At 42.3% G+C, this 72,089-nt stretch overlaps 1 long non-coding RNA gene and 1 other non-coding gene across 2 annotated transcripts; one reads left to right on the top strand and one right to left on the bottom strand.

The window, feature by feature from the left end:
- Window positions 1-28,182: 28,182 nt before the first annotated feature.
- On the top strand, window positions 28,183-46,025 carry LOC115460291. Its single transcript, XR_003940449.1, has 3 exons — window positions 28,183-28,267; window positions 43,884-43,886; window positions 46,014-46,025. It is a non-coding gene; the product is annotated as an uncharacterized LOC115460291 (long non-coding RNA).
- TRNAM-CAU lies at window positions 30,850-30,922 on the bottom strand. Its single transcript has one exon. It is a non-coding gene; the product is annotated as a tRNA-Met (tRNA).
- Window positions 46,026-72,089: the final 26,064 nt, after the last annotated feature.

Raw genomic sequence — 72,089 nt, 5'->3', positions numbered from 1 at the left:
GTATGTAGATGTCCATATTGCATGGATGTCTAAATCCTGATTTTAGAAAACTGGGATAGGGGCATCTAAAACTTGGTACTATGCCATAAGGAAAGGGGACATGATCTGGATGTGTTTTTGGTGGGCTTAAGGAGGGGCTGATATATTGATGTCCAATTCCAATTTCAGAAAGGGAAGGGACGTCTATGTCCAAAAAGATTGACATTGCTTTGTAGACCTTCTTCCCCGGATGAGTAAATGTTAGAAACGTGCTCTGAATGAGCAGTACTCTACTGAAGGAATTAAGGGAAATCACTCCCTTAATCTACAAGCTCTTTCTACCCCCCTCCCTGAATGCTAAACTGGCAAGGGACATTGGACTGTGACACCTTGGGGAAATATGGACATTCATGGTACTAAAATGACTGACAAACATTCAAGTCCTGGGCACATGGCTGTCTACGTGGCCATTTTTTAATATGGATGTTCCTATGCTGCCACATTGCCATTCACGTCCCTGATTTTACTCTGTTTAGACATTCCAATTTGAAAAAATCTATCATCAGCAAATCTTGTTCTAAAATACAAGCATCACTAGCAACCGTACCAACTTGGACGTCTCCATTCCAAGTTGGACATCCTTTCTAAAATTATATATATTGGAGCTAAATATTAATATTAATGTAAATGCTGGCACAGGCATTTAAATCAATACTGTCACTACTACTGCTGAATATTGACCCCAAAGTGCTTCTTTGCCCTACTCCTTGTGGTTTGGGGTCTTCTTGCCACTGCCAGAGCTGTTTTGTCCCTCTCACAGTGCCTTGGGATGTTTCTGCCACTTTTGTTGCTGCTCTCTCTACTTGTTCAGTGTCTTAGTGTGTCCATGCAACTGTTGTGATGCCCTTTTAACCCTCTTGTCGTCCTCTGAATTGTTCATGACACTATTAGTGCCCTTTGCCCCTCTTTTGGTGCTGTAGAGTGTTCACATCACTCTTGGGAACTTGAGTGCTGTTATCTCTGTTGCAGATGCCTGTCAGCAAGATTTAAGCATAGAAATGAATGTTCTGGAAACTGATCTGGGGAAAAAACAAAACAGAATAAAAATATTCCCTGTACATGTACATACAAAAGTGAAATAGTGTTTGGATATATATTAATGCTGCTATAAATGCATTCTATAATGTGATTTTGTCTTACTGTGCTAAGGTAGGACTTCTTGTTTTGTCTCCTGTACTATGCTGGGTATCAACTCCACTAAAAGGCCTGCCTCAATCGTAGGACACAGATAAGGTGCTCTCCTTATATTTGTCACACAGAAAAGTGTCCATTTTCAAATCTGCATAGTGCACTGATGTATACATAATTGTCTCTGTGAAAAAAATATTTAATTGGTGTGATGCGGGGTTGGTGTCACCTAAGCAGTTGACTACTGCGTACCTAGAATGTGGATAACCCCTATAATCAGGATTTATAGGTTGCCAGGACCAGGACTGGCATACACCAGGAAGCCGATAAGCAGCTTTTCTCAGATTTAAACAATCCCATTCGCTCAAAAACTCTGACGAGTCCAAAGCTGTTATTCTGAACCAACTGTTTATTAAAGTCACTTAAATGGCACTCAAAGTACAATGTGGCAGAGGTAGTAGTAAGGTTGAAGGTAACAAGCAGCAGCAGGAAATATTTACAAAGGGGGTCTTTTACTAAGGCATGCTAGTGTTTTCAGCACGCACTAATATTTAGGGTGTGCTAAACAACACAGACATCCATATATTTCTATAGACATCTCTAATATTTAGCGCTCTCTAAATATTAGCGTGCACTAAAAATGCTAGTGTGCCTTAGTAAAAGAGGCTCAAAGTCTCTGAGGCTATTCACTCCTAATTCCACTCTCAGAGAAAGTCCCATACTCCGTACAATTGGCAGTACTTTACAAGTAACAAGTTACTTTTTTTTACAATACTTTTGACAAGTTATATTTAAGTTGTACTTTTATACTTAGTAACAAAGTACAAATTTGAAAAGTAGTTAAAAAAACAAACAAACAGTATTTTCCATCCCTCTGCTTCTCTCCCTCTACAAGCTTTACAAGCGATGTCAGATACAGCTTGCAGCTGATTGTGCCCGAACTTCCGGTCCCAAATACAGCTGAGCTGGGACCAGAAATTTGGACCCAATCAGATACAAGCCAGGGTCTGACATCACCTGGAAACCTTAGTCCCCACCCTCTACACCTGCCCAGAACAGCTGTTGACTGGCTGTTACTTTGCTGTTGTCAGGCTCAGCTGCCGCCACAGCCTGAACCGCACCTTCACTGTGTGCAGGCCCTACTCCCTCTCCTCTCCCTTCCTATCCACCACTCCCCTGCAGCACAGTCTTGTTCCCTCCCTCCCATTGCACCTTTGCTGGGTTTGCGCTAGTAAACTAATTCGGCTTGTTTTGTTTCCAGTAAGTGTATTAGGGCCCTGTTTACTAAGGCATGCTAGCATTTTTAGCATGCGCTAAATGCTAGAGTCACCATATGTTTCTGTGGGTGACCTAGTGTTTAGCACTAGGCCATTGCTTAAGTGGTTTTCTGATACCTACAATAGTTTAACCTGGGTGGTATAGTATCAGTCTTTCTCTGGACTATAAAGCTAAGGCTTAGACTTGAAGGCTCGGGTCAGGGAGAAACAGGAACTTAGATTCTTGAGGGAATTCTGCACAAATTCTACACTGTGCGGTGGCACAGAATTCCCCCAGGAGCAATCTATGAACAGGCAGCACTACAAATATTACACTGGACCCTAAAAGTCCAAAACATCTATACAAGTAAAACAGAACAAGTGGGACTGCAACAGATCTCAACACAGAAATTATATGCAAACAAATTTCACACCTCAGTCACATGCAAAGCACAGACAGACCCTCACCAAATACAGAACAAGAGTTCCAAAATTAGAAATAGAAATATGAAGTCAAAAATTGAACTGGGAATCCCAAGAAGTTAAGCTCAGCATATTCTTCAACACTGAAGAAACATAAAGAAATACATTTCCTTTTGTACTGAACACAATATATAAACATCTGCAATGTACATTTCCAAAAGCTAACATATTCTAGTTAATAAATTCAAAATAAAACATTCTTTTTCTCTGTTTGTGTTTCTGGACATTTTATTTTTCCATCACATTGGTCCCAGTTTCACTTTTCAGCTTTCCTGTCTTCTGCTAAATCTGTTTCCAGTGGCCTCTGTCCATTTGTTATTTCTCCTCTCTCCTCCAGTCTTGTTACATTCCCTCACTACACCTGACTCTGACATATCGATCTTTCTCTTTGTTTGCTTCTCTTTTTTCTTTTCTGCTTCTGTCTACTCAAATTTCACCCTCTTGCTCTATTCCTTATCACTTTTCATTTACTTATCAACTTTCTATCTCCTTCTCTCATCCCCTAGCTCTCACATTTCCCATTCCCCATTCCTTTTTAGCTTTTATCTGCTCTCTATTACCACATTTCTACCATCTCTACTCACTATCCTCCTCTCACTCATCTTCCTGACAACCCTCCCATCGCCTCTCCCACATGGATCCACCATTTCTAGCATCTCCTCCCTCCCAAGGAGGTTTGATGAACAGGAGACAGTGTGATGTCACAAAGCTGAAGCCAGTCCACCCAAAGAGGTTTTCATTCTCCCCAATGCAGCAACTGCCATCTTGGTAAACCCAAAATAATGTAATTGATAGGATGGCATGCTCCACCTACTGGTTTCAGGCCAGATAATTGGCCAAGCTCATTCCTGCCAACTCCTGTTCATCAAACCTCCTTGCTCCCACCCCTCCCCCAAGTCCAATATCTCTTCTTATTGCCCTCCTACTTCTTCCTCTTGAGTCCAACATCTCTCCCTCCCCTCCACTCCTTCCCCCAAGTACAACCTCTCTCCCTTTCACCCCTCCCCCAAGTACAACCTCTCTCCCTTCTACCCCAGGCCAGCATCACTGTCCATTTGTGTATGCTAGAGACCACAGGATTCCCGTTTGAGCTGGTTTTTTCTTGACTTTTATACACCATATTTGCCCCTTTACGAAGGTTTCAAATTAGCCCCTGACGCAGCCCTAGGTGGGCGAAACACGGCCTGTGTCAGGCGATTTGTTCATACACGGTATCTTCAATAAAATCTTTTTGTTGTGACATTGATCTGCTGGCTTTCTTTCCCAGAAAGAAGATGTTGGGCCAGTGGCAGGGCAGCATGTGTGAATCGCTGCCACCACCCGGCAACTTGTGGACCAAATTAAAGGTAGACTTGGAGAAAGGCCTCATTATAGGGCCAACCCTGGTCAAGGGGGTTTCTCTCTACAAACAGTTCCTCTCTCTGATTACAATAGGTCACTCCTAGCTTCTAACTCTTTCTGGAAGAGGCCAGAACTTGAGAGTATCAAACACTTTGCTGCCTGCTTAATACTGAAGTCAGAGAAGAGGCAATACCCTTATTGGTTAATGTACTGCAATGGGAATCTCAATATAACCAAACCCCATACTGTTAGATTAACAGCTGCTCTACCTCTGTATATAACAAATTATTTCATTTTTTTGAGAGGTGTATGTAAAAGGGGCTTTCATAGGCATAGATACCAATGAGTGAGCCCAGCAATAAATTGAGGCAATGCAGTGGTAGGAACCACCTGCTTGAAGCGCACTCCTCTAACTCATTAGCTCCCTACTCTTCATCCCTGCAGGTCCAGCATCACTCTCCTCTATGCCTTGTTCATGCAAGTTCAGCATCTCTCCCTCTCTCCAAAGCCCCCTGGCAATCTTCCACACTTATGGCAGGGTCACCAGCAGCAGCATCAATCAAAACAGGCTGCTTCAGGCTGGCCCCACTGGGGCCTTGCCTCTGCCACATCCTCTCTCCTCTAATGCAACTTTCTGTGGGTGGAACATGTCAGAGAGAAGGCCCTAGTGGGGCCAGCCTGAAGCAGTCTGTTTTTATCAGTGTCACTGCCAGTGACCTGCTGAAAAGTGTGAAGGACCATGGGGGGTGGGCCTGGAGAAAGGAAGAGATGTCAAACTTGTGGGAAGGGGAGATAGAGATGCTGGATCTAGGTGATGGGGCAGAGGGAGGAAGAGATGCCAGAACCATGGAAAGAAGAATGGAGGGAGAGAAGCTGGACCCTGCAGGGAGGAGATGGAGAAATGCTGGGCCTACAAGGGAGGAGGAAAAGAGAGAAGTGGGGTAGAGAGACTAGACCAGGAGGGGAAGAAGGGAAGAGATGCTTGACTTGGGGGGGTGAGATGAGAAGAGAGGAAGAGAGAGAAAGAAAGAGAGTGAACCAAAGGTGGGTGGCAGGGGAGAGAGAGGGAGAGATGCTGGCCCTGAGGTGGAAGTGGGGGTAGGGGGAAGGTAAGGAAGAGTGGGAGAGATGTTGGCTTGGAGGTGTGACAGAAAGGGTGGAGAAGCTGGACATGGAGAAGGACAGGGACACAGAGAAGAGATGCTGAGCATAGAGGAAGTATAGGGGCAGGGACACAGAGGGGCAATGTAGACACAGGGGAGGGAGAGGGACATAGAAAGAAGTTGCTAAGCATGGAGGGAGGACAGGGACATTGACAGGGCAGATGCTGAGCATAAGCAGAGGGTAAGGACAGCGACACAAAGGGGAGACAATGGACAGGATGGATAAGATGCAGAGGACAAGATGGATAGTGGACATGGAGAGAGAAGAAATGTCAAAAGGTCAGGAGAGTTATTCCATCCAGAGTCTATTCAGTCCTAGCTACACTACTAGAACCTATGTATCATCTACTAATCCCTGGATTCCATATAGATCACCCACATTTGGGCACGGATCCCAGAACTGCCTGTAAACTAATTCATCAATTAAGTGCTAACAATCAGTTATTGGAGTTAACAAGTACAGATCTGCCCTATGTTCTATTCTATAAATGTGCACCTAAATTTAATAGTGCAGAACTGAAAATGGGGTCTGGCCGTTGGAAGGGCATGGATGGGTCAGGGATGTTCCCAGAATTTAGGTGCAATGCTATAGAATATTGTCATTTACGTGACAACTGCCGTTAGTTAGGTGCCCACAAACTTAAGGACAGTTTTTCTTGCAGTGCGCATTTGGATTAGTTAGGCGCCAGAATGTACACCGCTCTTGGCAGGTGTAAGTGCTTCCGCATAAGGTTTGGCACGATATGCTCACCAAGCTAGCAGAGCGCCCTTTACAGAATACTGGGGACCCCTTTTACCAAGCTGCGGCAAAAGGGGGCCTGCGCTGGCGTCGGTGTGTGTTTTTGACATGCGCCAAGGCCCCTTTTTACCACAGTGGGTAAAAGGTAGGTCCTTGTTTTTTTCAGGAAATGGCTATGTAGCAAGTGAAGCACTTGCCACACAGCCATTTCGGGGAGGAGCCATTACCGCCACTCATTGAGGTGGCGGTAAGGGCTCCTGCACTAAACCTGCGGTAACTGGGCATCATACAGCACTGCCTGATTACCACCGGGTACACACTGGCACTACAAAAATAAAAATATTTTTGCAGCACCGGATATGATGCTTGCTGGGGGTGAGAACTACCACCGGGCTGCTGCGGTAGCGTGGTGGTACTTTCTTTTTAGCGAGCAATAACATCATCTGGAGAGGTATTAGCTGTCCAATGGCCATCCTGAAAACCTTTAAGTTTTAGCCAGGTACTTCCTTCTCCAGTAAACCGTATACCAAGAGAGGCATAATCGAATGGCACCGGCCACATAGATGGCCGGCTCTGCGAGGGGGCGGAGCCAACCGTATTTTTGAAATACAGTTGGGGCCGGCTAAATTGATCGCCGGGTTTAGAGGAGATGGTCGGCTTTGTTTCTCAGTCATAATGGAAACCAGGCCCGGCCATCTCAAACCCGGCGAAATGCAAGGCATTTGGTCATGGAAGGAGCCAGCATTTGTAGTGCACTGGCCCCCCTCACATGCCAGGACACCAACTGGGCACCCTTATCTTGGGTACTGAGCCCCCCAAATCCCCACCAAACCCCACTCCCCACAACTCTACACCATTACCATAGCCCTAAGGGTTGAAGGGGGGCACCTACATGTGGGTACAGTGGGTTTGGGGGGGTTAGAGGGCTCAACATTAACCACCACAAGTGGAACAAGTAGGGGGGGATGGGCCTGGGTCCACCTGCACCCACTAAATACTGATCATGCAAAGCAATTAAGGAGCCTCAACCACCGCTCTCTGAAGAAACACAGAGAGGACTACACATACATGGCTCAGGCAGTGCCAGTCAAGTGTGCATGTCGACGGGACCCCATGCAGCCCGAGGATGTCGCTTGAATTGAGGTAGGGGACATGACAAATATAGAATATTGATGTTCTATATTTTTCTACTCTAATAAATCAAAATATTTTTCTACTCTATTAAATTTACTGAAGAAGACCATAAGGAGTGTGAGGGTTGATGTATAAGTACTATTCGTGTTTTAAACATGGATATCCCAGCACATCAATATCCAAATCTCCAAAATGTCTGTAGTGCCATTTTAGAACAGGCAGGAGAAAAATGCATTTCAGGGGCATGTCATGGGTAATGTGGTGTTCTCAATATGTATTATCAATTCCAGGTAGTGCGTTAATGTGCAGGGAATGCATGAAAAATGTCAGAATTTACACCTACTATAAAGAGCAAATATGTGCCACTGAAGTATGTCTTTGTGGCTGTTTATTCTGGTGCTTACTGTCTGGAGGAGAATTGATATGAGAGTCTGTGAGCCTGATTGCTGTCTGTCCACCGAGATCCATACATGTTTAACATCTATTGGTCCCACCCATGACATAATCCCTCTGGACCCCATCTTTCACTCCTCCGCCCTGCCTGCCTCTACAAGCCTCTTCCCTGATATTCTTTCCCATACCCACCTGTGAGCCCTCCCCACATCCATCCCTGCCCCTGCCCCAAACAAGTTCCTCTGTCTGCCTCTGCTTTGGTGCTTCTCAGCCCTAGCCCCACCTACAGTCAGTGTCTGTGCCTTTATGTGCGTGCAAGGGGGGTGATGATTATATAAGTAGTGACCTGTTGTCTGTCAGTGGCTATGCTGCTGCATTGTGTGTCAGTCTGATTGTTGGCGGTGAGGAGCACTCTGGGTGGTGGTGGTGGTGGTGGTAGGGAGCACTCGGAGTGTTGGTGGTGAGAGTTGTTGGTCATGAGCTACTAAGACCTGTGGGTTGTGGAGGTCATGCTGCAAAAGGCACAATGGAAAGAGAGGCAGACCAACAGGCCACATCCTTATCATGGGATACATAGGCCCAGGACACAGTTCCTTGACCACACTGAGGAGCAGTGCATAGGCTGCTTCTGCTTTGACAAGGCAGCCATTCTGCATCTCTGCCAATAGTTGGAACTTCTCTTCTGTACCTCCACTCACAGGGATAACCCATGCCTATGCATTTCTAAAGTCAGTTCTGCACTAGCCTTTCGCATCACTGGCAGTTTCCAGACTGTCCTGGCAGCCACCTCCCAGGTGCATCATGTAGTTCCTTATGACCTTCTTACACACACTGCTGTCTACTTATCATTCCACCAGAACCATAAATACATAAGTAATGCCACACCGAGAAAAGACCAAGGGTCCATCGAGTCCAGCATCCTGTCCACGACAGCGGCCAATCCAGTCCAAGGGCACCTGGCAAGCTTCCCAAACGTACAAACATTCTATACATGTTATTCCTGGAATTGTGGATTTTTCCCAAGTCCATTTAGTAGTGGTTTATGGACTTGTCCTTTAGGAAACCGTCTAACCCCTTTTTAAACTCTGCCAAGCTAACCGCCTTCACCACGTTCTCCAGCAATGAATTCCAGAGTTTAATTATGCATTGGGTGAAGAAAGTTTTCTCCAATTTGTTTTAAATTTACTACACTGTAGTTTCATCGCATGCCCCCTAGTCCTAGTATTTTTGGAAAGCATGAACAGACGCTTCACATCCACCTGTTCCACCTGGAGGAGTGGCCTAGTGGTTAGAGTGGTGAACTTTGGTCCTGGGAAACTGGGTTCAATTCCCACTGCAGGCGCAGGCAGCTCCTTGTGACTCTGGGCAAGTCACTTAACCCTCCATTGCCCCAGGTACAAATAAGTACTTGTATATAATATGTAAGCCGCATTGAGCCTGCCATGAGTGGGAAAGCACGGGGTACAAATGTAATTAAAAATAAAAATTTTTATATACCTCTATCATGTCTTCCCTTAGCCGTCTCTTCTCCAAGCTGAAAAGCCCTAGCTTCCTTAGTCTTTCTTCATAGGGAAGTCGTCCCATCCCCGCTATCATTTTAGTCACCCTTTGCTGCACCTTTTCCAATTCTAATATATCTTTCTTGAGATGCGGCGACCAGAATTGAACCCAATACTCAAGATGCGGTCACACCATGGAGCAATGCAACAGCATTATAACATCCTCACACCTGTTTTCCATACCTTTCCTAATAATACCCAACATTCTATTTGCTTTCCTAACCACAGCAGCACACTGAGCAGAAGGTTTCAGTGTATTATCATCGACGACACCCAGATCCCTTTCTTGGTCCATAACTCCTAACGTGGAACCTTGCATGACGTAGCCATAATTCGGGTTCTTTTTTCCCACATGCATCACCTTGCACTTGCTCACATTAAACATCATCTGCCATTTAGCCACCCAGTCTCCCGGTCTCGTAAGGTCCTTCTGTAATTTTTCACAATTCTTTCGCGAGTTAACGACTTTGAATAACTTTGTGTCATCAGCAAATTTAATTACCTCGCTAGTTACTCCCATCTCTAAATCATTTATAAATATATTAAAAAGCAGCGGTCCTAGCACAGACCCCTGAGGAACCCCACTAACTACCCTTCTTCATTGTGAATACTGCCCATTTAACCCCACTCTCTGTTTCCTATCCTTCAACCAGTTTTTAATCCACAATAGGACATTTCCTCCTATCCTATGACCCTCCAATTTTCTCTGTAGCCTTTCATGAGGTACCTTGTCAAACGCCTTTTGAAAATCCAGATACACAATATCAACCAGCTCCCCTTTGTCCACATGTTTGTTTATTCCTTCAAAGAATTGAAGTAAGTTGGTCAGGCAAGATTTCCCCACATAAAAGCCGTGCTGACTTGGTCTCAGTAATCCATGTCCTTGGATGTGCTCTGTAATTTTGTTTTTGATAATAGCCTCTACCATTTTCCCCAGCATTGATGTCAGACTCACCAGTCTATAATTTCCCGGATCTCCCCTGGAACCTTTTTTAAAAGTCGGCGTTACATTGGCCACCCTCCAATCTTCTGGTACCATGCTCGATTTTAGGGATAAATTGCATATCACTAACAGTAGCTCCGCAAGCTCATTTTTCAGTTCTATTAGTACTCTAGGATGAATACCATCCGGTCCAGGAGATTTGCTACTCTTCAGTTCACTGAACTGCCCCATTACGTCCTCCGGGTTTACCAGTAAGTTTCTCCGACTCGTCCGCTTGAAATACCATTTCAGACACTGGTATCCCACCCAAATCCTATCACCGTCAGATGAGCATCAGCAGAGACAACACATTTGAGCTTGTTTTTGAAAGAGATCATCGACCATCTTCCGACACAAATTGGGAGATGGCCGGCGATCTCATGATCCCGGCCAAATCAGTATAATCTAAAGCCGATTTTAGCTGGCCCCAACTGCTTTTCGTCACGGAGCCAGCCAGCCTTCAAGGGAGGGTACAGAAGGCGGAATGGGGGGCGGGGTGGGAGAGGGACGGAAAAATGGAAAAAAGATGGCTGGCTCAGACGAGCATTTCGCCGGCTGCACTTGGTCCATTTATTTTTAGGTCCAAGTCACAAAAAAGTGCCCCAATTGACCAGATGACCACTGGAGCGAAAAGGGATGACCTCCCCTTACTCCCCCAGTGGTCACCACCCTCCTCCCACCCAAAAAAAATAAAACAAAAAAGTTTTTTGCCAGCCTGTATGCCAGCCTGAAATGTCATACCCAGCTCCCTGACAGGAGTATGCAGGTCCCTGCATCCATGCACCTGTGTCTGCTCTCTCTCTGTCTGGCTTCCAGGCTCCTTGAGTGCTTTGCTTCCACCCACCTGGGTCTGCTCTTCCTCTGCCTGGCTTCCCTTGCTTCTCTCCTATTGGTCTTCCGGTTCCTCCTTCCCCTGCTCTTGTCCTATGGCTGTGCCCCTTCTCCCTGCTGATGTCAGACGCCAGCACTTTATCAGCTGAGCTCTCTCTGGACTCCATGCTTCGGCTTCTACTTTGGTAGGTGTTTCTAACTCTATAGTCTGCTTCTTATCTACTGGTCCCTCATTGCTGACTTTGCCTGTACCTGGATTACCCTTCTGCCTGCTGCCTGCCTACTGACTTTCACCTGCATCTGGATTACTCTCTTGCCTGCCTACTGACATTTGCCTGTAACTGGATTACTCTCTTGCCTGCTGCCTGCCTACTGACTGCCGCTTGTACCTGGATTACTCTCTTGACCTGCTGCCTGCCTGGCCAATACATTCATCACCCCACTTCCAGCTCCGTCCCGTAAGTCCTGCAGGCCGCCCGCACCTAGGGGCTCAACCTCTGCGGAACGGCGGTCAGTGCAGGTGAAACCCGGGGTTGTCCAGCCGCCAAGCAGAACCTGGCCCGAGTACCAGGCTCAGCAGCGCTTTACTTGGTACAAGAACTCACGAGTCTGACAATATTGCAGGCCCAAAAATGTGGAATGAGGTATTGCCTCAAGTAAGATCTATAAGAGTTATGATGATTTTTTTTAAAACACTGAAAATGCTACTTTTTCAACAAGTGTTTGCTACTAATTTGTCTGATGTTTAAAATTTCTAGTACCAAGACAGTTCTGTTAGGACTCCTCTGATTTTAAGATTTGGGTATTTTTGGATGAAAAAGTGATGATGGATGTATAATTGTATTTGTTTAATAATTCTGTTATATTCTTGTAAAGAGTATTATGTATATGCATTTGTAATCCACTTAGAATGACATGATAATGCAGAATATAAGTTTTTATAAATAAATAAAATGATGGCCGTTGTTTATTTTGCATTTAAAAAGCTGCCAATTTTGCCTGTAGAAGTAAGAGGTGCCTAAGCCAAGGATCCAAGGAGATTATCAGAGGAACAACATCATGCCTCAGGAATTGAAATAAGAATTTTTGGGACTCGGATTGAATTTACCCTTATGATTTTATTTTTTTTAATCCTGATTTTGTATTGAACATTGGGGGATAACTAATAAAGGTATTCCATTTAAAGATACCTTTGTGGTCCAAGCGTCTTTTTGAAAGTTCAAGTGGGGGTTTTTTTCTCTCTCTCCAGTTTAAGCCTTGAGGTTCAACTTCCTCCAGCCCTCCTACACCCTTTATTTCCTTTGAACTGGTTGTTTCTGCTATTTCCTCCCCCTCTTTTTTCAAAATACCAGTGTTCTTTTCTTTCAGAAAGGGCCTCTGCAATTACCTTAAACCCTTTAAAGAGAGGCCCAACTACATTAAGACAAAATGAAAGCAAACATTTATATTCAACAAATATTTTGATGGGAAACTGCTATGGAATTTGTTTTCATTTTCTATCGCCTTTGAAGAAACTTTAAGGCTGACTTTGTACAGGCCATTTAGGTCAGAGAACAGATGTCCGAGTCAGGATGGTCACAGTTTCACAATATTTTAGAAAAGGCTCACTGAAAACAGAGCCTTCTGGAAAACGAATAAAAGGATGCAGCAGGGGGATACAGTACATGCATAGCTTGCAGTATATCCAGCAGGAATTAGCAGCCATTTTGGAAAGAAACAAGTTCAAAAAAGAGTGTCATCATTTAGGCTTTTGAAAGTGAGTGTTCCAGCACTCAAGTGTGTAGATGCCAGTTAAGTGTCAGTACTTTTACACAAACATGCCAGATTTCAATTAGCAAGCTAAGCAAAATCATTTCTTACAATTCTGAAGTAGTTATAAACATCAGAGAGGCAAGCATAATTGTTCACTTACTTTTTGTGCAAACCCCAGATCCAAACAAGCAGTTATCTGATATTTATGTCTTTCCTCAGAGCAGGTATAAATGCCAATGCCCAGCTTTTGAAAAATGTGAGTGTATTGCTTTTGTATAATTAGAAATACACACATATTTTTCTGGCCCACCAAAAATAAACCCACAAGATGCCCCCTTGAGAACTGTGTATGAGATGGATCTAAATGAGTAAACTACAGCTGTCTAAAATAGCTTTGCAGAAACCAAAAAGCACAAGGAGCCTTCAAGAGTGGGGGCATCAACTCAATATTTTATTGAACAGGCCCTACACAGTCCATGTTTCAGTGAAGCTGCCTGTGTCAGGGATCTATCAACATAGATGATGTTCAAATGTGTCAAATAATCAAAAATTCTCTTTGTTAGAGATAGTGGTCTCAGAGCAATGAAAAGACGCTGAAAGCAGCGTGGGTACACCAAGGAGTTTTGAGAGTATAAACCTGCACAAGTGAGGATTTTTGATTATTTTACAAATTTGAACATCATCTATATTGATAGACCCCTGAGGCAGGCGGCTTCACCGAAACACTGACCGTGTTGGGTCTATTCAATAAAATATTGAGTTGACGCCCCCACTCTTGAAGGCTCGTTGTGCTTTTTAGCTCTGATCTTGTGGGAGTGTACTTTGGATTCCCTCTCTTGGCATTTCCTAAAATAGCTATGCACTCATTGATCATTTACTTGTGCTTATACACGTAAAAGCCACACAAGCCTTCCAATATGACTTCTTTTATGTAGTAAAAATTGGGGCTGATAATCAGCAGTACTTATCTGATTAGGAATCACTCCTATTGGGATAAATACCATCAATTGGGTCCATACCTGGATCTTCAGCGGGTTTATCCAGATAATGCCACTGAATATCCAGTCAGACTGCATTGGAACTATCTGAATAGTGCCAAGGCAGTCTTAGGATGAAGTACATAAGTATTGCCACACTGAGACAGACCATAGGTCCATCAAGCCCAGTATCCTGTTTCCAACAGTGGCCAATCCAGGTCACAAATAACAGGCTAGATCCCAGAAAAGTTCAATACATTTTCTGATGCTTATCCCAGAAATAAGAAGTGGATTTTCCCAAGTCAATTTAATAATGGTCTATGGACATTTCCTTTAGGAAGCCGTACAGACCCTTTTTAAACCCCACTAAGTTAACCACATTTACCACATTCTCTCGCAACAAATTCCAGAGTTTAATTACACGTTGAGTGAAGAAATATTTCTCTGATTTGTATTAAATTTACTAATTTATAGCTTCATCTCATGCCCCCTAGTCCTAGTATATTTGGAAAGAGTAAACAAATGATTCAGGTCTACCCATTCCACTCCACTCATTATTTTATAGACCTCTATCATATCTCCCCCTCAGCTGTCTCTTCTCCAAGCTGAAAAGCCCTAGACACTTCAGCCTTTCCTCATAGGGAAGTCGTCCCATCCCCTTTATCATTTCCGTTGCCCTTCTCTTTACCTTTTCTAATTCTACTGTATCTTTTTTGAGATGTGACGACCAGAATTGAACACAATATTCGAGGTGGGGTCGTACCATGCACCGTGAGCAGAGCTGGGCAGAAGTGTGGGCAGAGCTGAGAATTTACATAGTTAGAGGTGATATTCAGTCCACTAACTTGCCAAGATAAAGTTAGGAGAGAAAAATGGCTGTCTTAACTTTATCCAGTTACCTACCAGTGTACCAGTCTGAATATCACTAGCACCTGGGTAAATAGAGTTGGCCAGCCTATACCCAGATATTCAACACTGGCTGCTCTAGAGCTATTGGTGCTGAATAGCTAGGTGTGAGGGAGTGAGTGGTATAAGGGCAGGTGTCCTTGAGTACACTCCTTCACTGATGTTGAAAGTTAAGCTACCTTATAGCAGGTGGAGCTCTTTGAGCAGGGACTGTCTTTTTTGTCTATGGTATACAGCGCTATAGAAATCATAAGTAGTAGTAGTAGTTAACCTTCCATGTCAGAGGTTGAGTCAGAGGGGTGGGCTCAGGCCAGAAGGTGGTTAAATGCCCTGGAACAGAGATCATAGAGGCCCCAAGGCAAGGTGTGTCCAGGAACATGACCCTGAGTAAAGAGGTCTCCTGGAGGAGGACCGGGAGTGAAAGAGTCCTCCCAAGATGTTGACTGGACTGCAGTACCTGTGGGGGAGAACCAGCAAAGCAAGGAGTGGTTCTGTTTCCATGATTTGCACCTGGGTGTAAACAGTAAAAACCCAGGTGTTACAAGAGAAGGGATAGATAGTGTTGTATAGTAACTAAGTAAATATAACTAGTAAAGGTTTTTCCACTTTTACTTGTAAGAAGCACAGGGTAACATTTGTTACTTTTACTTTTACTGAAGTAATAATTTCACCCATTTTTACTACTTTTACTCAGTTACATCTGATGCTTGCAGTTAAAAGCAAAAGTGAGATGTAAATGACAACTCTTCAGTAAACCAAATGAAATAGCAAAACTGGGAACAGGAGTTTGCTATTGCGAACGTCATCACGTAAACAGTGGATCGTCTCATCTTAAATGTTGCTGTTCAGTGAATATTCAGTGATCATAACCTGCAGACCCAGTCAGAAGACATCAGTAATACTGTAACCTGGCCTGGTTTGAAGGAACCTTCTTTCAGACTGAACAATCCACTTTCTGCTAGTGCAGTTCTAATCTAATCTTATATTTCTATACCGTAATACAGAATATAGTTTATAAGAACAGTGAAGTTGACTGTGTTTGTTCATCTGGTTACTGGCCTTCAGCCAAATGGAGACAAACAAAGCAGATCAATCAGTGATATGGTTCAAAACTTTATTTTCAGAGATTCGCGAATCTCTGAAAATAAAGTTTTGAACCATATCACTGATTGATCTGCTTTGTTTGTCTCCACGTTGAATTTTGCGGATCGCTTGCCATCTTGTTTCTTAGCTTCAGCCAAATGGAACAGTAATTACTTGGATCACTTTAAAGTGGAGATGAAACTAAAGCTAGTAGCAATTCTTGGTGAACAACACCCTGCTCATCATCCTATGGGAAATTTTACATTAGGGCAACTGTCCACTGGATTGATAAGTCTTTAGAGAGGAAGTTTGCTTGTGTGGCCTTTAGACTGAAAGGTTCCCACACATTTGACCTTTTTGCATCAGTTCTTCAAGATATTCAAACAGACTGCCATCAGATGAAAAACTGTTAGAACAACACAATGATTCCAACTTTGTGAAAGCCTTCTCTGTAACTGAACAGCACGATGATGATAATGAAGATAAAGATGAAGTGATGAATTAGATAACACTACTTCTAATGCAGATGATGATAACAATAATGATAATAAAGTATTCTTTGATTTAAGGAAGTCAGAGATTCTCTTGATCATAATCTGCAGACCCAGTCGGAAGACATCAGTAATACTGTAACCTGGCCTGATTTGAAGGAACCTTCTATCAGACAGAACAATCCACTTTCTGCTAGTGCAGTTCTAATCTAATCTTATATTTCTATACCGCAACAACCACAACAGTCCTGTGCGGTTTACAAATAAAAGATACCAAACATACTTGGGAATATACAAACAATGAAGTTAATATAAAGGTTAAAACTATTAAAACAAATGTACACTAAAATTTCAGTTTAAATATTTCTCAATTTTCTAAAGTTGTGGGAAGATCATTCTAAAACTTAGTTCCCATAAAAGAGAACGATGACTGAAATAATAATGGATTTTGCTGATGGAAGATGTAGAAGCAGTATATTATGCAATTCCATAGTCTTAGCTCAACAGGGAAAAGTAAGTAACTAACCAACTTCCGTAAACTACTGAAGACTCATCTCTTTGAAAAGATATACCACAAAGAATAATTACGTAAAATCCCCAAATACACCTAGTAACGCCGTCTTACGTCTATTGTTTTTAATGTTCCTACCACACCTGTATCTTGTATTTTAATTTCTGATAATATCTTCTGTAATACCACCATCTAGTACTCCTAATGTCTGTCAATGTCTTCTGTAATGCCACTATCTTGTACTTCATGACCATGTAACCCAAATTCCTTCTGTAAAACCAAATGTATATCTTTTTCCTTTTCCAGTATCCATGATATATTGTAAGCCACATTGAGCCTGCAAAAAGGTGGGAAAACGTGGGATACAAATACAATAAATAAATAAATAAATATTCTGGAGCAGATCATACAATATCTTGAAAATGACTATACAAGCTTTAAAATACACCCTAGCCTGAACAGGGAGCCAATGGGCTTTAGCCAACAAAGGTGTAACCATTTCAAAATTAAGATTGTAACCACTTGTAACCACTCGCTTCCACCTACTCTCCTCTCTTCCTTCCCGTTCACATTAATTGATTTGATTTGCTTACTTTATTTTTTTTTTTGTCTATTAGATTGTAAGCTCTTTGAGCAGGGACTGTCTTTCTTCTATGTTTGTGCAGCGCTGCGTACGCCTTATAGCGCTATTGAAATGATAAATAGTAGTAGTAGTAGTAGTAGATTGCTACATTTTGCAGGGTCTGCAATTTTTTCAAAATTAATTGTGTGCAGCCTAAAAAAAGAATGTTACAGTAGTCTAACTCAAGAGCCTGAACAATTAATCTGAATTATAAAAGTTTGAAGTAACATCTAATCCTTCTTAATCTCTTTAAAATATAGACCTTTTTTGTTAATTGAGTCATATGTTTCTCAAAAGACTGCTTTGTATCTAACACTACTCTCAAATATTTTAATGTCTAGTTCAATTGGGAAACTGGTCTTATCCATAATAATCATCCAATGTAAAGTCTCCTGTTGTTGAACCTTTCTAGCTGTGCTGGCTTCATGACTCACAATCACATTCACATGAGTGACAGTCATTTTCAAATTGTCAATCCAAAAGCAAATTGGATTGAATTGTAGAGCAATAAAGTTGGGATAAAAACGTTAACAATAGCTGCATTCATTGTAGTTGTGATACTTTTACGTTTTACTCAAAATGCATTCACTTAAGTAAATTTTTTAATGTGTTTTTCACTGTACTTTTATTTAAGAATGAAAATATACATTTATTTTTATTTTTACTTAAGTACTTTGAACAACACTGGGGATAGAAGACTACAAAGATAGCAGAGTGCATTTCTTGAATTACAAAGGCTCAGTACTGAAAGTCCCAACTAGAGCCAGACCCAGATTTATACATGAGTGACTTGAGTTATGCTGTAGAAACTTAGCAAGACAGGACTGCTGAAGAGATGAGAAACCATTGTTATTATGACTTTTGCTGTGTTAAGTCTAAGTCTGTGACAGAAACAGACTGCTGCTTTGTTTGTCTTTTCAGCAATAAAGTTTACTTCTGATTTATAGTGCACCCTGACTGTGTCTGTGGGGCTCCCAGTCTGTCTGCCAGCCACGCTGCTACACCAGATATAAAAAACCTGCAGTGGCTGGTGTTTACGCTGTCCGTTGCAGCCTGAATACTACCTCCTTTTATTGTAGAACACCATACACTTATCTGAAGCATCCCCCTTAACTGTAATAATAAACCTTGGGCTGTAAAGTGGAAAATCCTTTCCTTCCATTGCAGAATCCACACAGAGTTAGGACAGAAACATAGAACTATCGCCAGTGAGGTCCTAGTCTAATATGAGTATCCAGAGGATGGGCTAAACGAAGACATTGAGAGAAAGCTGACTCTAAACCACTGTGACAGGAAGACTGGATGGGCCTTACCTGCTACCATACCTTGATTAACTGTAAAAGGAACTTGCCTTTAGTTTAGTCACCCATTTATTTATTTCAACTGACTCCGTACCACCCATCTTGTCCCCATGTATATATCTTCATTTGGCCCCTCAGCTATATGGTATGCTGTATTGTAGAAAAGCATTAATGTCATAGCAATGTTATTTGAATGTTCTAATTGTGTGTTTGTTAGACTTTCCATCACTATTATGCTTGCATCATATTATGTCTCTGTTATTTGAATTTCAGTGTTATTAAATGTATATATTTTTTTATCCTGTTTCATGGTAGTCTTATTATTAGGTTTCATAAGTACATAAGTATTGCCACACTGGGACAGATCAAAGGTCCATCAAGCCCAGCATTCTATTTCCAACAGTGGCCAATCCAGGTCACAAATACCTGGCAAGATCCCCCCAAAAGTTCAATACATTTTATGCTGCTTATCCCAGAAATAAGCAGTGGATTTCCCCAAGTCATTTTAATGATGGTTTATAGACTTTTCCTTTAGGAAACCGGCCAAACCTTTTTAAACCCTGCTAAGCTAACCGCCTTTACCACATTCTCTGGCAACGAATTCCAGAGTTTAATTACACATTTCAGTTTGCTGTTTTCAAGTTTCCTCTTTCATTGTATTTATGTTTATACTTGCACATTTTACTATTGTTATGCTGTTAACAAAATTGTAAGTTTGATGTTAAACTGTACCTGATGTTAAACTGTACCTTGGGTGAGTCTCTTCATAAAGGCGGCTAATAAATCCCAATAAATAAATAAATTTTAGAAGCATCTACGTGTAAGGTTGCCATCTTTTGACAGAGAAAAACCTGACACCTACCCCTGCCCCATCCACGCTCCTCCTTTGTCTCACCCTCCTGCCATGCCCTGTGCATTACCTCATCTACTGTGACAGCATGCTGAGAAAAACTGTAACTGTGCCTGCTTTCCCTGCAGCTAATTTTTCTTAGGAAAATTTTATTCTATTCTCTTATATTCCTCAACAAGCCTCACGAGTTCTGTGTGGATCAGAAAAATAGAACTAGGCATACCCGGGAAAACATATAAAATTTCTCCTACATTACATCAACTGATATCTGCACCCACAGCTTAAGATAGGTATTTCTTAAATAACCAGGGGCGTCTTTTACTTAGGCGTGCTGGCATTTTTAGCGCGCATTAAAAATAGGTGCTAAAAACGTCCATAGGAGTACAGCGGCATCTTTAGCGTTTAGCGAATTTTTAGCGCATGCTAAAAATGCCAGCATACCTTAGTAAAAGATCCCCCAGGTTTTTAACCTCTCCAAAATAACAGGTAACATATTGCTGAATAAATAAAGGCAATGAGTTCCATATTTTAACTCCGACAAAGGAGAAAGCTGATTGAAAAGATTTTATAACTCTTAATTCTTTTGACAGAAGGTAAGTGTAATACCAGAAAATCTCTTACTGCCCCTTTTACTAAGCTGAGGTAAACCCAACCCGACTTACAACTCGCTAAACAGGAAGTATCACCGAGCTACCGCAGCAGCCCGGCAGTATTTCCAACTCCTAGCGAGCTGTCATATCCAGAGCTACAAAAATATATTTATTTATTTTTGTAGCGCCAGAGTGTACCCAGCAGTAATTGAGCAGTGCCACGTACTACCTGGTTTACCACCAGGTTAGCGCGGGAGCCCTTACTGCCACCTCAATGAGTGCCAGTAAGGACTCCCCCTTGAAATGGCTGCATAGCAAGTGGTTTACTTGCCACATGGCCATTTCCTGCAGGAAAGAGAGACTTCCCTTTTACCTGCTGCGGTAAAAGGGGGACTCAGCACACGTGAAAAACACAGGCTGACGCCAGCACAGGCCCCCTTTTGCCATAGCTTGGTAAAAGGGGCTCTTAATTTCTTAGTAGCATGATAAATTGGAAAATTTACAAGGAGAGGCATGTATTGAGACACCACGCTAAGTAATATTTTTAAAAAACATAACACAAGCCTTAAAGTCAATTGCACATTGTGAATAGAGTCAGGTAGCACCTTATAGTCTAACCCAGGGGCGTAGCTACGTGGGACCACGGGGGCATGGCCCCGCCACCAATCGCTTCAACCTCTCTCCCGCCACCAACCCTCCCCTGCCGCCGTTGGGTACCTTTGCTGGTGGGGGTCCCCAACCCCCGCCAGACGAAGTCCTCTTCTCCAGCATGGCCGCATTGCTGATCTGCAAGGGCAGGCTTCTGTTTCTGTAAGTCTGACGTCCTCCGTGCAGGATGTCAGACTCACAGAAACAGAAGACTGCCCTTGCAGATCAGCAACGTGGCCGTGCCGGAGAAGAGGACTTCGGCTGGCGGGAGTTGGGGACCCCCACCAGCAAAGGTACCCGACGGCGGCGGGGGAAGAGGGGGTCGAAAGGGTTGGTGCCGGGGGGTTAAAGGTGGTGGTGGTGGCGGGGGGGGATAAAAAATGGTGGTGGGGGTTAAAAATGGCGGGGTGGGGTCGGCGGCGCTGGGGGGGGGGCTAAAATGTGCCCTCTCACTTTGGGCTATGGACCCCCTCTCCCGCTGAAGTCTGGCTACGCCCCTGGTCTAACCAAGTTCCTGAGGCATGAGTTGGGCTGGCAGAGAGTGCGTGTGTGTGGAGGAGGGGAGTAAAGAAGCTGCTGGATTAGGGGAGGGGTTGACACCCAGATGCCATTATAGAATACTATCTTAGCGCACAGATTTTGGGTACCTAACTTTTAGTGTTCCTATTAGAATTGCCCCCAATGCACAAACTTGTGCAAAAACACACTCAGAACCTGACCATATCATAACACACTCTGTCTGCCAGAATTGAAAGAGCAGCAACGCTATCTAAGAAAAGACAGCATTGTAAATATTACACCAGGCCCTAATACAGCAATACACCACCCAGTAAGAAAATATAACAAATACGACTTCTAAAAGATCTCCACAAAGAAATGACATGCTAGCAGAATACCACACCTTGCTCATACGCACAAAACAAAGATCCTTAACAAATATGAAACAAAGGGCCACAAATCAGTAACAGAGATATGAAGGCAAAAAACTGAACTGATAACCTCAAGAAGTCAGACTCTGCATATAGAGCATACAAATACCAGAGAAACAGAAACTGAAATGCAAGATATGAGGGATGTGCATTTCTCAAAACTGGAATGTTCCAAATAAAATAGTTTTTTCTACCTTTTTTTTTTTTTGTTACATTTGTACCCCATGCTTTCCCACTCGTGGCAGGCTCAATGCGGCTTACATGGGGCAATGGAGGGTTAAAGGACTTGCCCAGAATCACAAGGAGCTGCCTGTGCCTGAAGTGGGAATCGAACTCAGTTCCCCAGGACCAAAATCCACCACCCTAACCAGTAGGCTACTCCTCATCTAAGCACTATATTTGTCCATTTGATTTTCTCTTTTTGTTTTTTAAATCTCTTTCCAGGGTGTCTTAATCATGTGTCATTTCTTTTCTCTCCATGACCAACATCCATCTTCCCTCTCTGTCCTGTCCAGGATTTCTCTTCTGTGTGCTTATCCCTGTCTTCCACCTATATTCAGCATCTCCCCCTCCAAGTCCCTATCCCACCCCTTTTCCAGCATTGCCTTTCTGTGTCTCTGTCCCTATACTCCCCCCCATGCCCAATATCACTCCTCTGTGTACCTGTCCCACCTCTTTATCTTCCCTTCCTCCCCCACACCCCACCCTGGGGCCAGCATCTCTTTCTCTATCCCCTCTTCCATTCCACCGCCCTTTCGATCCAACATTTTTCTTTCTCTCTTTGCTCCCCCCACCCCTGCAAATCCAGCATTCCTCCATCTCTCTCCCTCCCCTGGTGGATCCAGTATATCTTTAGTCCCTCTCCTTACAACAACTACTACTAATCATTTCTATAGCGCTACTAGACGTACGCAACACTGTACACATTATATGCACATACAATTTTGTGCACCATATATAGAATCCCTGGGAAATGGATTTCAAAATTATCTCCCCTACCTGTTAGTTCTTATACATGGAAGTTGTGAAATTGTCACTTCCACATATATGTAAAATACAGTGGAAATGTGAACATTTCAGCCTGAAAATCCTATTTCCCACATGGAGTCCTGATGCAAAATGAGACATATATTTATTACTTCAGTATGTTCATAATTCATTCATTCAGCAAGAAGCTGAGGGGGATCTTCAGAATAAGAGCACTACTGAAAAACTGACCGCCATGGATGTATACAAAAGGGCAGGAATCCGCAAAGCTGTAGTGTAGTTCTCTACCTGACACCATGTATGTGATGTATCAAGTCATCTGATTCTATTTCAACATTCTGTTTGAGCAACTTAATGACAGGAAAGCACTGCAGCTATAAAAAAAAATTTTTGAACCGCAAGCTATTTCTTGACAGCCTCTCTTAATATGCATTTTTGGAGTCATGGCCTTTGAGACTGCCTATGAGGTGAGATTAGGATCTATGACAGTTTTTTTTTTCTTGGTCCGCAGCCTCATGAGGCCTTTTGCTTTAGCGAGAACAAGATATCTCCTGCTAAGTGAGCCTCCCTGCAAAAGCATGCACACAGTCTGATACAGTGAACTCAAATACTGTTTCCATAACGAGCGTATTAAAGCATACGCAGACAAAAACCACTTGAATGTCAACTGATGGAAAAATAAAACAGCTTGCCTTAGTTTAAAACATTGTAAAAACCAATCTTAAAACACCTGTTTCCAATAATAGAAGTAGCTCCTTGAGGAGCCAGGTGATTACGGCCGTTAACTAAATTGTCCTGTGCACAGAACGATAAAGTTAATGCAATGTAGAACTAGCCACCACACATATGCCTATAAATAGAGAAGACAAAATTGAAAGGAAGTAAGATGCACAGTGGTTTGTGCAAAAGTGGCTTTCATCTTCTTTAGCAAGTGGAAGATTTAAAAAGACTAATATGGTTCTCCAACAGAGATAATTGGATGGTAAGAGCAAAGAGATAAGCTTCAGAAAATGTATTTTTAAAAATAGGCACGAGAAGATAGAATTCTTAAGAAAAAAAAAGTAAAGGAGGTAGGAAAGACGGTTAAACGAGTAAAGACCCAAAGAGAGAAGAAAACTGCTAATACATAAAAAGGAGAGAGAAACCCTTTTGAAGAGAGATGAAAAAGAAAAGAGAGAACAGCTAAAATTAAAGATAAAAGTGGGGAGAGCAAGGAGGGGTCCATCAGCAGGCAGAAATTGTAAATGTGCTTACTTGGTATTTGCAATCTGCTTTTTGCTGGCCTCCCACTTAGTCACCTCTCCCCTCTCCAGTCGGTTCAAAACTCTGCTGCCCGTCTCATCTTCCGACAGGGTCGTTTTACTCATACTACCCCTCTCCTCAAGACCCTTCACTGGCTCCCTATCCGTTTTCGCATCCTGTTCAAACTTCTTCTACTAACCTATAAATGTACTCACTCTGCTGCTCCCCAGTATCTCTCCACACTCGTCCTTCCCTACACCCCTTCCCGTGCACTCCGCTCCATGGATAAATCCTTCTTATCTGTTCCCTTCTCCACTACTGCCAACTCCAGACTTCGCGCCTTCTGTCTCGCTGCACCCTATGCCTGGAATAAACTTCCTGAGCCCCTACGTCTTGCCCCATCCTTGGCCACCTTTAAATCTAGATTGAAAGCCCACCTCTTTAACATTGCTTTTGACTCGTAACCACTTGTAACCACTCGCCTCCACCTACCCTCCTCTCTTCCTTCCCGTTCACATTAATTGATTTGATTTGCTTACTTTATTTATTTTTTGTCTATTAGATTGTAAGCTCTTTGAGCAGGGACTGTCTTTCTTCTATGTTTGTGCAGCGCTGCGTAAGCCTTGTAGCGCTATAGAAATGCTAAATAGTAGTAGTAGTAGTAGTATCTAAGGCAGGAAATGGCATCCATGATTGTGAAATGATTGCATACCAAGTTATGAAAGACAAGTTTTTGATATATATTCACAGATCAGTGTAGATAAGATGGAGCTGATAGAGTTCACCTAAGGATACTGAAGAAGCACAAGAAAGTGCTTAATACTACCAGAGCCTTGCCCAACTTCTCTTTGGGGACAGGGGAGTTTCCAAGATACTGGAAGAAATGTTTTCCCATTGTACAAAGGTGGAATCAGGAAGAGGCTAGCAACTACTAACCAATAAACATGTATTTAAACTCTGGAATTCGTTGCCAGAGAATGTAGTAAAAGTGGTTAGATTTGTGGGGTTTAAAAAAGGTTTGGACGGCTTCCTAAAGGAAAAGTCCATAGACCATTATTAAAACAGACTTGGGGAAAATCCACAGCTTATTTCTAAAATAAGCAGCATAAAATGTATTGTACTGTTTTGGTATCTTGCCAGGTACTTGTGACCTGGATTGGCCACTCTTGGAAACAGGATGCTGGGCTTGATGGACCTTCAGTCTGTCCCAGTGTGGCAATACTTTTGTACTTATGTTAAATCTAACATCGATAATGGACAAAATTATGGAAACACTACTAAGGAAAGGGAAGATAGCGCTGTACTTTGGAACAATTAGCTTGCAAGACTACTACTACTAATAATAATCATTTCTATAGCACTACTAGACGTACGCAGCGCTGTACACTAAACATGTAAGAGACAGTCCCTGCTCGACAGAGCTTACAATCTAATCAAGACAGACAAACAGGACAACTATATACAACTATATCTATGAGGAAGGAAAGGAACCGTTATACATGTCTGTTTTCTCATAATAGGAATCAGTCAGGTAGTAACCAGCAGGTGAGCTTGCCCACAGGGGAGACGACTTTAATCTGTGTTCAGCAAGCTTCTCAAAATGTTTTCATGTGTGTACAATAATCAGAAAGAAAGTTTTCATGCTTGGACCATAATAGAAAAAAAAAACATCTACATGGCCGCAGCTGAAACTTCTTCAGTGCTCTATAAAAATGGATCTAGGGATTTTCAACCTTCCACAAAAAGAAGGCATCAAGCAGGAAGTCCAGTTTCAGTGATGGTGAGATTGAGATCTTTGTCAAGGTTATCACAGCACATCATGTCAATCTCTTTGTTCCCAAGGGCCAAACTATAGATGCATTTACAAAGGAAAAAGAATAGATTAGCATATGTGACCGGCTTAATGTGGCCTACCACGCAAATAGATCTATAGAAGACATCAAAAGAAAATGGAGCCAGCTGAAGAGGTTGGTGAGGCAACAAGGCTGAGGCCAACCCTGCCAGGTGGAGACACCATGAACCTCACACCAATAGGGTGCATGGTGCACAGACTCCTAAAGAGAAAACGCAAGCAAGAGTCCACACCACACAAGGTGACAGGGCCAGCTTTGTGTGCATTAAATACATTCTTGAAACATCATGCTCTCATGTGATGTAGACCTAATTTGTTGTCTCCATCTCTAGCCTAAGCAGATGCTCACAGACTCCTGACACAGGCCCTCTCACCGAAACATGGTCCGTGTGGAGTCAGTTTAAAGAATTGCTTATTAAAGACACCCATTCTCATCAACTCCACTGTCTGATTTTCACACAGACTCCTACCCCAAGAGAGCATCTATGGCCTGGGAAGCCAGGACACCTCAGCCCAGGCAGGGAAATCAGGTACATTTGGGCAAACCAAGCTGTGTTGGCTGTTCTTTCTGTGTCACCCTCTCTTCCTCTAGCAGGGACAGTGTGGGGGGGCTTCAATGATATCATTCCCATGTGTATTACATGTTTTCAGGTAGGTGGAGGAGAAGGTAAAAAAGCACACTAGAGTGCATGCTGAAAGGCCGGTTGTCAGGGGCTATGTCCCAACACTTCCACAGGGAGTTCTGGTTAGTGGGCAGGTCCGGGCCTGCTCAGCTTGCTGGGCGGAGAGCTCCTGTGTCTAACATGTTTTCCTCCCTCAGCCTAGTCCAGTTACCAACCCATCTCATTTTCTGCTTTCCACACCTCTGTGTTCCTCTCACTGTGCCCTCCACACCGCTTCTACAATCCAGCCTCTGACAGTGCACTATTCATCGACTATCTGGCGTCACGCAGGATATGCTTTTTTGAGCTGCTCATGCTGGTTTTTTATGAAGAAAATTTCTTATATCCTTGTCCTGATATATTATTTGATACCGCTCTTATTCAAGAAAGATACAGACTAGCCCCTGATGCAGCCCTATCGTTGGGCGAAACATGGCCTGTGCCAGACATTTGTCTCAAACAGGGTATCTTCAATAAAGTTTTTTTGGATACTTTACTTTTCCTATGCAGATGATGACACGGAGTCAGATGCAGAGCCTGGAGTCAGCAGGCAGGGCAGCCATATCAGGAGGATGAGGGTAAATCGGTGGCACCTGACGCCTCACAGGAGGGCACTATGAGAGAGGAAGAGCATCCAGAGGACATCAGCCAGGATCTACCTACAAGGGACAAACAGCAGGAACAATTAGTGGTGCACCCCCCCCCCCCCTGGCATTTACAGATGGCCCAATAGAGGCAGAGGAAGCTGCTGAGGAGCCTCAATGGGCCCGTAGAGGACCCAACTGCCACAGAAGGCAGGTGCTGCGGTTGGCCAATAAACTTCTGATGCAGAATTTGCAACTGGCCAACTACTGGCAGTAGAAACTACAGCTGCTGCATCAGGGGGTCTCAGCCCAGCAATAATGCAGTCATCTGCTGTGGAGCATGCAGCAGGAGAACTGAGAGGCAGCCCAGAATATAGTGTATAGTTTATCAAAACTTACTACACTGTCCAAGCTGATTTGCAGATCTGAGCAGTTTACAATCTATACACCCCCCCCCCCCCCCCTATTAAAGTTGAGAAAAGAACCACAATGTTTGAACAGAAAATGACCTCTTATCACACCAGATCATTCAAACCTTTGTTAGGCAGCAGCAAGAGCAAAAGCAGGGTAGGGAAAAGAAAAGAAGGGGGTAAAGGGAATGGGGTTAGGAGTGGAGGAGTGGCCTAATGGTCAGTGCAGAGGGTTGCGGACCTGGGGAACCAGGTTCAATTCCTTCTGCAGCTCTGTGTGATCTAGGGCAAGTCACTTAGCCCTCCATTGCCTCAGGTACAAATTAAGAATAGTTCAAATTACCTGTAATAGAAATTGTAAACCGCATCGTCACCTCAGGGATCACTTGCGGTATATCACGTGCTGAAAATAACTATAATAATAGGGTAGAGGGGACAGCATTTTGCCAGTCCAGAGTATGCAGGTCATCCCAGGGGCTCTGTACAGCAGTCAGTGCTGAGGCAGGTAGAGCCCACTCAATGCACAACTGATCCCAGTGTCGACAGGTCTAGCAGCCATACGCACCAATGCTTCCGATGCAGATGCAACACCCAACACCAATACCAACACCATTGATGCCGAAGCTGAAGCCGACGCCAAGGATTCGGACCGGGCTCCAAAAATCTTCTCTCATTGAGCTTTCTGGCCAACTGAGTACTTTTCTTCATGCGAAGACAAAGGGCACAGTTGGAAGGGCTATGATCAGGCCCCAAACACTGAAGACACCAAGACTGGGTGTCTGTACCAGAGATGGTTCTATTGCACTGAGAACAGCGCTTAAAGTACATAAGTGCATAAGTATTGCCATACTGGGAAAGACCAAAGGTCCATCAAGCCCAGCATCCTGTTTCCAACAGTGGCCAATCCAGGTCACAAATACCCAGCAAGATCCCTGGGAACGTTTGTAGACATGGAAGGAAAAACTTCCGTGACCAAATCAAATGACTCAATGGTGCTGAAAAAGGGGCAAAGCACCAGAGAAAAAATTAAGGGAGAACCCTACCGAAGTCAAGGCCTAAATGTAGCCTAGTGACACGGAAAAAGAAAAGAAACTTAAAAGCAGGAAAAAAAGAACTAAAAAATAAGGGAAGGAAAAAGGAAAAAATCTGAACATGGAAAAACAAGAAAAAAATACAGCGTAAACGCCACCATAAAGCACTCAAGCTCTTCTAACCCAGATGTGAGAAGCAGAGAAAAAATGGCATCTACCCCCCCACAGTAAAAAAAAGAACTGGCAGTCCTGCACTCTCACGGTGGGCAGGAAGGCACTCGTGCATGTGCAAAGGAACCAGTTTCACGCTCCACAAAGCTCTTTTCAATGGTATAAACTCCGAACTAGACAATGTGGATTGTGTTACCCTCATGTGAGAATAGTAGGCCTGTTTGTCCTCGGGGAAAAGGTCATGCACTAAAAGTGGCCACATGATGTGGACAACCCACGAACTGACAACAGCGCCGGCTACCTTTTAGCTTGGCTTTGTAAAAGATACCCTAAGGCAGTTATGCTTTAGTGATCTGAGGGGATATTCAACAGCACTAACTGGTTAAGTGCTACTGAGAATACCCGAGAAGGGCCAGCTCAGCAGGGTTTAACCGTCAAGAGCCTTTCCTTTTGAATATCAACCTCAGTGCATAATGTGATCTTTTGTTATCAAGCAGCACTGAATATGTGTGGAGAATAGTGACCACTCTGGATCCACAGAAAGTAGTGATAGTCAGCCATTCCCCCCGTGATATTCAAAACCATTTAACCAGCCAGGAATGGCACCTGGCCAGTTAAATGGCACTTAACCAGCTATCCACCGATATTCCTGGTTAGCTGCTAAGAGATAACCGGCCATGGGCGTAGTTTGGGGGGGGGGGGCCCAAATGGCTTGCCACCTCCTGAATTTCCGATCATGATTCCGTCTACTCCCTCTCTTCCTCCCTCCCTCCAGCACTGCAGTCTTCAATCTATCTGGGCTCCCGGCAGCGTTAGTAATGTATCCATGCTGCCTTCACACTGCCCCAGAACCCTTTTCTCTGCAGTGTCCCTTGGTCCCACCTATGCGGGAACAGTAAGTAAGTTGAAGAGAAGGCTTCCGGGGCAGATTGATGGCAGTGTGTATACATTGCTAACACTGCTGGGAGCACAGAAAGATTGAAGACTGCTGCACCAGAGGAGGGGATAACGTCCATCTTGTTTTGATAATACGGGTTTCCCCGCCCCTTCGCCGGAACGTCCTTAGAGATGGACGCCCTTAGAGATGGTCGCCCCCATTCGATTATGCCCCTCCACTTTAGCACAGCCTTTTTGTAATAAGAATAGAAGTGGCTAAATATCACCAACTCTCTGTGAAGTTAGGTGGAAATGCCCATGCTCTGTCCTTGTAGCATCCTGGGCTATGAGGGTAATTCTTTACCGTTGAGTATTGTATATAAGCCATGGCAGTTGGGCTCTTCCTTTATTCTCTTTGAACGATTTGGGTTTCTGCCAGGTACTTGTGAAACAGAATATTGGGGTAGATTGGTTTGACCCAGTATGGCTACTCTTCTGTTTTATAACAAGAGACTCACTGTAGGTGCTGGATATAGCAGCTATTTTAAGCCTATTCTGTAAGTAAACTGAATGCCTGCTTTCCTATATAGAATACAAGTGGAAAACACATGTACATAAAGATGAGATCATATACACCAGCAGTCTGGCTGGTGTAAATGTCCATACTTAGATGTTTGCATATGCACCTGTATGCACACCAGCAATACACACACCATCAAATCATGGTATATACTTTTCTACTAGGTGGTATTCTGTAAGAGGTTGTTTACGCACCTAATTAACTAGAATGCTGCCATTTATGTACCTTCCTGTCTTCGCCTCAATGATTGGGGTGAGGAATGAAGAATGTTGATAATGGGTTGTGGGCGCTCAAGTTTTGTTGTATGACTGGTCTATATCTTTCCTATTTTTGTCTGGTGTTCTAATCCCCAAAAAATGTCTGATTGTTTTATTGTGAGCTGCTATGACTTGCATTCAGTAATGGCGGGATAGCGAGAGTTTTAATAAATGTAATAAACATAATAATGGTAATAATTACCCCCTATCTGGTTAGTGCCAGGACAGTCTGTAAGAAGTTTCAGCTGTACTACTGCTACTAATCATTTCTATAGCATTACTAGATGTATGCTGCACTCTGCACATTATATGCAGCTACTTTCTCTGTCCCTAGAGAGCTCACAATAAGTTTTTGTACCTGGAACAATGGAGGGTTAGGTGACTTGCCCAGGCAATGGGAATTGAACCCAGGTTGGCAGGATCAAAGCCTGCTGCACTGACCATTAGGCCACTCCACCTCTCCCAAATAAATAAACATCTAGCCTCAGCTGCCTTCTCTGAGGAATGAACTCAGGACCTTCAGATTATGAGACTGACATGCTACCTACTGCGCTAAGAAAGCTCTGCAGCAGTGCAGATAGCGCAACTGGAAATTGACAGATTTATATGTACAGTAGTAGCTACTATACAGACAAGTGCTTTTGAATTTCAGGTTGTGTTTTCTATGTAATGCATCAGAAATATGGGACGTAAGAAGAGGGAGGCAGAGAAACGAGATCTGAAAGAGATGACAACGAAGGGGAAGTTTTGGGGGCTACAAAAGCTGCTCCAACTGACATCAATCACTCTTTGTGGCTATAGGAAGCCAACTGCTTTTGCTTGAGGCACAGTAGTAAATTTATTTATTCTGAAGAGATCAGTGCAGCTGATTAGAGGTTAAGAATCTTGCAGAATAGATAGTTTGGCCATAGCAGTGAGTCAGAATTGTGGTTGGCTGTGGAATGTCTGTGGTGATCCCTCCCATCATGCAGAAGGTGTACATCAAAGTAATTCCAAGTGAGCCAAATATTTTTATGCCATACAAGAAAAACAAATCTGCAGATACTTTGCTGTTGATAAAGGTCTGACATTTAGCACAACAAAGACCATTATTTTAACAATGAGCAACAACTGGTGCTTGGCAAGTTAAACCTCCGCTACAGGGATTATTTAATAAGGCATTTTTGCACATAAGTACATAAGCACTGCCACACTGGGAAAAGACCAAAGGTCCATCAAGCCCAGCACTCTGTCTCCGACAGCGGCCAATCCAGGCCCCAAGAACCTGGCAAAAACCCAGAATTTAATAACGACCAATGGACTTTTCCTTCAGGAATCTGTCCAGACCCCCTTTAAACTCAGCAAGGCCAGCTGCCGTCACTACCTTCTCCGGCAATGAGTTCCAAAGTCTAACCACATGCTGAGTAAAGAAAAACTTTCTCCAATTTGTTTTAAACCTACCACATTCTAATTTCATTTTGTGTCCCCTAGTTCTATTATTGTTAGAAAGCGTAAACAAACGCTTCACATCTGTCCGCTCTACCCCACTCATTATTTTGTAGACCTCTATCATATCACCCCTCAGCCACCTTTTCTCCAGGCTAAAGAGTCCTAGCCGTCTTAACCTCTCCTCATAAGGTAGTCGTCCCATCCCTTTTATCATTTTCGTCGCCCTTCTCTGCACTTTCTCCAATTCCTTTATATCTTGTTTGAGATGAGGCGACCAGAACTGAACACAATACTCCAGGTGCGGTCGCACCATGGAGCGATATAACGGCATTATAACATCCTCATGCTTGTTTTCCATCCCTTTTCTAATAATACTCAACATTCTGTTCGCCTTCTTAGCCGCCGCAGCACATTGAGCGGAAGATTTCAACGTTCTATCCATGATGACTCCCAGATCCCTTTCTCGCTCCGTAACTCCTAAAGCAGAACCTTGCATGACATAGCCGTAATTCGGGTTCCTCCTTCCCACGTGCATCACTTTGCACTTGTCAACGTTGAACTTCATCTGCCATTTGGACGCCCAATTCCCCAGTCTCACGAGGTCCTCTTGTAATCTTTCACACTCCTCTCACGACGAGACGACCCTGGATAAATTTGTGTCATTTAATTACCTCACTAGTTACTCCCATCTCAAGGTCATTTATAAATATGTTAAAAAGCAGCGGTCCCAGCACAGACCCCTGAGGGACCCCACTAACTACCCTTCTCCATTGAGAATACTGACCATTCAACCCTACTCTCTGCTTCCTGTTTTTTAACCAGCTCTTAATCCATAATAATACACTGCCTCCGATCCCATGACTCTCCAGTTTCCTTTGGAGTCTTTCATGAGGCACTTTGTCAAACGCCTTCTGAAAATCTAGATATACAATATCCACCGGCTCCCCTTTGTCCACATGCTTGTTCACCCCCTCAAAAAAATGCAGTAGATTTGTGAGGCAAGACTTCCCTTCACTAAATTCGTGCTGACTTTGTCTCAGCAGCCCTTGCTTTTGTATGTGCTCCGTAATTTTATTCTTGATAATAGCCTCCACCATTTTTCCCAGCACCGACGTCAGACTCACCGGTTTATAATTTCCCGGATCTCCTCTGGAACCCTTTTTAAAAATCAGCATTACATTGGCCACCCTCCAATCTTCCGGTACCACACCTGATTTTAGGAATAAATTGCATATTACTAACAGCAGCTCCACAAGTTCATTTTTCAGCTCTATTAATACTCTTAATACATAAAATAGGAATTTCTAAAACTGCATATCCTGACCAGTTAAATGCTTTTGAATATCATAGTAACATTGTAGATGATGGCAGATAAAGACCTATACAGTCCATCCAGTCTGCCCAACAAGATAAACTCATTGTATGTGATACTTTATAAGTATACCTGACCTTGATTTGTCCTTGCCATTTTCAGGGCACAGACTGTAGAAGTCTGCCCAGCACTAGCTTTGCTTCCCAATTACCGGTGCTTTTGCTTATCATGGGGAGAAGGGGGATTGTTTTTACACAAATCTACACCCAAGACCTGTTTCTGGAGCCTTTCTAGTTGAATAATCTCAGTGATACCAGAGCCCAATGAGCACTAACATCTCTCTTCATAGAAACACAGAAAAATGAAGGCAGATAAAGACCATATGGCCTATCCAGTCTGCCCATCCATGCCATCTACTCTCCGTATCACTCCCTTAGAGATCCTATGTACTTCAAATAGGAGGCAGCATGGTTTGTCAGATAAATCTGATCAATTTTTTTGACTGGGTGATGCAATATACTTGGATTTCTTTGATACATATAGGTGAATTACAAATGAATTGCACAGGCAACCTACAAATAAAGGGGCATTTTTACTACGCTGCACTAAAAAGTGACCAGCGCTATCACTAGCAAGGGGTTTTACCACGCGCTGTGGCCACTTTTTGTTCGGCTGTAAAATGGCTGCATTTTCAATTTTCTCAATTAATGGTCAGGCGCTAACCCTGAATGACACTCACCAGATGTATAACTTGAACGATTAATCAGCAAAAAAAAAGACTCCTTATGGACTTATGAAGTCAGCAAATCTAGATTTGAGATAAGTGCCTTCGGCCTTTAAGAAAATCTGGGACGTTTCGAAGAACATTTAAAAGGGGGAATCCCATGGGTGTGCAATTGAGCTCAGATGATTTATATCTGCTGATAAGGTTTCCTAAAGAAATGTATGGTATTATGACAACAATGTAATTATCGATTGTGCATGAGTGTGAGTGAGAAAGAGGGGGAGGAGTTGTTTGGAATACTGTGGGCACTTTATGTTACATTGTAATAGGGTTTATACCTCGTGATTAGAGTAATAAAAGTTATTGATAAAATTGAGTGTTTAAATTGGGGAAGAGTGAGTACTTGGTGGATATATTGAGTAATTGTACTTTGGTTTAAAACAAATTTCCCCTTATAGGCTAATGTGTTCATCTGGACAACTACATGTTCTGCTACAGCTAAGTAATGGTGTGCCAGAAAAGTTAAGCTGGTATGCTCACCTGAACATTGCTTGGTTTTCTAAGATGAACTCTGTGAATAAAAATCTCCCCACAAAGAATCAAATTCTTATGATCAGCAAGAAAGTTACAAATTTATAAAGAAAATTGATACGTTCTAATGTATATATATATATATATATATATATATATATATATATATATATATATATATATATATATATATGTGTGTGTGTGTGTGTGTGTGTATAGACTTATCTGATGGCTGTCTTTATGCTAGGGTTTCTGTAGTAACTCTGTGGAATAAAAAAATAAACATCAGTAAATATTTATTAGGTTACTGAGAAGAAGGTTAAATACTTATCAGATTGTGTTACAGGAAAATAAAAGAAGTAAAAATTGAACATTTGTATTTGATTTTATAAAGTAAAGTTAAAGAAAAAAGTGAAATTGATTCAACTTTTATTCTCATATCTTGGGGTTAAGAGTGGAATTTAAATTTAATGTGCCCCCCTCCCTCTGCTCTCGGTGGTATGATTTTAAACCATTCGACTACAAACTTTAACATCAGGTAACCAGGAACACACTCTTTATGCAGCAAGTCCCAGGGGGACGGGGTTTACAATATCAATGGAATTATCAGGAAATACAATCACAACAAAAAGTATCAAGGAAAAAAAAAAAAGCTAAGAGTTCCATTGAAACATTAGACCACTAATTAGAAGAAGGGGAGGGGGAAGAAAAGAAAAAGGGAGCCAAGTCATTAAGGGCTTCTTTTACTAAGCTGTGCTAGCAATTCCCGCACTGGCAAATGAGAAGAAGCCCATAGGAATTAAATGGGCTTCCTCTCATTTACCGCTGTGGGAATCACTAGGTCAGCTTAGTAAAAGAATATAAGAAACATTCTTATAGCAGAAAAGGCTAACTAATGTGTAACACTAAAGAGCATTAATTAATTCTCTACTTCATTACTACCATGAGCCATATTGGCCGATGTTTTAGAGTCCAAACAAATCCTCATCTGTTCTGGATACTGAAAAACATATCTAACACCTAAATATTGAACACAACATTTACATGGATATCTCAGCTGGAAACTAGTGCCTAAACTTCTAGCTTCTTGTCTCATCTCCAAAAAAAAAACTTTACGTCTCTCTTGAGTTGCTCTTGTAACATCGGGATAAACCCACATTCTTTGTCCAATAAAGAGAGTCTGAGAGTTCTTAAAGAATAGGTGAAAAACACCATTCAATGTGTTCAACGTGGACCAGAGAGTGATTGCTTTTTCCCTTGTATAACAGAGAGACAAATGTTTATCTGTACTGCAATGATGCTAATAAAGATAATTAAAAAAAAAAAAAAACAAATACTGATCAAAAATGAATGAAACCAGCAAAGTTGCTCTAACTTGCTCTTCTGTTGTAGTACTCTCCAAGAAATCAGCCAAGTTCCCCAAATGCAAATTATCTTATAGGTGCTCCTTCAGATATTTTCACAGGCAAAAATTATATCCAATTGATTGGAGAAAAATTTTAAGAGGAAAAATGTAAAACTTCGAGCAAATATGTCTTAAATATATCACAAGGAGCAACCTCAACAAATTTGGGGAAATTCAAGAAACATAAATTCAAATTTTCTAGTTGTTCTATTTTAAGGTGAATTAATGTTTTATCTTGTACCAATTTCACATTAACATCCTTAAGATTTGTAATATCTTGTTCAATATTCTGCATTTTAGTTTGAAATGTCACTTGGGTTTGCTCTTGAATTATTGTTTACCTTTGTAACCAGGGTGCTAAGCCCTCATCAGATTTTACCATTGTTTGGACAGCATGGCCCATATAGCTTCTAGAGCCATTCCACCTGAGGGAATCTGCAAGATTCCACTCCTGTGCTCAGCAGAGATGTTCCACCAGTCCCCTCAGAGAAAACAAAAAGGTGGAGGAAATCCTCACGTGCAAGGAAAGCAATAAACAAAAAAAGTGAGGACAGCTCAAGGAGGATGTCAGGAAGTCTTTAATGTAACAGCTAAAAAAACGACCCGACATGGCTGTGTTTCGGCTCCAAGGCCTGCATCAAGGGTCTATTAAATCTACATAAAAAACAGAATAAATAACTAATTACATTACAAATAATAATACAATTGAAACAAAAGTGATATATATAAAAAAACTAAAATCAACTTGTGCAATAATCACATTCGTGTATATATACCGTATCATGATTATCTAAGAATGAATTTGTTAACAAACAGATAAATAAATTCCAGAGTCAGGAAACTGAGCCTGCCTTGTACATTATATATTACATAGGTCAAAACCAAAAAACATTGATAATGAGGTAGTAAACAACCAGATAAGTTTAAAAACAGAAAATCAAATATGCAAACAAGAAATCAATGAAATATACGCCATTGACAGTTTTTTTCAATGATTTCTTGTTTGCATATTTGATTTTCCCAGTGCATCTTTTCTAGCAAAAAAGGTGCCGGTACTCAAATACTAGGCTGCCCTTCAAGGGTGGGGTGATCACTGAGGGACCCACTCCACAATAGCCAGGTCCCCTGCAACCAGTCACAGAACCTATGACAAGGCAGAATTGGTATTAAAACTTGGGGTCCTTGGGTAGGGTTACCATTCGTCCGGATTTCCCCAGACATGTCCTCTTTTGAGGGTATGTCCGGGGCGTCCGGCGGATTTTGCCTGCACCCACGTTTGTCCGGATTTCTGGACAAACGTGGGCGCGGGTGCGGGCAGGCACGTGCGTGTGGGCGGGCGATCGGCGCCGTGGGTCTGGTCTCCCGTCCCCTCCCCTTCCTTACCGTGTTCCCTGGTGGTCTAGTGCCTCCCCTGTCTATCATCCTCCTCGGTCTGGCTGGGGATTCAAAATGGCCGCCGAGAGTTGAACTCTCGCGAGGCCGCTTCAACTCTCGGTGGCCATTTTGAATCCCCAGCCAGACCAAGGAGGATGCAGCAGGCAAGGGCAGACAGCGCTCCGGGCAGGAAAGAGGGGGCTCTTTCTTGCCCCGAAGAGAAGACGCTACTAGACCACCAGGGCTAGATAGTAAGTGAGGGGGGGTATGTGAGGGGGGGAGGGGACTATGTGACTGGGGGGTGGGGAATAGAGGGGCGGAACGAGGACCCGAAGGGGCGTGGTGGGGGCGGGGTATGAGGCGGGGGCGGGGTAGGGGCGTGACATGTGTCCTCTTTTTAAGAGGACACAAAATGGTAACCCTATCCTTGGGTCAATTTTAGCAGACAATGGAAAAGGTGCCGGTAGTCAGTACCCCCAAGTACCCCCACAAAAAAAGCCCTGGATTTTCCTGACATCCTCCTTGAGCTGTCCTCACTTTTTTTTGTTTACCACCAGTCCCCTCAACAGATAACTCACCAGGGGCTGATTCGGCAATTCGTGCCTCAGATGAAACCACAGTTGTTGTTCCTCCAACTACTACATGCTGTGTCAGAGCCTCCAAAGGGTGAGAATCTGGGGGGGAAGCTGCAGACAGGCCTGTTTCTAATTAGAACCCTCAGAGTTCCTCCTCCTGCAGAAACCGAAACAGCAGTGTCCTACATAGCAGCTTCCTCTGCCAATGTCAAAGAGAACACAGGACAAGGTGGAAGATGAAGAGCTGAAGGGGATAACGATGTTTCCAGGCTCAATTGTAAAGACCCTCTCAGGTCAGCCACAGCTTCAGAGCCTACCCCTCCAGATTCTACTTTAGGGCACTGGATAGCATACCGTTCCATCGGCTTGTTTGCTACAGGGAACAATCAGGGTTGAGGAGGCAAACACCTAGCCTTCCCCCCTTCCTTTAGGAGACATTGAGACAACAATTCAAGGTACAGATGAAAAGCAGCAAACACTGATCAACTGCACATGACTATCTTGATCCCTCTCCCTAGCAGTTAAGTCTTAATATTAAAAAATGCAGTGTCATGTGCTTGGGCTATGAAAACTCAAGGGAGCAGTACAGTATGGGGGTGAAGTACTTCTGTGCACAAAAGAAGAGTGGGACTCGGAGATCCTACTGTAGCCAAACAGGTAGAAAAAGTGACGCAAAAGCCAAAGCGTTCTTGGCAGCATAGGGAGTGGAATGATCAGCAGGAAAATGAAGGTAATACTGCATCTAATAGTCTCTGGTAAGATCTCATTTAGGGTACTGTGCACAGTTCTGCAGATCGCAGATCACACTTTCATAACGATATAAACAGGATGGAGTCAGCCCAGGGGGCAGCTATTAAAATGGTCAGTGGCCTTCATTTTAGAGTATATTGGTCAGACTTAAAGATGTCAATATGTATTCTTTGGAAGAAAGGCAATAGAGGGGAGGTTTGATAGAGACATTTAAATCCTCTGTGGCATAAATAGGCAGGAGGTGGGCCTCTTTCAATTGTAAGGAAGCTCTGGAATAAGGAGGTATAGAATGATATTGAAAGGAGATAGACACTGGAGTAATCTAAGGGAACACGTTTTTACCGAAAGGATGGTGGATGTGCGGAATGGCCTCTCAGTGAAAGTGGTGGAGATGAAGACAGTATCTGAATTCAAGAAAGTATGGGACAAGCACATTAGATCTCTAAGGAGTAGGAAGGGATAATAGAAATTAGCAGTTGGTATGGATAGGCAGATTGGATGAGCCATATGGTTTTTATCTGCTGTTATTTTCTCTGTCCATATATTATATTCCAGTTCACTAACCCACATACACATACTGATTCATCTCCACACATAGACCCCATCTACACATTTATAGACCTCTCCCATCCTCCTATCCACAGCCCCCACCTCCAACCTAACCTCCATCCTTACATTCCACCCACATTCACTCTTAGAACATCTAATTTGTATAGCTGAATATTGTATAGAGCAACACGCCTTTGTGTCATGCTTTCTAGCATTTACTTTCCAACTCATTGCCTTTGAACTGACCTCCATCTATCTGGAGCTGCCGGCCAGCTGCATGAAACAATCACACACTGAATGAATTGTAACCCCTGCACTGTAATTGATGATACATTAAGGTTCTGTTTAAGCAAGAATGATTCTTTGATGACTGGCAATAAATTACTACCACAGGGCAACAAATTAACAACAGTATTGCAGTTTTATGACCTTTTATGACCTTCAACTCCAAACATAACAGGAAATAAAACTAAACCACTTCCCCTCAGGTTAAGTCATCACTGGCCAGTCCTAAATTTGTTACTATCTTGTTTTCAAAAGAAATGTCTTCCAGCTTCATTTATGGACTTGCTTGTCCTTTGAGCATCCCTATTTTGAAAAAACTGCAGACTGTTTGCAAGGACAGCTTGTTGCTAAAGGACCCTAGGGCTCTGCTCATTTCCTCAGAACTCTTTTGAGAATATTAGGTGAAGATGTAACAAGCAAAAAATGAGATGGTGTGGCTTTTTTTTTTAACCAAATCATAGTCAGGCAATTTAGTACCTTCGGTCAAGTGAAAAAATGTGCACTACACACTCACCTAGAATGCACAGCACCAGAAGCTTGGGAGACTGGTAAATATTTCACTTTAACTATTTAGCTATGCTCTATGTAAAAGACACAAGTAGTGTAACCTTTAGCTATTAGTATAAAGAAGACACAAGTGTATCTTTCAGCTATACTCTATAAAGAAAACACAAGTGTAACCTTAGTCCTAAATAAATGTGACCCTGGGTTCTGTATGGACGTGATCTTTAACCTCTTCTACAGCTGAACCTTAACCTCTACCCAACTGATTAATAATACCTTGCAAAGCAAAAGGGATTTATAAAAAGAGTGTGTGCCAAGCTGTAATGATGTCATGTGTTTTCCACTGCTATCGAATTTATAACATTTTTATTATATTTGGAAAGGCATTTTTGATATGATGTCTAAATCCGATTTTGGATGTCTTGCTGAAAATGTCCAAAATAAAAGTAGCAAACATAGTGATTTCTGAACCAGAAAACATCTATTTTTTTGTTTTGAAAATGGCCATTTCCAAGACATTTTGTGCTCAATGTGTTTTCCTTTCGTGACCATTATTAAAAAAAAAAAAGTTCAAGGGAAAACGCACAAACAAAATGTGATATATGGGAGGGGGCAGCACTCTTAGTAGACTGGCCACACAGACATCCCAGCAGAGCAGTGGGTCACCCTAGGGGGCAGTGAAGTGGAATTTTATTTAAAAAAAAAGTCCCATGTACACATTTCAGCATTTGGACCCCTCCAAAATCCAACACTACAATAGCCTTTATGCCTGCAGGCGTCACCTATATGTGTGTATATAGATTTTTGGTAAGTTTTGGAGAGCTCACCCTTTCCACCACAAGTGTAACAGTTAGAGTGGGCTATGGGCCTGAGTCCTCTTCTCTACAGCCCACTGAACCGACCACTAGGCTACTCCAGGGACCTGCTTGCTGCTCTAATAGGAATGGCCATAACATCTGAAGCTGTCATAGAGGCTGGTATGTACTGTTTCTTTCACATCTTTGGGGGGTGGGAAGGGGTCAGTGACCTCTGGAGGAGTAAGGGGGGGATCATCTAGTCATTTAGGGTACCTTTTGTGACTTAATCATGACTGAAACAGGTCTAGACCAAAACATGTAACTTTTAGCCATGGACGTTTTTGCTTTGTTCCATTAATGGCAGAAAAACATCCAAGCTTTGGGGACGCCCAAATCCTGACCCCTAACATGCCCCAACACACTCCTTTGTGATTTGGATGCATTGCAGACTAACTGCATTGAAAAACTTCTTAAAATTGGGTTTCAAAAATAGCAATTTAGATGTTTTAACCAAAAAAAAAAGTCCATCTGCCTCTTTGTGCTACATTTTGGACATTTTCCGGTTTCAAAAATGAGCCCCTAAACCAACTAGATTCTAGGGGCTCAATATTCAAAACAATTTAAGAGGGTGCTGCCCAGTTAACTTGTGCTGGCCAGCCTCTAAGTGCTTAAATATAGGTGCCGTGTGGTGCCCGGTTACTACCGGGCTACCGCTGCAGCCCTTACCACCTGCTAAATAGGAGACAGTAAGGGCTCCCCCAGGAAATGGCTGTACACCAAGGCCATTTCCTTCCCCTTCACTGAAAAAAGCCTTTTATCCATGGCGGTAAAAGGGGGCCTCAGCATACGGTAAACCCACATGCCAACACCACCGCAAGGCCCCTTTTACCACTGTTTAGTAAAAGAAGCCTAAAATACCATGGATTTAATGAGTTTTGACACAGGAATAAACTACAGTAAATGAATCTTGCCTTGATGAATGAAATTAATTGCATAACTCAAAACCGAAAAAAAACAAATGGAATGAGAGAATTTTGGAAATGTGCTCTTTATTTGTGTCTTTATGAAATACCAAAACCAAATACAAATTCTGCAGAAATCATGCCTAAAACAAAGCTATGAACATTTTATGCCTGCTTGGAAGCAGGGGTAAATCTTCACTTGTAAACTGTCTGCATTGCAATGCATATATTTTTAAAAGTACGCATGTAAATTGTGATTCTACCTCTACTCTAGCCTGACCACTGGGCCTTCGTATGTTCTGGTAATTGTGTATGCTTCTATGTGCTGGTTATTTTGCAAGAACTATTTTATGTGACTATACTATCATACACATGATTAAGTGCCTTTATAAAATTACCTCCCTCGATATGATTCACCCAGACATCTGTCTCACATATTTTCGAACAAGAAATCTCAACATATTTCCTGTTTGAAAATACATGAGAGATGGATGTCCATTTGGGGCATTCTGTCATAGGCATCCCTATTCTGACTTGGATGTGCTTTCCATAATGCCCCTCCACGTGTTCTATCAGCACCTGCTCCCTCCTTCTGCAGCTTAGATATTTTAAAGACCATAGGAGGCAGGCCAGCTAAGTGCTACGATTGCTGGGCCATTTTCAGTGAGCGGCATTGAATATCTGGGGTGGGGGGGGGGGGGGGTTGTTTTTTTTTGTGGCCGGCTTATTCTTAACCAGCCAAGTTCATATTAAGTGCTGGCCAGTTAAGTGACTAATGTGTCTAATGTTATTTTTTGCTATCCGGTTTTATTATTGTTTTAAGTATGTCTTTTTTGCTCAAAGACTCTTTCATAGCAAACTTTTGGTTCAGAACCCCAGTGCTGGCAACGAGTGAAGAGTGTGGATTAATTAGCCAATGGCTTCCCAGTTATACTGGTCCCAACCTGGACTCAAGCATATTGTCCGGTGAGAATAAGCCTGCAAGTCAGTGTTACCTCCTGATGGTATTCTCACAGACTGCCAAGCAGCATATAATAGCACTGTGAGGACCACTCCAAGGGGTCTTTTACTAAGCCGCAGTAAAAAGTGTCCTGCGGTAGTGTGGGTGTGTTTTTGTCACGCGCTGGGCCATTTTTTACCTCAGCTGGTAAAAAGGCATTTTTTAAATTGGGTAGTAAATGGCCATGCACTAAAATTAAAAATAGCACGCTTGAGCTCTTACACCACCTATTAACCTAGCAGTAAGGGCTCACGCGCTACTTCTGCGGTAATCAGGCAGCAGGCACCAATGTGGCCATGCTGCGATTATCTCTGGGAATGCCCCCCACAGTAGAAAATAGAAAATTATTATCTACCGCAGGAAACAGCACACACCAACTTTGAAACTACTGCAGACCACATGCACTACCCCTGTGGAAATGCCGATTTGGCACGTGCTACCTGTGCATTAGCCCCACCACTGCTTAGTAAAAGGCCCCTAAATTAGCTACAGTTACTTACTAATGAATAATCAAGCTGTTTTGCATGTTGAATAAAACTGATGTGTACTGGCAGCAATAAATGGGACTGCCTGCTCATGCAAATTTAGGCATTAACGTGTGATACAATTTGTGACAGCATGGTAAAAGGTTTCTCTCCACCTGAATGTGGTCAATAACAGTAGACTGCATCAGCTATAAGAAGGTTCACTAAGAAGGACTTTGGGGGCTACCACGGAGCCTGTTATTATGCTCTAGCTGCAGCAGAAGAGAAGAAAGAGCCAAAATCCAGGTTCAGGTTTCGGCAAAAAATGTCTGTGAATTTTGGGCAGAAACCAAAACCATGGCCCTGTCCCCCCGCCACCACAAGTCTGTTCTCCCGAGCCAACCTTCCTCCCTCCCCAACAGAGAAAACATCTCTCAGGCTGCCCACCATCTACCACCTTTAGGCCCTCCTCAGGCTTACCTTCTAAAAGCCCTGGTGGGAGGTCACAGCTGTCATTTTGGGATTGGAACCAGCATGGGCAAGAGCAATACCCAGTCATTCCTGCTCTTGTCATGTCCAATCTTAAATTGATGGCCACGACTTCCTGCGGCAGTCTCGCAAGGATGCCAAGGTAAGTCATGGCCACCATTTTCACAATGCAGGGGCAGGATCAACTTAGGATGCTCCTGCCTGAAGAGGCCACTAGACCAGGTGAAGAAACAATGCGACAAGTTGACAGCCGTGGCCAGAAGGTTGCTAGGCTGTATAGAGAGGGACATAACCAGCAGAAGAAAGGAGGTGTTGATGCCCCTCTACAAGTCGTTGGTGAGGCCCCACTTGGAGTACTGTGTTCAGTTTTGGAGGCCGTATCTTGCTAAAGATGTAAAAAAAACTGGAAGTGGTGCAAAGAAAAGCTACAAAAATGGTATGGGATTTGCGTTGCAAACCGTACGAGGAGAGACTTGCTGAACTGAACATGTATACCTTGGAGGAAAGGAGAAACAGGGGTGACATGATACAGATGTTCAAATATTTTAAAGGTATTAATCCACAAATGAACCTTTTTCGGAGACGGGAAGGCGGTAGAACTAGAGGACATGAATTGAGGTTGAAGGGGGCAGACTCAGGACTAATGTCAGGAAGTATTTTTTCACGGAGAGGGTGGTGGATATGTGGAGTGCCTTCCCGTGGGAGGTGGTGGAGATGAAATCGGTAATGGAATTCAAACGTGTGTGGGATAAACACAAAGGAATTCGGTTTAGAAGGAATGGTTCCATGGAATCTTAGCGAAGATTGAGTGGCGACGCCGGTAACTGGGGAAAGAAAACAGGAGCTCGGCAGACTTCTACAGTCTACGTTCTGATCGTGACTGACTAGACAGGGATGGGCTGGAGTGTAAATTTTAAGGGGCTTCGACGTTAGCTTCAGAACTTAGTACAAGAACAGTACTGGCCTGAGAAAGGCAAGGACAAATCAAACTCGGGTATACATATAAAGTAACACATACCATGTAAAATGAGTTTATCTTGTTGGGCAGACTGGATGGACTGTACAGGTCTTTATCTGCTGTCGTTTACTATGTTACTATCAGTGGCATAATCGAAAGAGAAGGATGCCCATCTTCCAACATAAATCGGGAGATGGGAGTCCTTCTCTCAAGTTCACCCAAATCGGCATAATCGAAAGCTGATTTTGTGCGTCCTCAACTGCTTTCCATCGCGGGGATGGCCAAAGTTCACGGGAGCGTGTCGGCAGTATACCGAAGGCGGGACGGGGCATGGTTAAGAGATGGGCATCCTCGGCCGATAATGGAAAAAAGAAGGGCATTCCTGACGAGCATTTGGCCAACTTTACTTGGTCCCTTTTTTTTCACAACCAAGACTCGAAAAGGTGCCCAAACTGACCAGATGACCACCGTAGGGAATCAGGGATCACCTCCCCTTACTCCCCCAGTGGTCACCAACCCTCTCCCACCCAAAAAAAAAATTAAAAACATGTTTTGCCAGCCTCTATGCCAGTCTCAAATGTCATACCCAGCTCCATGACAGCAGTATGCAGGTCCCTGGAGCAGTTTTTAGTGGGTATTGCAGTGCACGTCAGGCAGGCGGACCCAGGCCCATCCCCCTACCTGTTACACTTGTGGTGGTAAATGTGAGCCCTCCAAAACCCACCTGAAACCCACTGTACCCACATCTAGGTGCCCCCCTTTACCCTTTATGGTAGTGTTCTACAGTTGTGGGTAGTGGGTTTTGGGGGGGGGGGGGGGGTTGGGGGCTCAGTACCCAAGGTAAGGGAGCTATGCACCATGAGAGCAATTTATGAAGTCCACTGCAGTGCCCCCTAGGGCATGTGAAGGGGACCAGTGCACTGGTCCTGGCATGTGAGTGGGACCAGTGCACTATGAATGCTGGCTCCTCCCATGACCAAAGGGCTTGGATTTGGTCATTTTTGAAATGGGCATCCTTGGTTTCCATTACGGCTGAAAACCGGGGACGACTATCTCTAAGGACTACCATCTCAGCATTTAGGTCGACCATATCTTAGGTCGACCTAAATGTGGAGATTTGGGCGTCCCTGACCGTATTATCGAAATGAAAGATGGACGCCCATCTTGTTTCGATAATATGGGATGCCCCGCCCCTTCGCGGGGACATCCTCAGAGATGGATGCTCTTAGAGATGGGCGTCCCCGTTCGAAAATGCCCCTCCACATGTTACTATGTTACCACCAAGGCTTTTAGAAGGTAGGCCTAGGGAGGGCCTATGGGTAGGGGATGGTGGGCAGCCTGGGGGGATGAGTTTTCTGTTTGGTAGAAAACTTGTTCCGGGATACAGACTAGCAGTAGTAGGATGGGAGCAGGACCACACTTTCAGTTTTAGCTTTGATTCCAGCCAAACCTGAGCAGCGAATTTCGGATGCGGATTCAGCTTCATCCAAAACCAAAACTATCTGTTTCAGTCAGCCTCTTGCTTGCTATGAGGAAATAAGGAAAGACTTGGAACCTTTGCTATGTAGGACTCTTGCTGCAGCTGAGCTTTGTCAAGCTTTACCTACAGAAATGGGCTTTTAAATTGTCAACCCTATAAAAATGTGTACTTTTTTTTTAACCTCCTGCAAGCAGAGGTGGTCTCAGAGGTAGGATTAGGAAGGGGATTGCATACTTTTGATAATTCAAGCATATGCATGTCATTTCTCCTGCACTCTTAAATAACTTTGAATATTGTCCCACAAATTTTTTATACCTTTGTTTTCTGACCATTCTATTTTTCCACTTGGGTTAGTCCTGGTTCTCGTGCTGATTTTCTCCTAAGTCCTTTTCCATGATCTCATTTACATTTTATGCTTCCTCCTCTCTTATACCTAACTCTGACTGATTTTTTTGTTTCATCTTTTTCTCTATTTCTCTGTAGCTAGATTTCATTCTTCCTTCTTCCCCTATTCCTCACTCTCCTTTGTTCTCCTAATGTTACACTCCTACCTTGCTACTCCTAGCGGTGGCCATCTTGAGAGGTTCATCTGAGGGGCAGACATCTTGGGAGGTTCATCTGTGTCTGTTCCTGAGAGGCAGCCATCTTGAGAAGTTCATTTGTATCTGTTCCTGAGAGGCAGCCATCTTGGGAAGCTTATCCTTATGGGGCGTGCCCAATGAGAGTCCTCACCTGGCAGCTGTGGCAGGGATCCTCTGATGAGAGGCCTACTTAAGAGCAGAACACAGTCAGCATTTTGCTTCAGCTTCAACTTCGGTGGAGTTCGTGGGGTTTCCTGTGTCTGGTGAATTTGACCATTGCCTGAATCCTGACCATCTCTTTGTTTGCTGCCTGCCTTGCCCATTGCTTGAATCCTGACCATCTGTTTGCTGCCTGCCTTGACCATTGCCTGAATCCTGACCATCTCTTTGTTTGCTGCCTGCCTTGACCATTGCCTGAATCCTGACCATCTCTTTGCTTGCTTCCTGCCTTGACCATTGCCTGTATCCTGACCATCTCTTTGTCTGCTGTCTGCCTGGACCTCTGCCTGACTTCTGACCGTGCTCTTGGCGTGTCTTTTCTCTCGGCTGGAGTCTCGAAGTCCTGTCGACCCTGGGGCCTGGGGGCTCAACCCCCCGGAGGAAGGGGTCGCTCCAGGTGAAGTCTCGGAATTGTTCGACCACCTTGCAGAGCTCAGGTCCTACTTTCTCATCTGTGCTTCGCTGGGCATAGGAGCTCACAAGCGCAACACCTAAGTTCAAGCTTTTTACTTCCTGTGCTTAACTCCCTAGTTCTCCTTTCCCCACCTAAGTCTTATTCTTTCCCCAACCTCCTATTCCATGTCTTTCACCTAATTTCTAGTCTCTCGTTTTCAGCTCTGTATTGCCTTTCCAGCTTATCTGTTTCTACATTTCATCCCTTTACCAACCCCAGCACCTTCTCAGTCACTCATCCCCTCTCCACACACTTATTCTGGCTCACATTTCCCCTTATTTCTACCCTTTTGTCCTTTTCCTTTGTCCCCCACCCTCTCCATGGCACTCCTCTTTTTCTCCTTTCCCCCATCACCCTTTGCCCATGCCTCTTCTCCATACTTTCTTCTTCCCTACTCCAGCATTTGTCCACCTATCTCCGCCTCTAATATTCATTTACCCTATCTTTCCTCCACCATCCTTAAACCCAGTACCCATCCCTTTGCCCCTCTATTTCACCTTCTCCTGCATATGCCATTGCCCCCTTCCCCCCACTGTATTTGTCGCTTTCTTTCTCCCAACTCCAGCCCCTGCATTAGCCCCAACACCCTCCTCCCATCTACCTCTTTATCAGTCCCCAGCCTCCTTCTCTCAGACCCAGCATTAGATTTATTTATTTATTTATGACATTTATATCCCACATTATCCCAAACAAGTTCGTGTGCCTAACAATAAACATTTGCAAAAAGTACAACGTAATTAGTATTAGCAAACATAGTAATAATACTATACACACACTTCTATTGAATAACAAGAGCAGGGTTCCAAGCATGCTTGAGAGCTAACAATAGTGTGAGTAAGGGATTTACTAAATAAAAATGCTTTCAACAGCTTACAAAATAAGAGGTAATCAGTAATGTATCTTGATAGATAGTGCAGAGAATTCCATATCTTCGTACTTTGGTGCATAAAGCCTGAATTATGAACAGATTTAAAATGAAGCTTCTTAGATCCCTGATCCTATCCCCATATCCAGTCTGACAGCTCCGCGCTTCCCTGTTCCCATTACTTTGCAGACAATTTTAAAGTGCAGAGCAGGTAGGAGAAAGGTCAGCTGAGGAGGACAATTTCGGTAGGACCAGTATTCTGTTAGTCATAAGAACATAAGAATAACCATACTGCTTCCAGCTGTGGCCAATCCAGGCCACAAGTACCTGGCAGAAATGCAGGCTACCAATCCCAGGGCAAGCAGTAGCTTTCCCCATGCCCATCTCAATAACAGACTATAGACTTTTCCTCCAGGAACTTGTCCAAATCTTTTTAAACCCAGATATGCTAACTGTTGTTATCACATCCTCTGGCAACGAGTTCCAGAGCTTAACTATTCCAACTCCTATACCTATGGAGTTCTGATACAGGGTTTTTGCAACAGGTAAATGAAGACATCTTTTGGCACCCCCTGAACATTGGTGTCCTCCTGCCATACTTACTGTGTTGTGCCGGCCCTGATAGAGGTGTAGTGTTTATATTGAGATTCTGTCCTATCCTGTATAGGCTTCATACTTCGCTATCATGTAGAAGAATTGGTTAAAATATATTATCAATTAATTTTAATGGTAGTTTTATTGGGTGGCTGAAACTGGCTGAAGGCCCTTGAAACTTTTTCTTAAAGTATATTTCTTGACTAATTTAAAGGTCAAACAAAGGAGTAGCGTGATCAACAGAACTCTTCCAATGATACCAGGGAGACAAAGAATATCATATATACTTTATTCTACAAATAAAATTATGTTAAAATGATTATTCAACATGACACTGTGTTTTGGCTAAAGTGCCTGCCTCAGGAGTCTTTAAAAAGAAATCAAAAGGGTGCCAAAAAAGTGCAGTGCTTGGATTATGATACAAAATCGCATATGACAAAATGTCGATCCAGAAAAATGCCAATAACTTTTCTATCTAGAAACTCCATTGTTCACACAGCACAGCTCAATAGATACAGACCATCCCATAGTTCAGACAGCTAATTAGCTGTGGAAAGAAGAGCAGAAGTGCTTTGCCAAGAAAAGCAGCCAGACATAAAGTGAAGAGGGTCAAAGAAATTAGGGGATGGGGGAGGGAGAGCACAGGATCCCAAGACTGTCAGCATCAAGATTCAGCATGGATAAACTGGAGAGAAGCAAAGGGGAGGCCCTTCCCACCCACCCAGCGTCTAGCCTGCAGTAGTGCCACTTCCTTGTATTTTGTTTGAGGTGCAAGTATCTCCCAAGAATTTAGTGGAATAATTGAAGTTCCAGGAGCAGGCATAGTTATGGTCATAGATAGCGTGCCCATGGAGACCACTCCTATGCTGGAATGCTTTGTGAGGCTGCCATCTTCAGTAGTGAGTTGCTTTGGCCAAGGTGGTGAGGTGATTATTGAGCACCACTTGGTATTATCTAGCCCCTGATGCAGCCCTTGCATGGGCGAAACATGGCTAGTGTCAGGCTTGTTTGGTTTGACCTTCACAGAGAATAAAGGTTTGAAGAAAATATTCCTGATTCTGAGCTGCTTTGTTTCTACCGCCATCTTGGAGTTTGCGGAGCATCTGCCCTGTTGTTTCCTTGGTTCTGTTCTGTTTGAGGTGCAAGTATCTCCCAAGAATTTGGAAGAATAATTGAAGTTCCAGGATAGGGCATAGTTACAGCCGTAGACAGCATGCTATGGAAACCATTCGTGTGCTGCTCATATATTTTTACTATTGAAGTATGCAAGTTGTACTGGACTTAACATGATTTGTACCACCATATGTTAGTAACAAAAGTTTTTAACTTTAACCAGCTTTGTGATTTTTCTTCACTGTTCTCTTGTCCTTCATATTGATACCTACAGCTGCTTTTTGCCTCTTCTGTTTGGATTGAAGAAAATATTTTACTAACTTTGGGGCCCTTTTATTAAAATGCAGTAAAATATTTATTTATTTGTCACATTTGTATCCCACATTTCCCCACCTATTTGCAGGCTCAATGTGGCTTACAATAGTACCATAGAGGCATTCACCAATTCCGGTATAAACAGTTACACAGTGATGTTATGATAGAATAGGTTTAGTGCATCTTAACACAGGACTTTCCTATGCGTGACATCCATCTTAAGGTGCCAGTATTTTAAGGATTTTATTTCCTTTTTTTGCAGGTCCTGTGCTAATTTTTCCATTTAAGAGATGGTAGGTGCTCCTGCGTTATGCAGTTATCACATGCTAATGTGAATGCACTATCTGGATGACGCTTCCATGCTCATTCCCTGCCCATGACATGCCACCTCCCCCAAAAATTACAAAACAAATGTGCAATTAGTGAGCACTGACAGGCAAATTACTGCAAAATACTTTAATGCATTTTATGTTAAGCCTTTTTTCCACATTAAGCGTGCATTAACCGGTTTAGCAAAAGGGCCTCTTTGTTATGTTAGACAAATTGAAAGGCTGTTTAAATCAGGATGATCTGCAGCAAGTAGCCTGGGCTATGACTCTATCACTTTTGGATTATCATAACATTTGTTATCTGGGTTTAACAAGGAATGTGCTGAAGATATCGCAGGTTTTACAAATGTTCAGGCCAAATTGACGTTAGGGGGACACAGCTGTAAGAGGGCCACCCCATTTTTAATTCAACTGCATTGGCTGCCAACTGAAGATGGTATTTTATTTAAGCTTTTAAAATTATTTATGGACTATTCCCATCATACTTGATTAAAGTCTTTCTATTAAGTGTACCCCTTACATCAACAAAGACAGCATAGTTGAATAAATTAATGTTTCCTCCTACTAGCAGCCATCATTTTAAGAAAATAGCTGAAAAATAGACTGTAGGGTGAAAAATGAATAGAAGATCTCCCCCCCCCCCCCCCCCCCCCCCCCCCCCCCCCCCCCCCCCCCCCATGATTAGGCAGGAGACTAATTATATGACTTTCAGGAGGTTAGTAAAACCATATTTATTTCAGAAATGTGTACTAAAAAAGGTTTAGCCTTCTAACTAGAGATTTTAAATTCCTTATGGTAGGATTATTAGCACGTACTCTGACACCTCTACGTCTTTTTGGCAGAATTAATTGAGATTTTTTTTTTTAATTTACAAATTATCAATTTAAATTCCAAGAATAAATCTTGATACAGAAAAGTAATATTAAACATTAAACAGAGGAAATATTGTATTATTACATCTTTAGTCCACAATTGACTGAAGGAACAAAACACAATTCCTAGGAAAAAGAACACGTGAGTAACATAGTAGATGACGGCAGAGAAAGACCTGTACGGTCCATCCAGTCTGCCCAACAAGATAAACTCATATGCGCTACTTTATGTGTATACCTGACTTTGATTTGTATCTGCCATTTTCAGGGCACAGACCGTAGAAGTCTGACCAGCACTAGCCCCGCCTCCCCCCACCGGCTCTGCCACCCAATCTCCGCTAAGCTTCTGAGGATACATTTCTTCTGAGCAGGATTCCTTTATGTTTATTCCACTCATTTTTGAATTCCGTTACCGTTTTCATTGCTCATCTTAAATTTTGCTGTTCAGCGAGTATAACCTATAAGAACAGTGGAGTTGCCCATGTTTGTTAAACTGGTTACTGGCCTCCAGCCAAACAGAACAGTGATGAGTTGGGTCACTTTAAAGTGGAGATGAAGCTGAAGCTGGTAGGAATTCTTGGTGAAAAGGCATATGTCTCTACCACAACAGACTGCTCGTCATCCCATGGGAAATTTTACATTGGGGTAACTATCGTTTCCATACTATTCAAAAAATGTTAGGAGGCTAGAAAGGAGTATTCAGGATTATCTTCAAATTAATTAAGGAGTAGATGTAACTACTGCTTTTGGCTGTGAAAGTGGAGTTACAAGTCTTGGAATCCAAGAATGAAGTTAAATGTGTTGGATCAAAAAATACATATTTCACTGAGATTAATTTCAGTACGCATTTACAGGGGAAATTCAACCAGAAAAGACCTCCTACTTGCATCACTGGTGGACAAAGTTTAAGGAAAGTTGACGCTTCTGTTAGGTTAATTTAGAAACATCTGGAAAAATTCTAATCTTATAATTCAGAAAAAGTTCTTCTCTGTGACGGAAAAATTGTTTCAAAATCCAATCTCTATCAGGTTGTAATACAAAAGGCACTATTAAAGTTGTGGGCTTAATACCCAAATTATCATCTTCAAGTACCTGTGTAAGGGTTAAAGTCTCAAAAGATACTTCAGACCCTTTAGCCACAGTTTGTTCAGAATTTTTTTTTTTTTATAAGGCAATAGGTAATAAATTTTAGAGATTGGAGGATAAGCTTGTTTCTGAACCTTCAATATCACAGACAAATATTTTTTAAACGTTATAAGAGGAGCAATTAGAGATTGTTTAGGAAAATTTATTAAACGTAATGTTTTAGACCTCTGTTGATTTTCCAGTTTTTCAATCTTATTTTGAAGCAACAAGTTCTCTTTAATCATATTTGCTTGTATTTGTTGGAGAGTTTGAGCATCGTTAGCATTCATTTCAATCTTTTTGTCCATTGTTGAAATTTTATTCTCCAATTTAGTTACTTTTCTCTGATGGAATTTGAGTTTTTTGAAAGAAAGATGTTTCTAAACCCACTAAAGTTTCCCAAATAGTGTTCAGGGTAATAGTTTCTGGTTTAAAAGGCAAAAGAGACTTACGTAGTGAAATGGAATCTATCTTGGAACCATCAAGAGTTTGTTTCTCCCTTGCCACGATGCATACACCAAAAGCACCTGCTCCAATCTGTTCCGCACTCATCTGTGTGGAAGTGCTTGTCAGTCTGACCCCGCTCCAGGAAGCACATCCGCCTCTTCGGGACGTGGTGTTCCTTGCACAGGCCTCTGTTCGTCTACCGGCATGGGCGGCGGTTCCCTTAATTCAGGGCTCAACAATGTTTCAGCTTCAAGCTGGGGGAGTGGGTCACTTCTCATCACTCCTGCCAGTAGCAAAGAAGACAAGCCCCGGTATCAATCCTGGAATGGCGAAGCGATCCATAGGACCCACCGGCATTGCTACAGGCAAAGCGGGGCCAAGGCGCTGCCTGCTTCTCCTTTTAGGCATAACAAAAGGTACTAAATTTGAATTCCAGAAGTAATATAGGTCAGGAGCAACTTCGCACCGCTCCCTTCAAGCCGCCATCTTGTTCGCACGCTATTAATTGAGATTTTATACATTTTGGTTTTATTTTGTATTGTATGAATTGCAACATGGAATTTATTTATATCTAATTTGCTATTTTGTGATGCACCTTGAAGCTTCATGAGTAAAGGAGAAACAGAAATTAAAATAGAAATTAAACATTGATGACTATTATGGCATGTCAAAAGTGGGAGTTTCTTAAAGAAACTGATTCTACAAATCCATACATACACTGAAAATGGATATCTGTTCACATGGAGCTACATGGTCTATGGGTTTCTCTCTCTGTATCAGGGGTCCTCAGACATTACACATGAAAGATCACATAGACATTTCAAATGTTCACAAGGGTCAAACAGGAGTTGAGTCTGTCATGGAGAAGTTTGCTGTACAGGTGAAAAAAAAGGGACCATAGCTGGTCTTTTTGGTAATTTCTAATGCAGGGAAGGGAAAGACAGGGGGCATGTTTCTCAAAGGTATGACAGATAACCCTGGCCCTTGATTGGGAGAATAACAGGGTGAATTGGTATGTGTGTGTCATACTCTCTCCCACTAACAAGCTCCTATACACTGTATGCTCCCTTTTCCTCTCTTTTTACATTCCCTCTTTCACCCCTTCCCCTTCTCTGATTTTCCTGTCTTATCTTCTCCTCTTACATTTCCCCTCCCCTTCCCTCTTTCCTTCCTTTCTCCCACCCCAAGTCCTACAGCCCTTAAGCAGATCACACCTACACACACACACACCTTTGGTCCTGCATTACAGACAACAAGGTACTCCAGTGCACATATCTCAGCCCTGCAGCGCCTGTGTAGGTGTAGTGCCCTCTTACAGGGTGCTCCTCGATCCAGGTCCTGACCTAGCTGGAGCCTCCCAAAGACAATCTCCATCGGTCCGTTACTCACTTGGCACTCTGTGCCTCCACCTGGGGAAGAAAAGCGTTAGTGAGTGGGATTACCCTCTTCTCCCCCCAGGAAAAATCCAAAAGACTGATGCGAACAGGGCTGGCTAATATTTATTTAACTATTTACATAGACCTCTATATACACCGTCTTATGTGCCTAAGAAATGAGGATTTCTAATCACATCAATTCAGTTACCATAAGCAAATGTAACCCATGGTTTGTTTGAGAACATGATAGAGTGAGTCCAAGGTAGCAGGTCATTAGGGAGTGACTAGAGGACCCAGGAGGAGCTCAGAGGGTATATAAGGGAAGCCCTGGGGAAAGGACCCTGTCTCTGGTTCTGCCTCTTGATCCAGTATCAGCTCTGGGTGAAGGAGCTAGGAGTTACTGATAGTCCCCCTGTCAGATGACCCATTTCAAGGTAAGGGGGAGTCCTGTAGTATTGTAACCAGTGGATAGATTACCTGGACAGTACACTGTTACATCGCATCAACCAATTGAGGAGTCCAAACTCGGTGGATTGGGGAATCCGGCCGTAACCAGGGCTCGGATGGAATTGCAGTTTACCCCTGGATGATAGCTAGACCTTCGGGGTGGCAGCCTGAAGGGAGTATGCAGTTACTGGAAGCCTGGCCCAGATTGTATTAAACTTCATCAGGAATGTGAAGTCCACTCTGGGTCCTAATCAAGCTGCAGGACAGGCATGAGGCATGAGGCATGTATTAACCCAGAAATTGTATTATTGCTATTGATCATCTGGAAAGCAATATGAATTATAATTGAACTGTATGAAGACCAATGCAGAGGAAACCATCAGTTAAGAAGTTAATAAATGTTCCAGTTCTTTTAATCCTCTGAGTGTCGTGTGGTTCCTGAGTGGATGAGCTGACGAGACCAGAGTGAGTAAGTTAACAAAAATCAAGCAGTGCCTCTTGAGCCCCTTTTTGTGACCCAGGACAGCAGGACCAGGTTACACAAACACCAATCCAATTCCCCAACCTCCAACCTCTTACCAATTGCATTCTTCAAACCCTCCCTGATTACATCCTTCAACCCTTCTAATGGCACCTCCCTACGATCCCCAAATCTGTCTCCATTTGCAAAAGTTGATTGGCCCCTCTCTAACCCAAAGACCCACTCACAAATGCACATATGAACCATTTTCCACCTCCAGTCCCTCCATACCCTCATCACCTCAGGAACTTACCCAAAGGTGATCACTGGTGGTACAGTAGGCCAGGGCAAGAACAGTCCTCATCTGCTCCTGCCTGTCTGGTTCTGGGTCTCAAAATGGCTACCATGACCCCTAGCAGTAGTCTTGAGGTACTGCGTCTAGGGATCAGCCTTCCATCTAAGGCAGTGGTTCTCAACCAAATCCTCAGGACACACCTGGCCAGCTGGGTTTTCAAGATACCCACAATGAACATGCATGAGACAAACTTGCATACAATAGAGGTAGAGCATGAAAATGTATTATGTGCATACTCATTGTGGATATCTTGAAAGCCTGACTGGCTGGGTGTGTCTGGAGAACTGAGTGGAGAACCCCTGATCTAAGAAGATTGCCTCCTTGTATGGTAGGCTGACCTCCAGCAATAGAATCGCAAGACTATCGATAGTGGTCATGGGGGCCAATTTGAGACTCACAGCCAGACGAGTTTGGATTTGCACATGTGGACGGAACTTTGGTTTGGAAAAGGGCCTATTGACATTTGCGAATGGGAGGTGGCTGAGGGAATTAGAAGGGGGATTGGGGATGGAACTGGGGGGTGGGTCTCAGGGAATAATATAATATAAGTAATCACTCAAGATCATTTCCTTAACATGTAGGACTGCTGCCAACACGGACCATGTTTCACTCAGCTGCATCAGGTCTTTAGTCCTGCAAATATAATAACACTGTATGAAATGTGCCTCACTACTCACTAACTAAATAAAACAGTGCCCACATACTACAATAAATGCTTTAACATACCTAACGTGATGCCCATTACTCCTCAAGGTCACTATTTTCAATATGGCATCTGCAGTAAAGATGCCTACACCAGTTTTTCCTTTAAAGCCCAACCAGTCAATAAGGATAAGCTGTCATTATACAAGTCAATCAGCAGGAGGCAGTTCATAGTAAGGATGACAAATCAACCTCTAAATTTAAACCCCAAGGTGATACTGTTTTCAAAGTATAGATCCACCTTTGTTCCTTGAAATTTTATAATTTATCTGTATCTCCACCTTCCACTCTACTAGATTGTAAACTCTTTGAGCAGGGACTGTCTTTCTTCTATGTTTGTGCAGCGCTGCATACGCTTTGTAGCGCTACAGAAATACTAAATAGTAGTAGTAGTAGTAGCACTCCCATATAAATCTGCTCTATTACTCTCTAAGAATATTTGTAAAAGTATTATCCAATCAACGGGTCACCAATGACATAGTTGTAATATTTACGTTGGCCGATCACATGGCCATTGTCTTTTCCTGCAGTGCTTTTGCAAGACTGGAGATTGCTGAAGGATCTCATTACTTGATTACTTCTACAATATATTTTGATATCCACCACCTTCTAAGATATCAGAGATTTTACAAGATCCCTGAGGCAGGCCTTTGGGCCGAAACATGGCCATGTCGGGTCATTTTTTAATTTCAATAAAGTTTCCTCTTTGGACCTACCTCACTGGTTTGTTTCTGTTTCTCACGGTTTTGTGAGGTTTTTTCCTCCTCCTTGTTGGTTTCCAAAATGAAAGATGGACATCCATCTTGTTTCGAAAATACAGGTTTCCCTGCCCCTGGATTTCGCCATTTTGCAAGGATGTCCAAATCGCAACTTGGATGTCCCTTTCGAAAATGCCCCTCCACATCAACAGGCTCACCTATAGCCATGTGTTTATTCACACCTTCAAAGAAATGAAGCAAATTGGTGAGGAAAGACTTCCCTTGGCTGAACCCATGCTGACTCTGTCCCATTAAACCACGTTTGTCTATGTGTTCTGTAATTTTATTCTTTATAATAGTTTCCACTATTTTGCCCGGTATCAACGTCAGGCTTACTGGTCTGTAATTTCCCAGATCACCCCTAGAACCCTTTTTAAAAATCAGCGTCACATTGGCCACCCTCCAATCTTCAGATACTATGGACAATTTTAACAAAGGGTTATATATTATTAACAGCAGATCAGCAATTTCATGCTTGAGTTCTTTGAGTACCCTTGGATATATGTCATCTGGTCCAGGTGATTTACTACTCTCTAATTTGTCAGTTTGGCTCAGTACATCTTGCAGGTTGACCGAGATTTCTTTCAGTTCCTCCCCATCATCACCCTTGAAAACCATTTCCGGTACAGGCAGGTCTCTTACATCTTTTTCCACAAAGACAGAAGCAAAGAATTCATTCAGTTTCCCCGCTATGGCCTTGTCTTCCCTGAGCGCCCCTTTTGCTCCTTCCTGATCTAACGGTCCCATGGATTCCCTCGTAGGCTTTCTGCTTCTGATATACCTGAAAAAGTTGTTACTGTGAGTTTTAGCCTCTGTGGCAAGTTTCTTTTCATATTCTTTTTTAGCTTTCTTTATTAATGCTTTGCATCTGACTTGCCAGTGCTTATGTTGCTTCTTATTTTCTTCATTTGGATCCTTTTCCGATGACGATTTGGGAAAGGTACTGTGTTCTCGGTGTGAAACAAATTACCATCAAGGTTTATTCAGTGATACTTTGTTCTTCACACATTAGTACATTGCTAAAATTTGATTTTTGCGCTGTGCACTCACCGCATAAAGCAGCTGTTTTAACATGTATTAGAAGTTAATGCAGGTGCGTGCTCACGTCAAATGCACAGTGAAACCCAGGCTAGCTGCCTTGTTCCACCCAAACTCCTCCCCAAAACACACCCACATACATAGCACATAAAAGTAAATGCTCTTTTGTCCCCATGCATGCCTTTATACATGTAACCCCTTGAGTAATTTTATAAAAGCCTTTGTAAGTGCTCACCCAGCTGTTTGATCTGATCTGTAGAATTATTATTCTTTCCTGTCTTCTGAAAATTCCTCTGATTTTACATAGATAAATTGTAAACTGCCCTGAAAGGTCTCTCAAGGGCAGTATATCACATAAATAATAAACTTGGAAAACTGAAATCTTTTTCCCCCATTGCATGCATGCAGGAACAGACAAAACTACATTTCCCTGCATGCAGTAGGCCTAAACATTTGATGTGTAGCTGCATTAGTCTTACAAGATGGCTTAATGTCATAGGGAACAGACTGAACCAGTTCTGGTTTCAGCTTGTCCTTGGCCAACTGGTAACCCTATTGTTACCTTATATTTTATTTAATACCTTCTGTAAAGTTCTCAGTTTTCATCCACTAAATATTGGTTTGAGAGATCTGTACATCAGTCTTAGAATCTTTATCAGCTTAAGGGACATGGTTAAGTCTTATCCTGACAGACCAGGAAATAGCTACATCAGACTACTGCAAAGAAAACTGCAGAGATGCCAAGTTGCAAGTTCCCAAGTTCCAGGCTAGAAATTTTGGGACAGTCCTTGTTTTAAACTTATATCCCAAAGATGTGTGGGATACTCCCTGAAGCAATGGGATTTATCTGGCCAGATAGGGACTGGAAAGGATTAATATGCAGAGTGAACTGCAAACCCTCTTAGGCCCCTATCTAACTGATACCAGATAGTTAATGTGGACACGGACAATGAAGAGAGCAGCTGGATTATGCTGGCTCTTGTCCAGTTGACTACTTTGGTGGCCTAACACCACCAGAGAGATAGCAAACAGCCTGCACCATTTATAGAAATAATACATTTTTTTAAACACGCACACAAACTAAGGCAACATTTAAATAGCCTTTCTGATACTGACCATGAACCTTTGACCATGATACTGACTTTTCTGCCTTATTCACTAGTCATGTGGAGGGGAATTTTGTAAAATGACACACAGGATTGGATTGGATTTATTCATTTATACACACCGCTTTTGTATGTTGTTAGTATTTTATTAAGAAACATTAACCTAGGGAACGTAGGCATACACATTTATGCCTGATGTTAGGCAGTGTAAGTGTGTGGATATATGTGATGGAAACATACAACCAGCTTTTCAACATGATTAGGGGGGAGGGGAGGTTAAATGAAACACAAAATACTCCTTTCTGGACACAGCGAAGGAGCTTGCTTGATATTGGGGGTCCTCAGTACCCTCTGCAGCCACAGAGTTGTTACCCAAGGATGGAAAGAATAGGTGTATGTGTGTGATTTTGTAAAGTATACATATACATGACACTAATCCTGCCCTCCATCCCCCCCCCCCCCCCCCATCCATTCATTCTCCATGGTGCAATGCTGTACTTCAGTTAAAAAATTTCATTCAGATAAGTGCTTCCTAATTTTGTGTTTAATGAACTGTGATGTTTGGCAGTTGGAGCACACGTCTTACACCACTTAGGGCTCTGTTTACTAAGGTGCGTTAGAGTTTTTAGCGCACTTACACTTAGCGTACGCGCTAACCATGTAGGCGCCAATAGGGATATTGTAGACATGTACATGGTTAACATGCGTACATGGTTAACGTGCATTAAAAATGTTTATGTGCCTATAACGTTGCTTAGTAAACAGGGCCCTTAGCAACCTGGAATTATTGTTGTCCATTATGCCCTAAGAGTGATAGAATTATTTTCAGTTTAAAAAAGTTGGTGGGAGCTGTTGGAGTAAGAAATATCTCAACAATCAGGATGCGCGCCCCAAGAGCGACAGAATTAATTACAGGCTGAAGAAAGCTGATGGGAGCCGGCGGAATAAGAAATATCTCAAAAATTAGAAACGAGAACTGACGCTAAATTGGAAGTGAGTTTTGAGAGCGCAGAATCATTCGCAGTTTGAGATATAAGCTGTTGGAAGTTGTTGGAGTAAGAAACATCTTAACAAGCAGAACCACCAATTAACGCTATATTGATGAGAGCTTTTGGAGCGATAAGAATTTCAAGGAACTGAAATTATCAAAAAGATAAGTAAAATCTTTTTATCACTACATGTTTTAAGTGAAAAAAATGAAAAAGATAGAAAAATAGATATTTGACCAATGACGAGAGGCATATGAGATTGATTTCTGATGTGAATAACATCAAAGTGGAAATTCACTTTAACAACACCTCTGAGGTCTAATATAATAGTCATTAGATTTATATATACAGTGATAGTGTTAAGTATTTTTCATTGACATTTTGGTGACTCGAGAATTCTATTCTTGAAAGAACATATTTAACATTTAACACTTTGTGGAATTTTTTCTTGACAATGATTAAGAGCCTGGTTTTAGACAGTGTTTGCTGCAATTATTGATCCTCCTTTTTGACTGAGGTCTTTTTTTCCACTTACTTGAAAATGAATATTGGGTAGGTTTTGATTTTATGATTTTCGTGTATTATTTCCTATACTTTTCTCTCTGTCTATGATATTTTGATTTCAATCACCCCAGTATTAACTGGATAAATGTGGATGTCATTATAGAATTGTCCTTTATATGGATAGTGCCACTGAAAATTCTTACAGACTGCCTGGGCACAATCTAGAGAGAGTGGACGATGCCATACACAATCAGCCTTCTTTTCGAAAGTGATGGATGTCAAGATTTCGACCAAAATTGGGAGATAGGCGCCCATCTCGCAAAGGCGCCCAAATCGGTATAATCGAAAGCCGATTTTGGGCGTCTTCAACTGCAATTTGTCGTGGAAATGGGCAAAGTTGATGGGGGCGTGTCAGAGGTGTGGTGAAGGTGGGACTGGGGCGTGTTTATCGGCTGAGGAGAGATGGGCGCCTTCAGCCGATAATCGAAAAAAGAAAGGCGTTTTTAGCGCGAATTTGGGTAATTTTTTTACCCTTTTTTTTCACGAACAAGTCCCAAAAAAGTGCACTAAACGACCACATGACCACCGGAGGGAATCGGGGATGATCACCCCTGACTCCCCCAGTGGTCACTAACCCCCTCCCACCATAAAAAAAACAACCTTAAAACTTTTTTTTCCAGCCTGTATGCCAGCCTCAAATGCCATACCCAGCTCCATCACAGCAGTATGCAGGTCCCTGGAGCAGTTGTTAGTGGGTGCAGAGGACTTCACCCAGGTGGACCCAGGCCCATCCCCCCCTACCTGTTACACTTGTGGTGGTAAATGGGAGCCCTCCAAACCGCCCCCAAAACCCACTGTACCCACATGTAGGTGCCCCCCTTCAGCCATAAGGGCTATGGTAATGGTGTAGAGTTGTGGGCAGTGGGTTTTTGGGGGGATTTGAGGGGCTCAGCACCCAAGGGATGGGAGCTACGGACTTGGGAAGTATTTAATTTTTTTTTTAATTTTTACAAGTGCCCCCTAGGGTGCCCGGTTGGTGTCCTGGCATGTGAGGGGGACCAGTGCACTACAAATCCTGGCCCCTCCCATGACCCAATGCCTTGGATTTGTTCGTTTTTGAGCTGGGCACCTTCGGTTTCCATTATCGCTGAAAAATGAAACCGCCCAGCTTAAATCCGCACAAATCCGATGCATTTGCCTTGCACAATCCGTATTATCGAAAAAAAAGATAGGCGCCCATTTTTTTCAAAAATACGGTCTGTCCCGCCCCTTCACGTACCCGTTCTCGGACATAGATGCCCATGGAGATGGGCGTTCGTGTTCGATTATGCCCCTCAATGTCAACTGGACCAAGACAAAAGTTTATTGTAGAAATATGCTGACAAATGACCCAACACAGGCCATGTTTCGGGAATCCTGCCTTTATCGGGGGGGGGGGGGGGGTCCTTAGATTTCAGCAGATGACTTGTACTCTAAAAAACAAACCATAGTGTAAAATCTTTAAATACGCATTGCAGGATGTACCAGCAGCCACAACCTCATAAAGAACACGGTCTGTCCTGAGCCATTTGTCAGCAAATTTCTACAATAAACTTTTGTCTTGTTCCAGCTGACATTGTGTGTGGTATCTTCCACTTTTGTGTTGCTGCTGTGCTGTTTTGAGAAGATTGGTTCCTGTTTTTTGGATAATCCAGATACTGCTAGAATAGAGTAAAGAGTGTTCCACCTTACTCTGTGGCTAGTTGATGATATTCAGCCGCTATTTATGTAATCATGCAGTTTAGATTAGGACATCAAAATGTCTGTCCTAACTTAAACTACTTAGCTGTATAGATAGCAGCTGCATATAGCTAAAGATAGTCGGTCTACAAAATCCTGAGTGAGGTCTACAAAATCCTGAGTGGTGTAGAACGAGTAAAAGTAAATCAATTCTTTACTCATTCCAAAAGTACAAAGACTAGGGGACACAAATACTTTTAAAACAAATAGGAGGAAATATTTTTTCACTCAACAAAAAGTTAAGCTCTGGAACTCTTTGCCAGAGAATGCGGTAAAAAAACGGTTAGTGTATATAGGTTTTAAAAAGTTTTTGACGGATTCCTAGAGGAAAAGTCCATAGTCTGCTATTGAGACAGACATAGGGAAGCAACTGCATGCCCTGGGATTGATAGCATGGAATGTTGCCACGATTTGGGTTTCTGCCAGGTATTTGTGACCTGGTTTGGCCACTGTTGGAAACAGGATACTGGGCTAGATGGACCATTGGTCTGACCCAGTATGGCTACTCTTATGTTCTTAGCAGTCTATAAAAATATTCAGTGCTGCTGCTTTTATGGACAGTTGTGCTGAACATATGTATTTAAACACCACAATTACTAAAAATTACAGAGCATATTCAAAAGCATGGATTTAGTAGTGAAGGGAAATCCTGCCTCACCAATCTATTACATTTCTTTGAAGGGGTGAACAAATATCTGGATAAAGGTGAGCCAGTCGATATTGTGTATCTGGGCTTTCAAAAGGCATTTGACAAAGTACCTCATGGAAGACTCCAGAGCAAATTGGAAAGTCATGGGATAGGAGGTAGCATCCTATTGTGGATTAAAAACTGGTTAAAAATAGAAAACAGAGAGTAGGGTTAAATGGTCAGTATTCTCAATGGAGAAGGGTAGATAGTGGGGTTCCCCAGGGGTCTGTGCTAGGACTGCTGCTTTTTAACATAATTATAAATTATCCAGAGATGGGAGCAACCAGTGAGGTAATTACATTTGCTGACAACACAAAGTTATTCAAAGCTGTTAAATCACAAGAGGATTGTGAAAAATTACAAGAGGACATTACAAGACTGGGAGACTGGGCATCTAAATGGCAGATGACGTTTAATGTGAGCAAGTGCAAAGTGATGCATGTGGGAAAGAGGAACCCGAATTATAGTTATGTAATGCAAGGTTCCACATTAGGAGTCACTGACCAGGAAAGGGATCTAAGGATCATCGTTGATGATATGTTGAAACCCTCTGCTCAGTGTATGATAGCGGCTAAGAAAGCAAATAGAATGGTAGGTATTATTAGGAAAGGAATGGAAAAAATGAGGATATTATAATTCCTTTGTATTGCTCCATGGTGTGACTGCACCTCAAATATTGTGTTCAATTCTGGTCACCACATCTCAAAAAAGATATAGTGGAATTAGAAAAGATACAAAGAAGGACGACAATAATGATAAAGGGGATAGGACGACTTCCCTATGAGGAAAGGCTAAAGTGGCTAGGGCTATTCAGCTTGGAGAAAAGACAGCTGTGGGGAGATGTGATAGAGGTCTATAAAATAATGAGTGGAGTGGAACAGGTAGATGTGAATCGCTTGTTTACTCTTTCCAAAAATGCTTGAATTAGGGGGCATGCAACGAAGCTAGAAAGTACATTAAAAATGAATCAAAGAAAACATTTCTTCACTCAATGTGTAATAAAACTCTGGAATTCGTTGCCAGAGAATTAAAAGCAGTTAGCTTAGCAGGGTTTAAAATGGTTTGAATGGCTTCCAAAGAAAATGTCCATAGACCGTTAATAAAATGGACTTGGGGAAAATCCACTGCTTATTTCTCAAATAAGCAGCATAAAATGTATTGTACTGTTTTGGGATCTTTCCAGGTACTTGTGACCTGGATTGGCCACTGTTGGAAACAGGATGCTGGGCTTGATGGACCTTCGGTCTATACCAGTATAGCAATACTTATGTACTTATATTTAAAAAGAATACTGACCTGGTGGCTTCTTACTCTTAATTACTTATTGAATATGTCTACAATTCTTCCTCCATATTGAAGGTGTAGAGCATGTTGCATAGATCAGTGAAAAAAAACCTACTTTAAAGCATTTTAAATGTTATTGTTTAGACAGCAGAACGTGAAAGATGTGCAAGGTTGTGAAGACTTTTACAAAGCACTGTAGACTCCAACAAAGCCTTTGAAAATTGCTGCTTTAAGGGATGCTTTCATTTTGAGGATGTACGACTACATCATACACCCAGGGAAGCTGTTCAATTTAATCTACTAATGTAGAGTTTGCTGCAGGGGAAAGCACAGCTGGGGATAATGAAGAGCATAGAGTTTGTCAACATTTCTCTTTCTATCATTCTTTAAAAGATTGAAAATTAGGGTAGGTAACATTATGTGATATCAGAATGCATGTCACATTTCTACTCTCAAGGTAGCTAGGAAGGAACTCAGATAAACTGGTATAGTGATTTTTTTCACAGCTTTGTCCTCCTGGAAGGAAATGTTTTGGGGCTGAATCTTCCCACTTTGACATTTTGCAGTACTGGAATATTTTACCACCTTTCCTTGACAAAGCTAGTTCAGTGAATTGTCAAGCATCCTTAGCCAGAGGTGATGCATCTCATCTGTCTAGTGACAGATTGCCTAATCATTTACTATCGGAAGTGTAACATCTAGAGCAGTTAGAGTTTAATTTAACAATTTCCAAATAAATTGCCCAAAATGGGTAAAATGAAATCCTAATATAGGCTGAGAAAAGATGTGTTTAACTTCCTCTGGGTAGCTATCCTAAACATTTCATTTATTTCTTTTATATATATATATCACACGACCATTACAAAATATTGCTCCATGTGCTATACAGTACCTCATAATAAGACCAATTACATAAAATAATTACAAATAAAATATAAAAAACAACTCATTCCCACCAGCTCATTCATCAATACAAACCCACTCCTTTCTCAAACCAGCTCATAGCAACTTTCATTCCTGTCTTAACCTCCTCAGTTTCCTCCAAACAACAATTTTCAATTATTATTTTTTTATTTTTATTTTTTTACATAACAGAAGCATTGCCATACTGGGACAGTCCAAAGGTTCATCAAGCTCAATATGCTGTTTCCAACAGTGATCAATCCAGGTCACAAGTACCTGGCAAGATCCCAGAACAGTAAAATAGATTTTATACTGCTTATCCTAGAAATAAACAGTGGATTTTTCCAAGTCCATCCTAATAATGGCTTATGGACTTTTAAGAAATTATCCAAACCTTTTAAAAACCCTGCTAAGCTAACTGCTTTTACCACGCTCTCTGGCAACAAATTCCAGCATTTAATTACACATTGAGTGAAGAAATATTTTCTCCAGTTTGATTTAAATTTACTACTTATTAGCTTCATTGCATACCCTCTAATCCTAGTATTTTTGGAAAGAGTAAACAAGTGATTCACCCCTACCCATTCCACTCCACTCAGTATTTTATAGATCTCTATCATATCTCCCCTCAGCCATTTCTCCTTCAAGCTGAAGAGCCCTAGCGACTTTAGGAAATTCAATTAGCTTTTGTCCAATCTAGATTGAGAGGCATACTTTTCCAAAGGTCTGGTCCTTTGACTGAGAACACCTGTGTACACAACTTACTCCTTCGTTTTGCCCTTTATCTCCTGGATTCTATATATGGCACCCAAACTAGAAAGCTAAAAATTGTGCATGATCCTGGAATGCACACACAACCTAATTGATTAGCGAGCCAATTAACATCAATAATTGGGCACTAGAAATCAATTATTGGCATTAATTGGCACCAATTAGGGGTTGAGCACTCATCTGGCTGCACACTACTCTATAATGCTGTGCGCTCAAATCCCGTAGCACACAACCCCATAAGGGGGTATGACCTGGAAGGGACATGGGTGGGTCAGAGATATTCTCAAAAGATGCACACAGTGTTATAGCATTTCAGAAATTTGTGCCCAACTTGTGTGCCAGCATTTACATACGTACATAAGTATTGCCACATTGGGACAGACCAAAGGTCCATCAAGCCAGAATCCAGTTTCTAACAGTGGCCAATCCAGGTCACAAGTACCTGGCAAGATCCCTGAAAAGTTCAATACATTTTATGCTGCTTATCCCAGAAATAAGCAGTAGATTTCCCCAAGTCAATTTAATAATGATCTATGGACTTTTCCTTTAGGAAGCCATCCAGACGGGTCTCCAGGTTTCAGTTGGTGTAAGACCTTACACCCAAAGTTCCCTCTTTAGCCTATAAAGGGTGCTCAGCCCAGAGTGCCCTTTATAGACTAACGCTGAGTCCTGAATTTTCCCAACACCTATTATTCCCACCATTTACTGAATCTGTTCCTATATGGATAGTGCTACTGAAAATTCTTATAGACTGACCAGGCACTATCCAGAAAGTGTGTGAAATACAAAAAACAATTATACACAAGCACTGCCAAACAAGTACCTGTGATAAAAAAAAAAGTGGTCACTCTGTGTGTTCTTTTTTTTAATTATTTGTTATACAAGGAGAAAAGACCTCAGACGCTTGAAACGGGTCATGGCCACAAGAAAGTAATTTTTAAATTTTGTCGGCACATCATCAGTCACTGGTCTAAAAACTGGTTAAGATAAGTGCCGACGTGCTATGTTTTTTGACTATCAAATTTTATATTGGGGTACACCCTTAATTGAGAAATCAACAAAAAAGTTTCAAAAAATTCAAGGCGTTTTTAGACCAGTGATTGATGATGTGCCGACAGAATAGAAAAATTCTTTCTTGTGGCCATGACCCGTTTTAGGCGTCTGAAGTCTTTTCTCCTTATACAACAAATAATTTTTAAAAACACATAAAGTGACCACTTTTTTCATTACAGGTATTTGTCTGGCAGTGCTTATGTATAATTGTTTTTTGTATTTCATAACCTATGTTAGCACACAAGCATATTATTGCACACTGCATTGTACTATCCAGATAGAGCCAGGATACAGCAAAACATGTTACACCTAGTTCTATCACTAGTTGGTGATATTTTCCCTAATAAAAAGCCTGCCCTACTCCTCCATGGAGAGACCAGAACAGCAAAGATAAACATTTAAACTGGATCTGTGCCTTCATCAAAAGCCAGTGCAATTCATGCAGAAATGTTCTAGCATTCTGCTGTGTCTGACACCAAAAATCAACTTCATTGCCATATTTTGTACTACCTGCAGTTTATCAAATTCCCTCAGAGACCCACGTACAAACCATTGCAGTAGTCTAAAATTGGAAGAATGCAGGCCTGAACCACTATTTTAAAATGTTTCTGGATCATCAAGGATCTCAATTTGCAGATTCCTAACTACCCCTGAAATCTGACTGAAGATCCAAAGAGCTATCTAAAATTACACCTAGATCTCTCACTCATTCTGCCCATTGCTCTATGCCCCCAGAAGTGATGTTTATCCAGACACTACATTCTCTGCATGAACTTGCGTTGCCACCTGGAATTGATGTTTGTCAGCCATGACTATATCAAGAAACTCCATTTACAGTGAATGTCACCGACACACAATGAAGGAGCACAAAAAAAAGGAACAGGTCCTGCTCCTTTATCATTCCTTTATGTGTATCCTGAGGGAGCATCCCATTATGTCCTTTCTCCAGTTCTTTCTTTCTTTCTTTCTTTCTTTCTTTCTTTCTTTCTTTCTTTCTTTCTTTCTTTCTTTCTTTCTTTCATTAATTCTGCCTATCCCATGTTTCTGAGGACACAGATTATTAAATCTCTCTCACATCTGCAACTTAAGACTAGCTCCTGTGTTTATTTTTAAATATTGGAAAATGTTAAGTTTATGTTTTCCAATAAACATTTATTTCACATTGGGACATCATATTGAGAATGCCCTTCTTAATTATCCAGACAAATTGGACTGCATACAACTCAGTCCCATCTTTAGCCAGTTTCACTTAGATGGTTTAAGTGCTGAATATCACACTTAACTGGATAAGAGGTAGCTGGCCACACAAACCTGAATAGTCAATGCTGACTGCTGCCAAATGAATATTTATCCCTAAGTTTATACCTGAGGCAATAGAGGGTTAAGTGACTTCCCGGCGTACAAGTGTAACAAGCATACCCCACCGCCCCAACATAAAAAACCTGGATACCTGTGACACAACTCAACCAAAGACCGTAATGGACATATCCTAACTCTTCCTCTCCCTCTCTAGGTTCCCCCAATTGCATTTACCATACATGTAATCCATTCTACCACAATTTCACCTTGTATTGTTCATACCTGTATTTGTTCAAACTGGAATCGGCTAACCCCGTTTACGGACTATGTAAGCCACATTGAGCCTGCAAAAAGGTGGGAAAATGTGGGATACAAATGTAACAAATAATAATAATAATAACAAGAACGCCAAAGGCTCCGTTGAATGTAAGACTGTGCAACAAGAGATCACACTTGAACTCCCCTGGGGTCGCTTGTTGCAGAGTCTTAAATCCAATAGAGCCTTTGGCGTTCTTGTTACACTTGGGCTCATAAGATAAGTACTTCTCTATATTATTCGATAGATGAAATCGTCACGTTGTAAAGTTTCATGTGTTATGTTCTTGTGATTATGGCATAGAAGATTGAATGCCAGTCTCGTATTTGCACATTATTGCACTTAATTGCATGCTAAGTTTACCGGAGGGAGTGGCTCGATGAAAGAAATGCAATATTTCACCTTTTAACAGTCATTATACTTAACGGCCATGTTGATGATTAAATAATCTGAGGGCACCCCTCCACCACTGTATATTAGAATATTTAGAACTTTCTCCTGGTTGAGTTGAGAGATAAACACATAACATAGTATTCTATAAGTTACACGTGTGAATGTAAGGCTCATCATGCTGTCCTCAGATTCCACCTATGTGTATGTCTACCTGTAAAATATGTGCTATATAAGATATGCATGTATTTACAGAACAGCATTTAGGTGGAATTTTGTCATTTAGATGTGCATGTTCACATATACACACATACATGTCATTACTCTATTGGCTTATCAGTGTAATTGGTGAGTAAATATAGTGCATACTTTACAGCATTAACCCCTAGATGTCTACCCTCTGTTTCAGGGACCATAAAGCTGGTGAAAACCAAGGTGCTAGTTTCTGGCTCAAATCCCCACTCTTCTTTATTAGGCTAACAGTTCAAAGGCACTCCTTACCTGAGTATTCCATTCATCCACAGCTTCATCTAGACCAAAGGATAGCTTCCAAATGATGGGTGGGTTCTCTGATACTGATAAAAGGAAAGATCTTATATTTCTTCAATAACAGGACACTCTACCCTCTGCTATCCTAATTCAGAGCAGTAGTTAAAATATCCACAAACTATTACATTTGAAAATTGAAGTACTAGGCCTAAGATTAACTCCATCAGACCTTCAATCACTGTACCATCACCCTATAAACCAACAACATAACAAACCCCCTAAACTCAGGTGACTTCAACAGCAAACACTCCATATCCTTCACTCCATCAACAGACTCTTCATTTCAACCCCTCTATCATAAGTAGGGCAAACACCCCCCTACTTCTCCCTCCAGTCTTGAAACTATAAAAAGAATACCAGGCCAGACACATTTAACTTAATAAGATCTCATTATTCTCCTGACACCAAGATTCAGTAATCAATAACAGATCCCGTCTATTATCCATGATAACATCATATATATTTTCTACCTTTTTATTTATTGATTGAGCAAACTCCCACCTCTTATCATCTGCAACCCCAGAATTCCTTGATAAACCCATTCTATGTCAGCCAACCTCGCTTTCTGATCTTCTCTATAAGCACACCTTTGACCATAAAACCACATTTTAGTGATGTCATTCGATGGAGCCCAGTATGACACTACTCAGGATTTTGGAAGCTTTAGAAGCCTTTGGAAGTGCCACCCACCGCCTGCGCAGTCGTGTCAAGAATCTTGCTCAAGAAACTCAACCGGGTGCTTAGGCCTAAGAAGGTCAAGGGAGCCATGTGAAAATAAAAAGGAAACTTAAACAAACAGAAAACACTAAGAAAAAAGTATGTATGAGGGGTAGGGGAGAAACTGAAGTATAAAGGAAAAAGGTCCTTTCTACCACTAGGGAAGGCACCAAAAACTTTTTGATGAGATGTGTTGAGGAGAGCTGACAAACTGCGGAAAAACAAGGACTGCTGTCCCGAGTGCTCATATTGGGTGGGAAGGCACCCACATATGTGCAGTGTGGTCCTCCCAAAGACCTCTGAAGCTTCCACAACACTGGGCAGCATCTGTGCCAGGCTGCATCGGATGACATCACCCAAATGTAGTATATATGTATTTATTTATGTATGTATGTATTTATTTATTAGGATTTATTTACCTCCTTTTTGAAGGAATTCCTTCAAGGCAGTGTATAGTAAGAATAGATCAAACATGAGCAATAGGCAATTACAGCAGTAAAAATCTTCAAAGACAATACAAAGTATGGCATGGTATACTACTTACAATGTCAACACAATATGTAACAGAACATTATAATTGATAGTGAAGGGTAAAGCAAAGATGTAACATATAGATAGGTAAGAAGGGAAGGGGGACTTGATATACCACCTTTCTGTGGTATTTTGCAACTACATTCAAAGCAGTTTACATATATTCAGGTACTTATTTTGTACCTGGGGCAATGGAGGGTTAAGTGACTTGCCCACAGTCACAAGGAGCTGCAGTGGGAATTGAACCCAATTCCTCAGGATCAAAGTCTGCTGCACTAACCACTAGGCTACTCCTAAGAAAGTTGGAAGAGATAGAAAGTAAGATAACCGATTTAAAGAAAGTTGCACATGAGGTCAGAGAGATGGTTAAATATTATCTCAGCTAGGGTAGGAGTGGATAAACATGTCCTACTGCAGTATGTACATCCCGAGTCACTCCTTGTGTGTGTGAGTGAGACTAACAAGTTAATTGCTTCTTCCATTAAAGGCCTGGTTGAAGAGCCAAGCTTTCACCTGCTTCCTAAAGTAGAGGTAGTCTTGTGTTAAGTGGAGCCTTTTAGGCAATGCATTCCAGAGTGTGGGGGCTACTCTGGAGAAGGCTTGATTGTGGGTATTACATCGTGTAATGTCTTCTGGAGAGGGTGTGGTTAGTGAAAGTCCTTGGGAGGACCTTAGTGTCCTTAGCAGTGTGTGGAGGATCATCCTATTTTTCAGGTACTTGGGGCCATTTCCTTTCAGGGCATGCATAACTAGGATAAGATTTACCTTCTCGATATAAGGAGAGAGGCAGCGTAGCTGTCGCAAAAGGTAGAAGCAACTCTTGAAGGTTTCTTTGATTTGGGGAATCAGAATAAGTGTTGAATGTAACTGTATTCCAAGGTTCCTGACTTGTGATTTGAGGGGGAGTTTGTACTTCCCAAAAGGGATTTTGATGTCAGGTGTTTGTACTTCCCAAAAGGGATTTTGATTCATGTGTGTTAGGGACCCAGAGAAGCTCGGTTTGGGAAGCTTGCCAGATGCCCTTGGCCTGGATTGGCCGCTGTCATGGACAGGATGCTGGGTTCGATGGACCTTTGGTCTTTTCCCAGTATGGCATTACTTATGTACTTATGGTTTCACAGTAAAAAGATCTGTACAACCAGGAAGAATTATCTTTTTTAAGTCTGAGAAGCTAAAATAAAGTGCAGTGGACTTTATTTTTGTTTGTGCAATC

The sequence above is a fragment of the Microcaecilia unicolor genome, chromosome 1 (genome assembly GCF_901765095.1).
Source record: "Microcaecilia unicolor chromosome 1, aMicUni1.1, whole genome shotgun sequence".
Lineage (NCBI taxonomy): Eukaryota > Metazoa > Chordata > Amphibia > Gymnophiona > Siphonopidae > Microcaecilia > Microcaecilia unicolor.
Note: the sequence above shows the minus strand (reverse complement) of the source record. Positions and strands in the feature narration are given on the sequence as shown.